General features: G+C 41.6%; 4 protein-coding genes across 9 annotated transcripts in view; 1 reads left to right on the top strand and 3 right to left on the bottom strand.

The window, feature by feature from the left end:
* thrap3b (thyroid hormone receptor associated protein 3b) overlaps positions 1–11,367 on the bottom strand; it is a 14,217-nt gene extending 2,850 nt beyond the window's left edge. The window contains exons 1-9 of the mRNA XM_031874737.1: positions 11,018–11,367; positions 7,366–7,520; positions 4,103–4,341; positions 3,496–4,057; positions 2,574–3,191; positions 1,953–2,119; positions 1,673–1,784; positions 1,503–1,578; positions 747–922 (exon numbers count right to left, since the gene is read on the bottom strand). Of these exons, the coding sequence (XP_031730597.1) occupies positions 747–922; positions 1,503–1,578; positions 1,673–1,784; positions 1,953–2,119; positions 2,574–3,191; positions 3,496–4,057; positions 4,103–4,341; positions 7,366–7,487 (2,072 nt within the window). The 5' untranslated portion in view covers positions 7,488–7,520; positions 11,018–11,367. The remainder of the gene's footprint in view (positions 1–746; positions 923–1,502; positions 1,579–1,672; positions 1,785–1,952; positions 2,120–2,573; positions 3,192–3,495; positions 4,058–4,102; positions 4,342–7,365; positions 7,521–11,017) is intronic.
* A 7,444-nt stretch (positions 11,368–18,811) lies between these two features.
* Positions 18,812–58,410, bottom strand: LOC116398435 (MAP7 domain-containing protein 1-like). 5 transcript variants are annotated; one of them, XM_031874708.1, is made up of 18 exons: positions 57,929–58,410; positions 42,194–42,403; positions 39,050–39,118; positions 38,784–38,804; positions 36,182–36,345; positions 34,866–34,974; positions 33,952–34,056; positions 28,627–28,746; positions 27,451–27,575; positions 26,486–26,628; positions 25,742–25,983; positions 24,332–24,659; positions 23,435–23,615; positions 20,650–20,754; positions 20,478–20,528; positions 20,330–20,384; positions 19,998–20,246; positions 18,812–19,385 (listed from the first exon to the last, which is right to left on the bottom strand). In XM_031874708.1, exons 1-18 carry the CDS (start codon positions 57,993–57,995, stop codon positions 19,375–19,377), a joined length of 2,355 nt encoding a protein of 784 aa, XP_031730568.1. In that variant the 5' UTR covers positions 57,996–58,410; the 3' UTR covers positions 18,812–19,374. The 5 variants fall into 5 exon arrangements, with proteins under 5 accessions (XP_031730568.1, XP_031730567.1, XP_031730570.1 ...); XM_031874707.1 differs by having other exon boundaries at positions 19,998–20,249; positions 57,929–58,409; XM_031874710.1 differs by lacking the exon at positions 33,952–34,056 and having other exon boundaries at positions 19,998–20,249.
* A 4,997-nt stretch (positions 58,411–63,407) lies between these two features.
* Positions 63,408–67,058, bottom strand: stpg1 (sperm-tail PG-rich repeat containing 1). Its single transcript, XM_031874743.1, has 8 exons — positions 66,947–67,058; positions 66,746–66,867; positions 66,563–66,664; positions 66,064–66,243; positions 65,871–65,979; positions 65,605–65,773; positions 65,314–65,504; positions 63,408–64,015 (listed from the first exon to the last, which is right to left on the bottom strand). The coding sequence occupies exons 1-8, from the start codon at positions 66,978–66,980 to the stop codon at positions 63,942–63,944; spliced, it is 981 nt and encodes a 326-aa protein (XP_031730603.1). The 5' UTR covers positions 66,981–67,058; the 3' UTR covers positions 63,408–63,941.
* A 123-nt stretch (positions 67,059–67,181) lies between these two features.
* The window catches only part of meaf6 (MYST/Esa1-associated factor 6), a 6,551-nt gene continuing 2,104 nt past the window's right edge, over positions 67,182–71,628 (top strand). For both annotated transcript variants that reach the window (XM_031874748.1, XM_031874749.1), the window contains exons 1-5: positions 67,182–67,282; positions 68,026–68,141; positions 69,164–69,251; positions 69,359–69,404; positions 69,513–69,705. In XM_031874748.1, the coding sequence (XP_031730608.1) occupies positions 67,193–67,282; positions 68,026–68,141; positions 69,164–69,251; positions 69,359–69,404; positions 69,513–69,705 (533 nt within the window). In that variant the 5' untranslated portion in view covers positions 67,182–67,192. The remainder of the gene's footprint in view (positions 67,283–68,025; positions 68,142–69,163; positions 69,252–69,358; positions 69,405–69,512; positions 69,706–71,628) is intronic.

Below are 71,628 nucleotides of genomic sequence, written 5' to 3' on the forward strand. Positions count from 1 at the left end.
AGTGGTTGACATGACTCACGTTTTCACATATTCCTCCACAACAAAACACAACCGCCTACAGTTTCAGTTAAGAAAGATGTGCATTACATTTTTGCACAAGCCCCTCCCCTAATATTTAACCAAAGCTGCAATGTGAACACATGCAGCCAAAGTTTTAAGGAAAAGAGAGAAAAAACAGCCTCAAGCAGTAATTCGATATTTTTTTAAAGTGCCGGATGTTTGATATTAAATGAATGCTTATTCAACTTTTCCTGCTGCTTCATATTAAGCTTTAACATTTGCACAATCTTAAGTCTATTATTTGCTCATTCCATTCTCTAAACACTCTAAAGCTCTTTTCATCTTAAAACAGATATATTTTACACATTTCTTACTTCTGATTAATGACTCGATTTATACAGTTTTCCCTTTTCTCAAAACACAGAGAAGGCTATAATTCTGAGGTAGTTAGAGGAAAGCAATGGCAGTTGTCTCAAATCATAGCGCCTGACTATTTTGGGCTAGTTAAGAAATGTACTGTAGAACTGGATGAGAACAAAGCAGACTGTGCCTACATATTCGTGGTACGGTGTTCAAATTGAATTATGAGTGTGGGCGAAAAAAAGAAGAAGGGAATAGTTTATCCTGCTCTGCTGCTGTAAATCCCCCAACATAGCAACAATAGTAACCACTTCTCCAACCATTGTGTGCCCTGTGGCCTTGTTGCTGATGTGAAGGACTCTGTAGGGGGAACAGTCTGAACCTACTTGGATTTCTTGTGGTGTTTCCCAGATTTCTCAGAGGACTTCTCTCTGCTCGCTCCTCGGGAGCCTCCGGGGCTCCTGCCTCCCTCGCGCTTGGAGTCCTTCCCGGCAAACCTCTTACGCCTTTCAATATCCAGGCGAAGGTCCATCACGTCGCCTTTGAACTTTTTACTTGGATCCTGCAGGAATGCGTGTTTATTAGCCAAGAAAACAGCTGTTTGTAAGACTTGAGGACAGATTCAGAAATGCTACAAAACTGAAATGAAATGACTGCATTACAAGTAAAGGTGAACATGCATGAAGTATTGTGTTCCCTCTAGTGGTTAAGACACAGAGTAATACTAAATATTCCTAAGAAATGACTTTTCACAATATAATATAAAAGCATTGGTGGAAACCAGCAGCATGCATGTAGCTCAAGAAAACAAATTCAATTTTACAGGGTTTTTTTGTAGCTTGATTTTTTTTCTTTCAAGAAGAATACTTACAAGGTAAAGGCACTGATAAGCGTCCCTTGAGAGGCTTGGACTCGGGATCTTAATTCACTTCCTTTTAGCCTTTGCTCGGGCATACCCAATCAATAACCATATCTCATAGGCTGGGGGGGCTTGCTCGGCACTTACAAAACACAATTGGGCTCTTTTGATTTAGAAATATGCATCCTTTGAAAGAAAAGCACAAAGCTGAACACTGCTGCTTTTGGGTCGTCTCAAAATTTTGCTTGTTCCAAATACGTCAAATTTCAAAATGGCAGGTCACCTTGTAGCTGGTCTCCTCCATATCCTCAAACAGGTGAGAGTGCCTCTTAAAAGCACTGGGGGAAACATCGATTCTCCTGGGAGAAGAGGAGAAACCGCTGATGTCAATAACAGATTAGCATTTTTAGAAGCTGAAATCACCTCAGATCGGATAGTTGGACGTTGAGGTACCTGTGGATTTCTGGGCTCTTCCTTGGCTTCATCATTTCTACCTCTGCAGCTTTTCTTTGGTACATGGCAAACCGCTCACTTAAAGTCATGTCTGACGATTGGAAGTGTTGCGCTGCGAATAAAGAACAACAAACTGTTATTCCAAGATACAGCAGCGATTGAACATATAACATATAATCAAGTAACGAAATGTCCGGTGGATCTCATCGACTGTCCAAACTCCCGTCATCTTGTCATCTCGAGTCTGCAGGGACACAAGCCAGCACAGATCCCACTTTACCTTTGATGTAGTGCACGATTGAGACTATGTGCTGAGCAAACAGCTCAGAGGGGCTGCGACGGAGCTGTGGTGACTGAACGTGCTGGAAAATGGAACGGAACTCCGGATCTTTCTTCGTGGGATTCTGCAGCTCTCGGGGCACGAGGCGCTCTTTAGACAGGGAGGAGCTGAGGGAACAGAAGAGGAACATTGAGACGTAAAAACATCTACCGTATCGGCCCAAATACAGGATGAGTCGGCCGTAGTTCGAACATACAGAGTGGCTTTCCCCAAACACCTGTTTTAGTATGAAAATTGTAATTTCCACATTCAAAACTTGAATTGAATCATCTGTAAAGCCAAGAATTACCAGAGCAACACAAGGTCACGAGGGCAAACTCAGATTAAAGCCGGAGAAAATCATCCCGACCACTATGGGAGGATGTGATTCATGTAAAAGCTCTTCACATGTGGGATTTACATTCTATTATATTTGGAGTGTGTCACGTTTCCCTTGTATGAGACAAATGGGGGCAAAAACAAAGACGAGTATCTGTTGAAATTGTCCCCTCTGTTTGTTGGAAAAGGAGAGGTCTTATGTTCCGGCCAATATGCTAATATTGCATGAACGGTTATAAATACCTGGGCATTTCACCTACAGAACCGATTTTGTGTTCAAAGTCGTCTCTTGACGCAGACAGGTGTCGCACAGGTGACTCCTCGCGCCGAGGGAAAGCTCCGGGAAACAGCGGGCGCTCCTTCTCTCTGGAAGTTGCGGGAGGGGACAGACTCCTTCTGGACTTCTCCTTGTCTTTCTTCTCCTTCTTCTTGGACTTCTCCTCCTTCTTGGAGCTGTGCTTGCGGCCTCGGTAGAACTCCTCCTCCATGTGTTCAAGGGGCTCTGCCTCTTCAGCATCTCTGCGGCTCTTCTCCTTAACCGACGGGTAGGACGTGGAATAGCTCGGCTCGTCCCCCCACTTCCCGAAAATGTCCCGAGCGGTGAGGGTGGTTTTGACCTCCCCGTCCTCATCAATGTCCCTCTCTTTCAGCCCGTGCGACTTGAGGAACTCCTCTTCTCCGGCGTCGAAGAAAGGCAGGGTCTTGTCCTCCTTGGAGTCGCTTAAAGAAGTGGACGAGATGTTGAAAAGGTCTCCAGACTTGCCTCCTTTCTCTAGCTCACGGTCTGTGGTGCTCTGCTCTTTATCGCGACCGTTCTCCTTTTCAGCAGCCTGCTTTTTGTTTTTGTTCTCGGCCAAGAACCTGAAACAGAAAACCAGACTGAGCTTTAGTACCTGCGACGCTCGTTGTAGGACTCACATTGAGATAAGCATACTCACGTAACCACCACCGTCCTAAGTAAGTGGGATTTCACACAACTTCATCAACGGCCGGCTACATTCTCAATGCACTTAAAATCTGGAGTTTTACGTTTTCCTTTTTAACCTGTATTCCTCCAGGGAACTTTGAAAAAAAAGGCTAGATGTGTTTGAAAGAAAGATAAGGTAAGAATAGAAAAGAACACCATGTAACTACATTCAAATAACTACAAACGGACTAGACCTACTTTTTGAAGGCAGCAGAGATCACAGTCTTATCTTCACATTTGGCCTCTTCCTTCGAGAAGAACCCAAAGCCACTGAAGGAGGCCGTTTGTCCGGACTTCGTGGGGCTCTTTGCTGGAGGGGACACGGTGCCGATGGTTTTCCACATAGGACCGCCAGTCGCGGGAGCTTTGCTGTCAGGACCAGTGGGGCCACCTTCTTTCTTAATGTCTGGGCTGATTCGTTTAGGACTGGCATCATAGTCAATCCATTTACCTCCGGATGCCTTCTCGATGGCACTGCCGTCTGCTGCCAGACCCGATTTCTCTCCCTGACTTTCTAGCTTGTCCTTAGCATCCTTGGAGCCGGGCTTGCCCTTGCTGCTGCGATGATGCGGCGACGAGGACCGGGACCGCGAGGAGTAGCTGGAGTGCTTGGAGCGCCGAGATCCCCGCGAGGACGAGCGGTCGGAGTAGTGGGAGCGGCTCCGGCTGCCCGAGCGCTTCTTGGGCGTGCGGGAGCGTGAGCGGCCCCTCCTGGGGCTGTGCGCATGGTGGTCCTGGTCATGGTGGCGATCGTGCCAGCCTCCACCGCCACCACCGCCGCCGCCGCCACCACCACCACCACCACCACCACCGCCGCCACCGCCAACACCGCCCTGCCAGTTGGACTTATAGCCGTAGCCACCTCCTCCCCTGTTCTGGTAATGGCTGCGTGGGTAATAGCCTCGGTTTCTGGCACGGTAGTGGTAGGGCCTCCGGAAGCCTCGGTTGTAGCCTCGGAACCCTCCTCTGTTGTTCTGATAGTCCCTGGAAGGATAGTTTCTGTAGGACGGAGAGTGTGAGCGAGAGCGGGAACGAGACCTGGAGCTGGAAGAGGGAGAGAAAGACAGAAGAAAATGTATGTTATTCGGGGAATAGCATGTGTTGTAGCCGAACACAAATATCAACCTTGCAAGTCAAAAGCCACGCAGTCCGCACATTTAAGCAACAGACTGTAGCCAGAATCCTACTTACGGCATCGACTGGGATGCTCCATATACAGCCGCCTTTCACCTGATAGAAACTCCATACTCTGATCACATGACAGCAACAAGGGGTTCCTGACCAAAGAAATCCTTAATCGACTAACACTCGATACTCATACATACGATTTTCTCGACTAATCGATTGGTTGATTTAATCAACAGATCTGTAAAACGAAGCTTCTCCACAAAAGCACAAAAGACTTTAAATGTTACGTTGAGGATCTTATTTTGTCAAACTGCTGTCTCCACCGTCAAGCTGCCACCGAGCCAAAACTGTTACACAGAAATTACACAAGAAAATATAAAAAGTTTAAAAGCCTTTAAAACAGATTTCATGGTGGAATTCTAAATACATACATGTACATGTTAACATGCTAGGTTACAACCTACACATGGTGGCACAAACAGCCTCCTTCAGGATGTAGCCTGTAGTGAACCGGCCCTCTTGAAAGTGATCTTAGCTGCTCTGAGGCATGTGATCCACCCGGTGGTTATACTTCGTATTGTCACCCGAGGGTTTATTGGCTTCTTGCTCAGGTGTTTGCGATCGTCTTGTATGTGTGCTGAGGGCTGCACCCTGGAGAAGGTTGTTTGTGCCGCCAAGCGTGTTTAATAACCCAGCTCTATCTGAACGTGTACGAACGTTGTCTATGTTTGTTTTTAGAAGTTCACCATGAAATAGCCATCTGATGAAAGGCTTCTTAACTTTTTACCAGAAGAGGGCCTTGGACCTTCTTTTTTTTTTTTACTTCTGTGTTCCCTACCAAAAAGCCTTCTGGACTTTTTCTTTGTCTTTTGAAAATAAAATGCAATTGCCTAATTCAGAGCCAGCTGTAAATGACAAAAAGGAGTGTAGCTGTACAACAGTATTCAAACGGAACATGAGTGCATGGTTTAAATCATTCTACTACCATCCACACCAAGCTGACATGATCCCAAAGGATTTATTTATGCAAAAATTCAAAAAATAAATGTGATTTAGAAGATTTATTGTCCAGTTTCTTTCTTGTTATTAAACCTGAAATAAATAATGTGATTAGTCTATCGACAGAACATTCATCAGGCAACTACTTAAATGATCGATTAATTGTTTGTCATTAAGCAAAAATGTCAGACATTCACTGATTCCAACGTTTCAAACGTAAGCATTTATTTGTCTTCTTTGTCTTCCATATTAATAAAGATGTAACACCTCTGTGTTTTAACTGTTGCTTGGATAAATTAAGCAATTTGAGGACGTCTCTTTCGGGTTTGACAACTCATTCAATTTTTTCACAAATCCAGAAAAATAATCAGAAGCTTATTGGAAAATTATAAATATTGCAGCCCTATAATATAGTGTGCATTTACAAGAGACGGTGTTAAAAGATAAGGCCGATAACACTTATACTATGACAACTTCTCAAAACTCATTTATCTGAGATTCCTCCTGTTTTATAGACCCCCAGGTGTACACAATGGCCCCTGGAGGTCCCGAAGCTGTGTACTGGGTAACCTTGACAGGAGACAGAGGCCTACTACTGCCCACTGTCAACAGGGGGCGATGTAAGCTCAGTGACGGCTGGGAAGTAGCTCCAATGAGCACCGTCCCAGTCATTCCCTCCAAGAGGCACAAATGTAAACAAAAACTTAACTTACATACACAATATCACACAACGGTCTCCTGTGCCAAGAATCATTTCTGAAACCGCTTTTAGCATAACTCTAAAGTGGGAACAATACAACAGAGGAATTTAAACTGGAAGACAAAACACATGATGACAGACGTAATGTAAATTGTAAATTCAGGGATATGAGAAATGTGACTGACACAATATTAACACCACACCTGTCACGATGGCTTGTAAAGCCACAGACAAAAACATTACGTTTACAACTACATGCCAGCTACATATTTAACCCTTGTACCTTTTCATCGGAGCAGAGCAGTCCTGGACAAAAGACAGTGTCGTCCCACAAGCAGGACGGTCTGTGTGGCTTTAATTTATGTGTTAGACACCCAGGACGCAACCTGCTCTAATCCACAGAGGGAGGAGGCAGTGGAGGGGGAGGGAGGAACAACAAGGCCAAGAGCACTTGCTTTTTTCACTCCTTTTTCCGTTTGACAATCATTGACCTGCAGTGTAGCCGATGCAAACAGCTTGAGGCTCTGACGGCCTTTTCTCTCACACAGGAAACACATTTATGCAAATTAAGCGCAAACATCGAACGAGTGAGGCCTGGTAAGAGAAGAGCAATAAGGAAATAACTTCTAGTTCACAATATCAAGTGTGTATCTGGTACGTCCTTGATGGACATATAGACATGGTCGGACTCATGGTGGACAGTTTTAAATAAAGAATTAAAATTTATGCAGCAGAACCAGACATGTCATCTGTTTTGTTCTATTTGTTGCAAACAGCACAGGAGTGCTGTGTCACAGAAGTGATTTCACTTCAGTGTCATGAAGAAATAAATGGTGAGTAAACACACAACTGAAACTTGAGCAGGCTGTTTCCTTATTGCTCTGTACTCTCCTACAAACAGAGCCAGATATTTTTACACCAGTGCACTACAGCTGATGTTTGTGTTGTTGATTCTGAACCACATCCTGCATATCATACAATCTATGAAGACACCCATTTGTAATATCAATTCAAACCCCCAAAAATAGCCCCCACTTTCACTAAGTAAAAGTATATAAATACTAACAGTAGTTAATTACATTCATGTAACAAAACTGTAATAGTAGCTGTCATCACTGTGCAAAATGTTGTTTCCAAACTACGTTTTAAATATGAGTGGAACGCTGCTGAATATTAACCACATACACTTAAAAAAAGACAATGGTGTAGGTTAATGTCAGAAACTCAAAAACTGGATTTACCTATAGCGACGTTTTCTGGATCTTGAGCGGGAGCGGCTCCGAGAGTGAGACCTGGAGTAAGACCTGGATTTGGACCTCGATCTGGAGCGGGACCGAGCTGGGGAATCCGGAGCCTTCGACATCTTTGCACTCAGACCAGTCCAACTGTTCTTTTCCTTAAAAACAAAACAAGAAAACAACTTAATTTGATTGGTTTTACTTAATGTTCACAAGGGGAATGAAACCGATACAACGTTAAGCAATTATGCCCTTCAAAGAAAAAGAAAAAAAGAATTCAAACAAATCCGGGGGGGTTCTAAGAACATACAGGAAGTTACAGAAATAGACATCCTGTTCTATATGTAAGATACTTGTAGTTTGCAGACAACATTACAACTATATTTTGGCCCTAGTAAAACCTGGGCCGCCTCGATCTCGTGTGGCGCGTGTGCATGACATCAGAGCAAGTATGAGCGATGTGAAACAGGTTGAGCTTCTGTGCAGCACGATGTGAAGGCTGCTGCTGAAAAGAAGGGAGGTGTGGCTCAACGTCAAGAACAAATCATCCTGAACAGTGCAGCTGTACAAAAGCACGACCCTTCCAATGACAGGATACAGCCTACGACCAACAATCAGCTCTGTGGGTAACTGTATTGAAGTAAGGCTATGGTGAGGAGCTTGCGCTGCGTGTGATACTTACAAATATATATACAGTCCTTCGTTGGGGGCTAAGGGGTTAAGACGCTGAACCACAACATCTCTGGATACAATCTGGCCAGACTTTCAGTAATCTCCCTCCCTCGTTTATCATCGTCTCGCTACTACTGCGATGTAATAAAAGGCATAAAAAGATTCAAGATGTGGTTATAAAGTTTTAAAACTTAGATCCGTGAAGTACGATGTTTCTTGTTTGTTTTGTCACCACAAAAGAAGAACAAACACTGGATGTTTTCCGTTGATGGCCCAGCCGTAACTTTGTAGTAAACAAACAGTGCTTCAGTTAAGTGACATTGACCCCTTACCAAACTATTGAATCAACACTAACCGAAAATGACAACCCCATGTGCAACATGGCATCACTTATTTCATCCCAACCCTTGAGATAAAGAAAAAAAATATTCTTTATGTGTACATACGTTAAGAAAAAAATGCATATATATATATATACGCTAGTTTCTAGCAAGGAGAAAAATATAAATACTAAAAAGAATTGCAGCATGTGTCTATCTTGATGCCTATTTGCCAAGATGTTCCAAATTACCTAAAATATGTTTTCTCTTCATGCATCTTTTCTACAAAACGGAGATCAGAGTCTCTTGCACAGCAGCGGCCCTGGTCTGGAGCAGGTAGTGCTGCTTTTACTACAACAGGGACTCCTTAGTGCTAAAAAAAAAGGCAGCGTACTAATGACGTCAATCTGCTATTCCATTGGTTAAATCAAAGTCTGAAGCGCTTGCGTCTTATTCAAGATTCCCTTTGAGAGCCCAATGAAATGCATTGAATGCTATGGCTTTTTTTCTATGTATGAAGAGACAACAGTGGCTACGTGTAAAAGAACGGTTGCTACAAGGTTTCCCCTGCCTCTAGAAATCTGAAGCAGGCCACTCAAGGGTACTATTGACCACCAAAGGCCCTCATTGCTCTTCTGCTGAACCTCAAACGTTCAATACACATAATTAAGGTACCGCTTTGCATGCCCTGCTTGTTAGGTAGGCTACCTCAATCACTTAAGTCCCATGTTAAATAAGGGAAACCCCTCTCTCGCATCAAGAAACAACATTCATGCTAATCATTTCAAATGTAAAGTCATAGTTGTGAGTTGTATGGCTGAAATTCTCAACAAGCAGGTTTCAACGAGCAAGTTTAATATGCAAGAGCTGTGAAAACTAAGATAGTAGCCTAAAAGCACACAGAGGGACCTTATGATAGCCAAAGCAATATGGGTGACAATTAGGTCTTTTTAACAGTTTATATTCATAGCATCCTCTCTGAATCGTTTCTTCCCTGCAGACCTCATGCTAGGCGCTCTGAATGATAATTACAAGGAGGTGCATGAGTGAGTTGACTTTCACCGCATTATCTACGGTTTGCGCACAAAGCACAGCTCTCCCCTTGACATCAAAACAAAAAATAGACGTAAAAGGCAGCATGAAGAATTTCAGGTTTTTCCATTTCATCACTGGCAAAGATCTTTGACAGTCTGTACTGCTTTAAGTCCGGTTATCATCTATTAGAATAAAGCATCATTTTAAATATGCAACACTTTACTTTCTTGTTTCTGTAGCTCCAACTCGTATTATCTATCAAATAATGTATGCTTTAAAAAAAAGCTGAGAAGTAGCTGGACTGGTTGTGTGGGTTGATGTTAAAAGAAGGGTATGCACCATCCAACCAAAGACGGACACATAATATATATATATATAATTGTGGAGGAAATATCTGTGAAACTTGTGAACTGGAAAGGCCCAGGGCAGTAGTCAAAGACAGGGTTGGAGTTGCTCCAGTCAAAAGCAAATAAAGTCTAGTTTAAGTGATTGTTTTTAATAATGGTGTAATTCACTAAAGTTAAGGTCAAGCTCTTTAAAATCTGCAAACAATGTAGTATTTCCATCTTGATCCTTGTAAATTATATCATAAAACGTAGCAGCCAAGAAATAATATCAGACAGCTGTTTAATACTATTGGAGATGTACTACCAGTGGTGGAATGTAACTATAACTAAGTACAATTACTCAAGTGCTGCATTTGATTACAATGTTGAGCTGCTGGTAATTTACTTGAGTAGTTGCATTTCATGGCACTTTACACATTTTGGAAGCCAACATTGTGCCTGACTCCACAGCACGCATTTCAAAACAAAGGGGACTAACTACTTTGCAGATTCTAATCATTAATACAAATTAATAAATGATGGTGTATTATTATGGATTAAGCTACCCTGTAGTATATTAAAAACCCTCATCTACCAGCTAAAATATTGAAGTAATGTACTTAAATACATCAATAATTATAATCTAGTCAGAAAACGATAATATATATGTTGCTGAAATATCCATTACGAACAATGAGTACTTTTACTTTAAATATATTTTGATGCTTTTTGTACTTCAATTGGAGTACGATTATGAAGGCGTGCCTTTTAACGTCACGTTACTTGTAACAGAGTATTTCTTACAGTATAGTATTGCTACTTTTGATGTAATAAAAATATCTGAATACTTCTTCCGCGACTGGATATACAAGTCACGAACACAAGCCCCTGGGTTTAATGGTTAATCGATCCTTTTGGTTGTATGTTTAGCTCACGTTAGTTAACTGCGTTAATAATCACCATTTAAGGCTACGACGTCGTATAAGATTACCTGTCCACCACATCAACAGCAAATATAACTAACAACAAACAAAACAATGTAAAATACATGAAGCTAGCTTTGCCAAACGTGCAGCTGCGGGGGCACACGGCACTGTAATCAACACTGAAGTCCAATATCATTGACTAGAGCTATCGATACGGGCCACCGTTAACATGCTTAACGTTACCATTAGCGAAGCAGTGGACGCTCCTGACGTCAACTGTCAACTTAGCTACAAAATTAAGTTACAATTACCTTTTCCCCGTTTTCACAAGACTGGTCAAGGCTCGTGTTTATGAATAAATGTTAGAGTAGCTAACCGTGGAGGCTGCTCGTCTGGTCCTCCTTCCTGGTTCTACTCCGTGGTTTCACTGTAACGTTACGAGTGTAAGCGGATGTTAGCAACCTAGCTTGTTAGCAGCGGGATCGTTGCCAACTAGGCCACCAAAACAGACGCACTGCGCCCTTAGAAGAGGGTAGGCGCCTGGACTGCCGCGACATGCGCCATTATATGTATCTGCGGATGCTTCTATGTGTTTTTCAAATGTGCTGAATGGAAGTTTTTGGCGGCATCACGCTCTAACGATCGAGAGACACAGTTAGCTCGCGATGCTACATTCGCTACGCCCTAATCGCGCGAGAGTTTGTGTGTCGTGAAGTGTTGATGTCCGGGAGGCGAAGCTATGGGGCAAAGGCAGGGTCAACTTTCCTCTGAGGGTGTGATGGAGTATCTGGTGCAGTATTGTTCTCGCTGTAACACCTGTCGCACAGGTACGTAGCTGGATTAATATGCCTGACGGCCCCCGTTCTCCTCCCCTCTCTGTGTAACTGATTAAACACAAATGCCCTACTTTAGGAATATGCAGCGCTAGTGGAAGAAGTACGCTACTTAGATCTGTTTGTAAAAACACTCTGTTACAAGTAAAAGTACTGCATTCAACATTTTACTGAAGCAGATCAGTAAAAGTGTTGACATCAAATTATATTTAAAATATCAAAAGTAGAAGTAGTCTTCTCATTATGCAGAATGGCCCATTTCAGAATCGTATTATTACTGGGTTATAATTATTGATGAATTAATGTGTTCATCACTTTAATGTTGCAGCCAGTAAAGATGGAGCTACTTTTAACTACTTAGTGTATATACTGCAAGGCAGCCTAGCCTAGAACAATATATCATAATTTAGTCGATTTACATTTTGTATTAATTATCTCAATCTGCAAAGTAATGTAGTCAGATAAATCTAGTGGAGTGAAAAGTGCAATATTTGCTACTGAAATGTAGGAGAGAAAGCTCTGCTTTAAGTATTTATAACCTGCATCACAGGTTTCCCTCGATGGATCCCTACTTAGAGTTTACATCAGTGGGGCAGCACAGAAGTGTTATCCTGTTGCGGAAAGAGACTTTGCTTTGTTTATTACCGGATCAACATCCATGAGGATCAGTTTGTATTGTTTATTAGTGACACATATTCGCATATTCCCAAACAAAGTGCCAATTTACCAGCTAACATCTCAGATTTGGTTCCTGGTAATCAAAGAATTAAGAACTTCCTGCGCACTTATGTGACAAAATGACTTTGGTTGTCCACTTTAATACCGCCATGCACGAATCTATTCCATACTCATATGTGGTAAGGGGCCATTCTTTATGTCTTCATGCTTTTCAGTACCTCCTTTGTGGTTTTCTGATAGGAAAAACTGTTTCAAGCTGTTTTTCTTCGAACACCAGTAACACATTTACAGAAATATATCGATGGGGTTTGTTCCTGTAAATAAACAAGTGAAATGAGAAAAATTGTCAGGATCCTCTCACACTGACTTTTCCTTTTTGGGTTAATTACTTCATTGAAACAAAAGACCCGTTGACTTTTCACAGCTTTAGAAATGTCTTTTGTGTGTCAAACACACAGCTGTCTTTTAGCTTGGCGTTGGTGTCCATAGGGTCTGTGCTGCACTATTTTTATCAGACTAAAAGCCACGTTACGCCTCCTATCACAGAGACAGATTCCACCCGGGACACCAGGGCCCACTCAGCCTCGGCCAAAACACAAATACACTTAGTTACTAAAGTTATAGTCTGTCTCATCTCACTGACATGTTTCCTGTTAGAGAGTTAGAATCATTTTTAGTCATTTCTTCCAATAGGGACGTTACGTCAGTGTATATTCAAGGCTGAGGGATGTGTGGCGAGTTTTGGTGAGATGTTTTGAATCAAAATATAGAAAATAAGACATTTCAAGTAAGAGTACGAACTGAATCGCTGGCTTCCCTGACTATAAAAGGTCTTTTTGTTAAGTTGTGTACCATCTGTTTCCCGTCAGAGAACCTTTAATCCCACATAGTGACGAGGAAATCAATCCTCAACAACCAGCGTCTGGAGTGTCGTCTCAATTCTCCTCTCTAATACACAACAGCTTTATTGTTCAAGTCGTTTTTGAACACTTTACCCCCACTTTTAATCTCTCTTATACACATATAGACACTCAGATATTACAAAGCCAGAGGGTACAAAATATGATAATACATGGGGAACAATTAATTGATGTAGTACAGTAATATTTTATATCCACTGTCTTAAGTCAACATGGTGTAACAATCTCATACTTCCTGCATCACAGTCATAGTACATTTATACTACTGTCCATATCTGATCTATAGTGTATACAGTATATCCATATCATACCCTTATCTCTGTATAGAGTGTCTCACTATTGCCATTACTTGTACTTATACCTACACTGTATATATATATATATATATATATATATTCATACTGTATTGGATGCTAGTTGAATTTAATCCAAAACTTGATAATCAGGTGCACCACTAAAGACTGTCATCCCAGTTCATGCACTGGGATGAAGTGCAGCTGCAGCCTCAAAACCCAACTGTCTGTCTGTCGCTCCCCGTGATAACAACATTTCATCTGGTCCACAGTCCGCTTATAAGACCTGGTTTGAATTCCTACAACCCCGCATGGCACTCTGTGATCATGTCGCTCCTCGTTGACCCTTGGCTAAGACATGCAAACAGTCGCAGCACAGGTGCTGGACACTTGGACGCGCCAAAGTTAAAATTAACCCCCCCCCCCCCCCCCTTCCCTCCTTTGGCCACAATGTGACGGGCAGACATGGCTCCTTGTCTGTCACTCACTGTTACAAGCTGTTTATGTGGCATCGCCCGGAGGTTTGAATTCCAAGTGGCAGAGGGCAACTCTGACCAGTGAGCTCCCGTGATGAAAAGTGAAATAAGAGTCAGTGGGATTTAAGGGGATTGTGGCAGCAACATGAAACGTGTGGAGCATTTTGTGTCATCATTCAAAATAGAACAGAAAAAACAAGCAACGAGCAAGAATATAACGACAGCAAAGGAGCACAAACAAGTTCTGAAATATTATCTTTGATAGGATAGGATATTTTGATGAACTTATTTATTTCTCTGAAGTAGAACAAGCGACTTTTTCCTCTAATTGAAGCAAAATTGCATCAAAAGTGAAACACAAACAACTTACTTAGAGACCATTAAATCTTGCACTTATAAGAAAGCTGTGAAGGCTGTAAATGAGTGTACTGCTTTCAGTGGTGGAGGAAGTAATCTATTCCTTTACTTAAGGAAAAGTAGAAATATTGAAACATAAATATTCCATTACATGAGTAAAAGTCCTGAATTCAAAATATGATTTAAATAAAAATACTAGTATTTTGATACTTTAAATGTACTTAAAGTATCAAAAATAAAAGTACTCATTATCCGGAATGGCTCCTTCAAAAGTGTTATAGAATATTAGAACATTCTGTCTTTGTAACTCTAATGTTGTACAGTTCTTCAATATGGAGACACGTTTAGATACTTTAAATACTGCAATAGTACTGCATCACATCATACAAACATATGACGTGTTCAGATAAAGTAACTAGTACTGTCAAATAAGTGTATTGGAGTAAAAAGTACAGTATTTCCCTCTGAGATGTAGTGGAGTAGAAGTATGAAATGGAAATACTCGAGTAAAGTTCAAGTACCTCAATATGTACTTAAGTACACTACTCGATTGAATTTACGGTTACGTTCCACCACTGATTGCTTTCAATGTCTTTTAATGTTAATGTCTTTATTTAATTATCTTCTGTTGGCATTTTGTTCTGAGGCTTCTACTGTGAAACATTTGATTCAATCAGGAATAGATGGTTAGACCTTGAAACCTTCAACTCAAATTACAAAAAAACATAGCAGCACAAAGAATGTAAGATCTGTAAACACGTGTGAGAGAGACAGAAAAGCAAGTAAAAGGCTCACCTTGCAGGGGAGAGTGAAAGTGAACAGAGAAGAGCGAGACGTCTCTCTGCCTCCTCGTTTATAGAAACGTGTGAGGAAGAAACCTCAGTGGTGGCTGTTGAGAACGAAGCACCCACCACTGTCTGACAAGCACTTGATGAAATCACATCTCAATTATAAATAGTTGACCCTCTGGAAGCGTTTTTCAGTGATGTTGCTGTTGTTTGAAGTGATGATCTGGGAGTTACAGTATGCCTTTGCTTCCACACGTTGAGATGCCCTGCAGGGGTCTGCTGCTGATTCCTCAGGGAACACACAGACGGATTAAAGGTGCATCATCGTTCATACTCGACACTGATCCCATCTCATTTGTCGTGTGAGGGATGGGCAGGTTGAAACACTCAGCTGCATGACAGACATTTTAAACTGTGTATCCTGTTGCTTTTGGCTGAAAGTCCAGTGTAAATGTAAGCGGCGAGAAGCCACACTTCGTGCTCAGCCTCAGCCCTGTTCACAGATCACAGATGTTTTTAGCCAACCTGACCAAAATTCTGTCATGTCAATGCACTGCATGTAATGTATTCTTTTCTGTATCTATAGTCGCTGCTGTGATTTGATGTTGTTGTCCTGTCATGGGTTGGATGTTGCGTGTCGCCTTACTTCCTGGTTTAATGAATGTTGTATATAGGGAAAGAGAGAGACACTGACACTCTTCAGTCAGGCTGATATCTGTGCTTCCACTTTGATTAGGCAATAAACAATCAATGTGGGTTTAGAGATAGCAGCCTGACAGAAGCTAAAGAAGCCCTACACGACGTCACATTGTAGTGTTCAAACACGGATGCTTTTCGTATCACAGTCATAAAGAGGTTTTGCAAAAAACAAACTGTTCAGAATCCCTGAATAGCAACAGGATAACATAACTCTATTTGGATGATCTTACCCAGAACTGGTAACCATGCTATCATTTGCTAATTAGCACTAAGCACAAAGTTCAGCTGAGGGGAATGTCAGTACTTTTGCTGTTTTTTTGTATGATTCATCCTCTGGGGAACACGAATGTGTGTACAATATTTTATGACAATCCATCCGATAGTTGTTGAGATAGTTCAGTCTCAACCAAAGTGGTGGGCCGACCGACAGTCATTGCCGTCAATAAGTGAAGGACTACTGCAGTGTTGCACCTGTCTGGTGTAACCGGAGTAACGTTACCATGTTAACATCCACTGATTGGACAAACAATGGAAACACAATAGAACCATGAATTGCAGAGCCAGAGAAGTAAATCGGGTCTCATTATGCACAACGTGGACCGACTCTTTGTATGCAGCGCTGCATTGTTTGGTGAGAAAGCTTTCTACTTACACAGTCCCCACCCAAACCAGAGCAAACAGAGACATACAAACATGTCCTCCCCCTACGGGTTTCTGTCCAGAATCACATCTCTGTGCCCAGCTGCAGCGTGGTCATATTGAACCCAGCTCCAGTGTATTCTGTGAGTCATTCGATATGCTAGCAACCCTGTGACAGATGCACTGTGACCCAAACCCATCGGCCGCTGCAGCAATGAGAGTCCTGTTTGAGGACAACGTTACCTGGAGCTGAGGGGAAAACGGCAGCGACCACAAGGCTTCTAATATTTGATTGCTAGAGTGCATTATAGCAAGTGGACAGCAAGTCTCATGCACACACCTTTGATCCCTTGGCTGGAGTTCCCCTCAGAGCTGGACGGGGTCAGTTCTCTGCTCTGTGTAACATAAAGCCACAGCCAAACAAACACAGGCTGAAAACAGAGGCACCCTTTAGCCCCCCTTTTTTTTGTCTCTATTTCATACATAAAATCCCATTTCCCAGGGACAATTTCCTGTCTCTCTACACTTTCAACTATCAAATAAAATAAAAGAATAATATAAAATACTGTTTGTTACTGTATGCAAATCAGGTGAAATAGGGTTCACACATAGCTCTAGTCACGACCACAGGAAATGCGATTAATCAAATTGAGTAGAGACACAACAAAAACCTCCAGAGTATTTCAGGTGTCATGGCTTCATTGACCATTTGTCAATTTGCATATTTGTTGGTACAGCCACTCTCATATTTGCCTTTTGTTTAGGGGTCTTGCTGTTTTATAATAGTTCTTCATATTAGATTGCCATCCTATCCCATAATGTTTCCTAAATATATTTGTAATGTGTTCACATTACTTCTGGGAACAAGTTTAATCATCTAAATCTTAAGAGAACTGCCCCAAATTTCACAAAAGAAAAATGCCAGATTCACTCTTCATTGGGAATCAGCTGATGAAAACAGTTGTTTAAAGTGTGGGGAAATAACAGAAAGCTTGCATTAATACTGTGGCATTGAGTTTTAAAGAGATGGAATTTACTGTGGGAGGCATGGAGGGTCTAACAAAGAGATGCAATTGCATTATGGGAAATGTAGGATCCAGTGTTTTTGAAGCTTGATCAAAACTAGAGGTAAGAGTCAGGATAGCTTGGCCTCGGCTGCTTTAATCTTATATTAATTAATTAATGTGTGTCTCAAAATTCCACTGACTTTATGAAAAAGCAATACTAAATTGCCAGAGAACCCGTAGCTGATGATGTTTCGAGTATTCACATACATTTAGTCAAAAAAAGAGATTTGTATGTGATTAAAGACATTTTACTTTTAATGTATTAAAATATTCCACCATCATAAGCACCCATGATGGAACAGATGGAGTACAATGGTTGTAAATGTGTCTGATTACTGGTAGTGGCGCTCACAGGTGCAGTTATTTACATCTCATTGAAATCATCTGTGCTGCCATCTTCTGGTCCCTCTGAACATTGTAACTCTGGGACAGCGAGCTCTGGACCTGCACTTAATGCTGATGTGTGTTCATTTGTTTCCCCATAAAGTCAAACAAGATGCTACCTGAGACAATACAAAGGAGGCTGATATCACATTTATTACTTTGGATTACCAGGCTGAATTCAATTTTAACTGGCAACAATAAACATTTTCAATTCAATTAGTTGTAATCTTCATTCAGTCACTCTAAAATGAACCTTTTCTGCAGGTCCACCATGCCATATATGTATATGCTGTAAATCAAGCTCAGGATGATTCGCCGTTGAGTTCCTATTTAAAAAAAAACACAGACTGTCTGATCTTATGCCACAGTTCACGATACATAATCAGCCAAGAGTTCTTCTAGAAACAAAGACGTGTGTTCAAAATTAACTACAATAAACTCAATTTTACTAAAGAATGAATTGGCCAGATTAAGATTACTGTGTAAAAAAAAACAAAACCACGTTTTCTTTCTGAAATGCTGCTATAAAAATTAAGTCATGGGCTAAATGTTTGGTGGAAATACTAACAACTCATAGACATCCGACATGAGCAACAACCAGACCAAGCCCAGAAGGTTGGAAACCACCAGCTTCACCTTTAACAATGTGTTGCACTTTATTAACTCATCATATACATTTTATGTAAAATATTAATCTGAAAAGTAACTAGTAACTAAAGCTGTCAAATAAATGAAGTGGAATAAGAAGTACAATCCTTCTTTCGGAGATGTAGAGGAGTAGAAGTATTTAAGTGGCACAAAATAGAACCTGTAAACTGTACTTAATACTTGAGTAAATATAATACCATCTCATGTCCGTGTGATGCAAAAGCGTCTCTACGGTTTGTTATTATACTGTAATTGTGCAGCTTTATTATAAAATCTGACATTAATATGAATTTGCAGCATTAGTTGCTTCAAATCACTGCAGAAGGAGTGAATATCTAATGTTTGCCAATAATAATAATAATAATAACAATTCACATAAACGCAGGAGCCCAGTCCCTTTCATAAAGCTTTATTTCACAGATCCCCTGTAACAGGAGGCCTAGGCAGCCAGGCTCATTATACATTTACATACACTGTCTGTGGCCAGTCCTTACAACGCTCCCCATGTTAAATAACTCAATAATTCAAGACGAAAACAACAACAAAAAACACACACACCCACACACACACACACAGTTCAACTTAAGATAACAATAACAATATCGCAACGACGGTAATAATAAGAACCATTGTCAAATATTATGTATTTTCTAAAATTTGTTACACAGTCAGTCATTTTTAAGGTGCACCATAAAATCTGCATGTGACATTTCAATAAAACTTGACAGATGCTGCACCAGGACACGCGGTGGAGACAGAGAATACTTCTTGTTGCATGTTTTGTATATTTCAGATGAGAGCTCCTCCGACAGACTGTATGATGGGAATTCAGCGCAGTTCATTGTTTGTTTTGGCACACAATTTTTTTTCATAAGCCGCTGTGGTGGGGCATGAATCTCATAGCTCGAGCAGGGCCGTGAGGCGCGCGTCTCCATGGAGATGTGTGGGGACTCACAGGACCTCTGCAGGGACAGAACAACAGAGGCGAGAAGGAAACTTTAAATGCGACACAGCCTGTCTAACCTTGATAGAATTCAGAGGGACGACTTTCTCGTCGCACACTCCAAGAAAGACTGACGAGCTTGACTTTATTTGATCTACAGACAGTGATTCCCAACTTTGGGTTCAGGACCCTCAAAGCGGTCCCTAAGATTAATATGAGGGGCCACATGTGTCACAGGTTGTTTAGTGACACAAAACATATTTGTATTCTCTCATGTGTGCCATTGATTTATCTTGTGAAATATTGAATATGTTCATCTGTTTAGGCTGGATGAACTCAAAAGTCCTTCAAACTTCATTCAGGCTTATCATTTTAAGGAACACTGATGTAGGATTGGACATTAAGATTGGATGTGGACAGAAATATTCCATAAGACGAAAGTATTTTATGGACCTCAGGATTCATTGATTCCAGAGAAATTTGAATATTTAACCTCCTTTATGTCCACAAAGTTGGAAGTTTGAAGTCTGGACCCCCCCTCACCAAGCATACAGTAATCTTAATGCACCGTTTAATGTATGTAAGACTCTGCTGTATGATCACAATCTCATCCCGGGTGTCCTCACTGTACCTGCGACATGCTGAGGCTTCATAGGGCCTGTTTTCATCAGGAAGGGCTCTCCGCCCTCGAACGCCAGGATGGGCTCGCCCACCAGCCCGCTCTGAGGCTGCGGCGGGTTTCCGCCGCTGTTCAGCTGGATGATCCCCCCGAAGTCGGCCGCCTCTCCGTTGGCCGAGACGCCATTCTGGTGAGCGGCGGGCTGGACGCCGTTTGCGACAGGACCGGACACAGTTGCGCCGGGACTCTGCAGGTTTCCAGCTGCTGCAGAGATATAATATTAATGAGCAGATAAATAAAATGAGGTATTGAGTCCTATATGGCATAGCGACTGTGACACTCACCCTTACTGAGCTCCGTGTCCTTGCCGTTGACCTGCGGAGAAGCTTTGACATCCTTCTGAGATGACAGAGAACAAAAAGACTTTTGTTATTTCAAAAAGTCACAGAGGAAGTTCAGATTTCACGCTCATTTAAAGGGGATCACACGAACCTTTTCTCCTGCGTCGCTCTTCCGAGTCCTCTTCATGATCTCCTCAAGGCGCTGTGCAGATCAGACAGAGAGATCAGTTAGTTAGATGTGTTCTTTTTCCGAGGGAGGGAGTCCTGGGATGAACTCCAGTGTGAATTCTCTGAACTGCGAAGTTGTTGTTTTTCCTCCTCACCTTCTTCCTCTCCAGCCGCTCCTGCTCCTCTTTCTGGAAGTGTTTCTCCCTCTCCAGGCGCTGACGCTCGGCCTCCTCGCGAGCTTTGGCATCAGCCTCCTCCCTCTGAAATAAAGAAGACGACAAAAACATGAACGTGAAGCTGACGAAAGTAACACTTTCAGACTAAATACAAAAGATCTATTAGCTAATAAAAAAAAGTCCCACGTGCAGCTACAAAAACACAAGAAGCAGCAGGATGTTAGTCATATTGAATTGACACCACTTTATGTAAATGTTCTGTGACACGTCAGATGCTCTGGTGTTGATTCCCGCAGAGAATCACAGCTGAATATGTAAATGACATGCTCAATGTTCCCAAAAGCAACCAAAACTGCATTTTTATAGAATTAATTTCATTTTTATTTCTGTGGTTTGTGGTTAGAGATGTTAATAGAGCATCAATGTCCCTCCATGTCAGTGTGGACCACAGTTCCACTGTGTTCGTTGTCGTGTATTTTCATGTTTTTCTTGTGAGACATGAACAAGTACAGATTGTGCAAACACATTTTCCCTCCAGGGACAATGAAGTCTATCTATCTATATAATAGAAATGCATGTGTAAATGAGTCCTTTCCATAATGTTGTCAGACACCTACAATAACAATCTGAGCCGGTCAGTGGCAAAAAGAAGTGGCCGTACATTGACAATACTGGACTAAATACCAAAGTTACCCTTTAAGTAAAGGATCTGAATATGCTTTAAAACACCACTGGTGATCACATCGTGTGCGTGTGTTTGTGTGTGTGTGTGTGTGTGTGTACTGTCACGTAGAACAACTCCTGACCACCGGGGGGCAGCACATGCTCAGTCTGTTCTGCAGCCTTCAGGCCAGAGTTGGTGTTATATGAGCAAATCCATTACTTGCTTCACTGGGTATTTAGATTCAGCACCAAACAAACAGATGTATTGAAGTCAGCAATGAAAACAAAGAGTTATGATGTGTGCATAAATCACATCTGTCAACTTTTAAAACCGTTTTTAAAATGTGCCATTTTCACACCCTTTAACTGATGACTGACTTTTGACCGCAGCAATTGAGCTGTGGACACAAATCTTAAATAGTCACGCACATTTTTTCGATTCCGTTTGAGAGAGAGAGAGCTCTTAAAAGATACGAGGCCACTCTGGTCTGGAGCTGTCAGGGTGGAACAATGGTCCGATTGAAGGCGAAGGAGTGGAGCGGGGCCGAGTCTCTGCTTATCCGACTATCAGCCCACTGCAGAGCCAAGTGTACGAAACGGGGGCAACACAGGCCTGTCACTATCTCCCTGATCACAATGGCTCCCCTCAGCCTGCGCTCATCACCATTATGGAGGTCACCAGCTGGTATCTGCCCGGGCCAGACTAGGGGTCTCTGACTAACTGGGCACACGAATCGTCCGTGACAGCAGCACATATTCTCCTCCTTTAATCTGCCCAGATGCCAGACAGCGAGTCAGTCAGTCAGTCAGTCAGGGGGTGATGCACGATGTTTGGGCTCACGTACAGTATCAACCCCCCCCCCCTCCCCCCGACAGCTCAGGCATCCTCATATGCATTAATCTGCCCAGATGGTAAATGGGTTTAGTGTATGCGGGGGATCAAAGGGATTCATGTTGGTCAATGGAAAATTAGAGGGGTTTCAGTGCATTCAGTATTTACAGTAAACCTGAACCCATCATTTGTCTCAGTGATGAAGTCTCAGGCCTGGTTAGCTTGGGTTGAGGGTTTGATTCCCACAAGATACCACAAAGTTGGCTCAAGGAAACTGAAGAATAGAGGATTTTAAAGTAATCTTTCACTGAAGTCATTGGGTTCTGAGGCGTTCTGTGTATTCACGATCTTATCTCGTCAAACATGGTGAACTTTTTAGCAAGTTGTTGCTTTTTTACACATCCAGCTGTTAAAGATTTTTAAATTGGAATTTTTTAAATAGTGGATTACAGGTGGGCTAAGCGCAGGTTTATATTTGTTGTTATTCTCTCCACATGTGATGCTGTGAAGCAACGTGGGATCATGGGAGTTGTTGTCTTCATTGCGGTCAGCTTCTCCCGGTTAGGATTCCTTCAGCGTTCATTGTTCAGGAGGTTTGTATTGTATTCGCAGAGGTCTCCTCTCCAAAACAAATCAATCAGGTGATTAAAACCAGTAAAACAAACACAGGATGAAGTAGTTTTATGTTAAAAATCTGTGTTTCTCCGACGCTGTTTGGTGGACACAGGACGTCCCGGCGGGGCTGCAAGCCGCACTGCTAACGCTTGCTCAGGTTGTTTCTCTGATAACTTAAGATCCAGACGTCCGATGACTAAAATTCTTCCTCTGGTTAAAGTATATAGTTTAAAAGTACCAAGATCTAAAAAATGTATTGTAAAAATGTGACTTAAAACTGTATAAAAAGTGACATTTTCTGTCAGACAACCCCATTGCTGGAGGGTATGACGCAATTGACATGGGACCAAATTAAAATGATCACTACCTTGAATAAAATTACGGATATCTCTCGGTTTGAAAATTGTTGGAAACATTTGGGATAATGTAAGTGCACAACTCAACTAAATATATGACATAGGTCTAGTCGTTTTCAGACATTTTTGAGCGGAAAAGTTACATATTATACCTTTAAATGCAGGTACAGGTACATGTTTTATTATTATTTAGGCCAAGTAAGAAGGCAGTTTTTAGTGCACATGGGTACAAATCAGATCAGGAATAACATGCTTGTAAGATGTAGAGAAGTCTGCAGTATGCTCTCTGGTCACTGACCTGTTTCTGTAGCTTCTCGTTCTCCTCCTGCTCGGCCACGGCTCTCTCCTGCGCCTCTTTCACCTCCTGAGCTTGCTGGGCTTCGTCCCTGATACACTGCTGCTCAGCCATGAATCGGGCCTCCTCCTCCCTGCGCTTCCTCTCCTCTGCATCCCGGACCATCGCCTCCTCCCGGAGGATCCTGAGAAGACGTGTCCGTGTTACATATACAGCGTGCACATGTTATGTATCCGGACAAAGATCAGCTGTCTGCAGGCTTATAAACCCTCAGTTTCTCCCATATTTCTCAGAAGTCATTCTTCAGAACCTGAGGCTAAGACAAGCGTACAGTCATCCCATGGTGTGACACATACAGTCGCACGCCTGAGGCCACTAAACTGATTAAAAACATCAAAAATGTCTTTGAACTTTTAAGCAAAAATATGTTGCTTTCATTTATTTATTTTTGTATCTAATAATTTAGTAGGAGCGATGTGATTTGGTGATAAATACAGTAATTATACAAGTATATTCATAGGTACTAAAATAAAGACAGTGTTCAAATGGTACAACAACTTCTTTTTAACTTTTCTTTAGCAGCAGGTCGGCTGAACATTAAAAAATGGATCACAAAGTTTCAAAGTAATGAGTGGTGAGCATTCATTTTAGTTGTTTATTTATTTATTTGGGTTCAAATGGAGCAATTATTTAATGGAAGTTAGCTTTTTTTCCCCTGCAATCGGTGCAAGGTAACTACTTACCTCACAATGTGACACAATGCAATGCAAGTTTAGAAGGTGTTTTTTTTTGTATTGCAATACTGTTGTGTGAATTACATCATGGAAGGTGTAATTTTGAACGTTCTGTCTCAAGATAACATTTCATTTCATAAACCCTCAAAGTCAGAATGTAACTGACCTGTTCCTGTGCTCCTGCTCCAGACGCTCCTGCTCCTCTCTCTCCCGCTGCTCCCGGGCTTGCCTGCGTTTCTCCGCCAGGATGCGAGCAGCCTCCTCCGGGTTGTTGGTGCCTGCCGACGGCCTGCTGGCCGGTGCGGCGGAGCCGGTGGCGGAGGCAGCAGCTGCAGCGGCGACGGGTGCAACAGAAGGAGCAGGCTTACGGGTGGCGGCTGCAGCCGGCTCTACGTTTGGAGCAGCTGGAGTTGCCTCGGATGCAACCGCCGGGCTGAGGGAAGGAGGTGTAACCGGTGCAGTGGACACCACGATGGCAGGAGGACTACTGGAGTCTATGAGAGGGAGGACGAAGAGAGGGCAGGTGATTATGTTTCTAAAAACACAATAGTAAGAAAGCAAACATCTGTTTATAAATCATCTGAAGAATAAGATGACGGGAAAGTCGCTAGAAACCGCCAGATGATACTTTTTTTAACTATTCATTACGTAGCTTTGATTCAACATAGAATTTTAATTTTAAATAAAATAAAATGAAATGTATAAAAAGAGAGAAAAGAAAAGAGAGGCCCTGCCCGTCATGACGCACTGACAGTTTGGTAAATCCTGTGGAGAGTTTTTCCACAGTGGAAACTTCTTGCTGTCTGCTGCGTGCAGACAGCAAGAAGTGAAATATGAGAGAAATATGAATACAGCAGCTCATATATTTTGGCAGGAAGAACAGATGACTTTTCAAGATCCTACAGTCATGTCAAGTTTTACATGACGTCACAATAATTCATACAGTAACCATCAATACCACCGTGGTGCCATTAAAACAATGAAAATGTGGTTTCATTTTTGTCATGCTGTATTTTTATTTTCTGTTTTTTTTTTTTTTAATTCTGTTCGATTTCACTGTTTTATATGGAAAAAAATAATTGCTCAATATCAGGGAACGGAATAGTTACCTGCTTAATCTATATACTGTGACATAAACGTGATCCTGCTAATAATCCAGAAATAAATTGGGACTTGTAATAATAAGAAAACACAGTTTTTGTTTCTGGGAACTATGAAGTTCAACCTGGACGATGTTGATGATCACGACCGCACGTCTGCCTGTACTGTAACTTAAAAAGTGACGCTCCAGGTGATGCCTGCAGATATTCCCCATGTTATCCTGCTTTTTGGATGGATACACTGGGGGAGGACTGGTGTGAGTTAATAGCATAGAGAGAAGTGTTAATTGATCTGTCGATGATTAATTAAAAAAGTGAAAAGCGTAATTGTGGCTTCATCACTCCAGTTACAGAGCAGTCAGTAAAGGCCAGAGCTGGTAAAAATCTCTCACTCTGCAGTGATCACACGAATGTCGGTCAAAAACCTCGAGGTCACCTTGAAGCCTGGATATGGTCTCCGTGGCAACCACACTTACTCTTTTTCTCCTCTGGAGCGCCGGGATGCTGGGGTTCGTGGCGCGTTTCCATGGCGGCCGCGCCGACCGTCTGGGGCTGCACCCTGGCGGGCGTCTGGGCTCGTTTGGGTCGGGTCTTGGTGCCAGGGGGAGGAGTCTTCTTGCACGTCGGGGTCTTGGAGGCCACTGCCGGCACCAGGGGTGACAGGGGCCGACTTTTGGGGGCGGTGGGTGACGGAGGTCTGTTTTTGGGCTTCGGGGTGCTGATGAGAAGAGAGGAGGTGGAGAAGGAGGTGAAACATTAGTCAAAGAGAGAGCTGGCGGCATAGACGATCAGGTTTCATGGCAGTGTAGCGAAAGGTAATGAGGTTGCCAGTGCACTAGATAAAGCTCATAACTAGGTCATGTGGAAGATATGAGTGACTCCATCTGAAACTCCACGATTCTTTGGCTGCAGGGGAGTGTAACCTGAGAGGAAGGGAGGCAGGGAGACGTCTTTTTTCCCCTGTGCATCGGTCTGACACTAACAGACCTGCTGTTGGCTGACTGAACGGAGTCCAGCAGAGTCCCTTTCAGTAGTTAGATTATAGCACCTTGGACCATCTGTGAGACATTAACCTGCTCCGAGGATAAAACACCAGAACACATGAGCTCCCTCTCTCTCTCAGCCTCTCTCCTGCTTTAACTAAGTCCACAGTATAGCAAACATTTTCAAGTTAAATTATGGGATCCATTGGTCTTCAGAGCTGGCAGCTTGTATGATACCTGATCTCCGGCCTGGATCTCTGGGTCGTGGTGGTAAGTGATGTCGTCTGTCTCTTCTTCGGCACTTTGTCTTTCGTGAGCAAGTTCTTCTCTTTCTCATTCTCCCTCTCCTTGTCTTTCTTCTCTTTCTTCTTTTTGTCCGCCTTGAAGGAAGACGTGACACAATTAAGCAGTCGTCACCTCAGGCCGAGGCGGATATATACACTGTGTATGAGACGAAGGCCTTTTGTTAAATGTCAGTATGTTATAGAGGCTCCTTCAAAAACAACATTTAAGACTGGCAGCTTATTTCCATTGCACGTGCTATTTAATAAACGAATGGTGAAGTTAATTTAAATCTGCCTTTTTTTTCTCCACATGGTGGCAGTCTGACAAGCCCTTAAACCTTCATTGACATATTACCATCTAAAGATGGTGAACGTGTTACTGCAGCAAGCAGAGGGACATTCTCATTCTCATTTTTTGAATTGTATTTGTGTCCACGTATGTAAGTCTGTTTTTGGTCTCCACCACCTCCTGAGGGAAATATTTGTCTCTTTAGTTGCTAAATGCTCAACTGTGTTCGCCAGCTAGTCTCTACCGGTGTCTCTCTGCTGTTTGGTGCTAGTGTACAGTGTCTTTTTAAAGATTTGCTTCTCTGTAAACGGCTCCCATGAAAGCGGTGAGAGTGAACCGAAACAGTGAAGTTGTGAAAAAACCAAAACAATGAGCTGAAAGATGCTAAAATGTTGGGTGATAATTCTCTGTGCGTTTGTCACTCCGAGCGACACCTTTCACATTAAACTCATATGACCCATTGTTTATGTAAAGCATTGATTACATTCATTTAGGTTTCTATGTCCGTCTAAACACTATTTCACTATCATGATTTAACTATAAAATGTTAAATTTGTCCTAACTGTCTGTTTTTGGGGGCCTGAAAGATCCAAACATGATGTACATGAGAGGTCAACATGTTTGCCTACCGGTGTGGAGTTTCGCCAGCGTTGCCGCTGGGTGATGTCCGGCGTGCTGGCGGAGGAGAGCCTCCAGCGCTCGGCGTTCTGGTGCGGGTGGTGATGGGAGCTGGTGTTCAGCGGGCTGGCGGAGACTGAACGGGAGCAGTGGTGAGAGTCTGAGTAACACATGAACATGCAGAGAGCGGCAGCGGGGCCCGATTGTCAGGGGCCCCACACACTCACACATACAAACAGTCATACACCATGCAGAGGGATAATAAAAAGCCTCTCAGTGAGGACACACCAGGCTATGAGACAATGACTGATTATTTATTGTTAGCCTTTTGTAGCTTTATTCTTTATTCTGAATATCTTTACGTTTTGGACTCTTGCTTTTTCACCATGTTTTAACCTTTTTAGCCAAAACAATGAATCGATTAATCCAGCAAATAAGTGACAGATTAACTGATATCGATGATAATCGTCAATACCAGCTTTATCTTCAAACAAACCAAATATCACCACAGGGTGTTATGTACACATATTCAAATTCATATAGATAATGAGAGACAGAGTAAGAGAGAGGAGAGAGGACAAAGACTGAAACAAGTCATCCACAAAGCAAAAATGCCAAAGAGGGAGCGGAGAAGCTTCTACAATGTGAAACTTTGCTTGGGATTGTTGAATTTACAAGCAATTTCAAGGTGGGATCTGAAAAACTGTGGTGGGCATTTCTCGGATTTTCTTACATTCAAGTATAAATACCACTGCGAGTTCATTTTAACAGTTTTTCCTAAACATTTTAAGGACTTCAAAGTCCAGAGAAGTGCTCGGAAAGAAAGTAATAATTTCAAGATTTCATGATAACTATACAAATGGCTGCTGATGAAGGTCATGTGATGTGATGGAACGCTCCAGAACAGCTACTACATGGACCTCGTGGTGTTTTTCAGCCGAGCCAAATGTACTCACAGATAAAGACAGAAATTGCAGGATAGAGAGGGGGGGTAAAAGGAAAAGCGAGAAGAGTGATGAAAGATTTAGATCTGAATGTTTTGGGTCAAACTAACTTTTCCTTTACATAAAACGTCCTAGAACAGAGCAGCATTCCTTCCTCCCTGCACACTCCAGTGATGTGCAGAACGAAAAAACAGGAGGGCGGGTACATTGAGTAGAAACATCCAGATGTGGTCTCACACTCACAGGAGTCGCTGTTGTTGAGGAGGGTGGCGGCGCTGCGACTGCGGGCCAGGAAGGACAGCGTCGGCGTCATGAGCCGCTCCACGATCCGGCTCTCCCAGGGGCTCAGACGCAGGCTGCGGGCTGACATAAGAGGACGCCGTCAGTGTCGGGTTACTGTCGGAGCTGCACCACATAGGTACTCACCACTAAAACACATCTCTGGCATACTGCCGCAGGGGTGAACACAACCTTGACGTGTGGCGCTCCTCATTGATGACACTGCAGCACATCCTCTCTTCACACAGACACACACACACACACACACTGAACACACTGTCTCCATCTGAGGCAGAGGGAAGTTTCACTGCTGCTGGAAGTTGATAAGTCTGAGGAAATGTTACCAGGTTATGACAAAAGCATCAAATTTAATCTTTGACAGTGGACACTTGTATTACTTATGTTTATCTAGCCAAACAAACCCTCATCACTTAAAAAAAAAAAGGCGAGAAACTGCACGTGTCTTCTGGGTTTTGATTTTTATTTTTTTGTCAAAATTGATTAAAAAGCCGAATTGCTTGGATTCAGACATAAGGAGGTGGAGCCAAGCATTAAAAATTGTTTTTTAGAAGTGAACCAAGTTGCAAACTTGAGTCAGAAAAAAAAAAGCTAGGACATTATTTGTTTCTATTTATATGAAGGTCGGCAGAAAACTATCTATCTTACATACAGGAGTAATGTACTTGCCAGAGGCTAGCAGGCCTCGCTTGACCATTAAATGTTGGTTATTACATTTAGGAAAAGTGGTTTAGGTTCCAATAAGAGCGTTTGTCACGTTACGTAAGTAAGTAAAGAATTTTACGCACAACTCAAACTCCAGTCTGCCAATCAGAGACTCTCAGACTCAAAGATAAGATGAATGACTGAACGTTGGCCCTCACATCACACACAGTACCAGACATCAGATAACAACACACAGCGGAACAAACCCAAGTTAATTTCATTACTTACCACTCAAAATCACAATCACGTAAAAGCCTCGACCCCAATCAAACCCAATGCACTGCAAAGTCAGTTTCTGACTGTGAGTTCAGCATTAGCACAACACACACTGCTCTGACTTTAACACCATCATGGTGTAATAGTGTTTATCTAACTTTTAGAGAGTGTCATGTGATGTAAATTTATAGTCAAATGTGTTGTAATGACGGGTGGAAACACACAGACCAATAAATCATTCTCTCATGAGTAAAGCAAACTTAATGTCAGAGAATCAAGTTGCTTTTAGTCGGAGGTTGGCACCATCTTTGATTCCGGCAGAATCAAATCACTCTTGTTAGAAACCTGAGATGCCTGTGTGTGAATTTTATAAAGCGCAAATGCTAGAAAACCCCCAAAAGGGAGCAGATGGAGAAAGAGACGATGAATGACGCAGAGTGAGAGATCAGATTTAGAGACTCTTCACACAGAATATCAGGAAGACGATGCTCAAACTCCTTCAGCAGAAACTGAAATAAAGAAACAAACGTTTGAAGCACTTTCCCTCGAATAATTTAAACTTAGAACCTGCAGACAGTACAGGGAAGTAGTACATTTGTAGTACTGTTTTGAGTTTGAGGTACTTTGCTCTAGTATTTATCATTTAAATCTACTTTGTACTTGATTTATTCTTATTTTATTTCTTTAAAAGCTTTAGTTACTAGTTGTGTTGCTGATTAAGAATTAACATGCTAAACATATGTTTCTAAAATAAGATCCATTTTAGTTTAAATGAGTGATAATATTCTAATAGCATAATAACACTGACAGCTGTAATTAGGCTGCACAAGTATTTTTTACTTTTTATACTTATGTACATATTGAAATGATACAAAGGTCTTTTACTTGAGAGTATTTTACTTATATAGAAGCTCCACGATATATATAATTTGACTTTTTGGGAAATTCCCTCATTTGCTTTCTTGCCAAGAGTTAGATAAGAATGTAAATTAAATTTGTCATATCGCTACTGTAAATATTAAGCTACAACTAGCAAGCTAGTGTTTATGCTAAGCTAAGCCTAGCTTAGCATAAACACTGGACACAGTCTCCAGGAATTTGCTGCTGGGAAACAACAACTTGTCCTTTTAACGCTTCTCTTTTATGCACATTAAACAAACGATTAACGTGTTAATTGGTGAGCTTTAGAGGTGTTGGAGGACAGATTTGGTTACGTTTTTGACAAAGCAAGGCTAGCTGTTTCCCTCTGTTTCCAGTCTTTATGCTAAGCTAAGCTAACTGGTTGCTGCGTGTACAAACATGAGAGCGGTATCAATCCTCTCCCCAACATGTTGAACTATTCCTTTAAGTAAAAGTTCTTCTTTTTCCACCACCGCTCGGTAACGTGACAATAGTAAGTGTTACGTTTGATCCTGAGTAAACAGCCTGTAGGTTTTGTTCTCTTTAACTGTCCTGCTCCTTTAAAACAGTGCAGAAACAACAGAAAACACGCGAGTGCGCATGAGACAACAACATAGAGGTGGACACAGAATGCACTGCCTCAACATGAGAGCTGATGCATGACAACAGATAGTCCAGATTTCCCTGTCTCTTGTGACAAAAGCAGACAACATGCTGTGCAAAGATGTATTTTTAGTGACAACTTGAACCATGTGTACTGCTTCTTCTCAACGCTCTATTGTGGCGTAGCACTCTGTTGGTATGCATGACACCTACAAACACGTACCACAGAAAACATGAGAGTAAGTAGTGCAATCACAACAGCGCGAGTTTTGTCATTTTTACGCGCTTTACATGAACATGTCGCAGACTGGCCCTTCTTATGCAACAGTCACCTCTGCTGCACGTTGGACGGATCATTTCCACAACATGTTTTATTACTGACTGATAACTCGACTACCTCCCGTTGCTAGGCAACAGTGGTTTCCCCCTCCTCCCCCACGTCTTCCTCCAATGCGGCAAGAGGAGGCTGAGCTGTGTTGCTGTCTGGTGATCGACTGTTCACCTGCAGGTAGATTGATGCCCCCCCCCCCCTCAATATTACTGGTACTCTGTTGCAGAGCACCTCTAAAGGCCAGAAACACGAGCTACAATATCGACTTAAATTGTGATTCAGCTTCAAATTGTCCTTTCATCTTCCCACAGTATCGGAGCATCCGTGTTATTAGTGATTTATCAAGCATGGAAATCTGAATCTGCGAGAGCCGAACTGCTGATTGCACTGTGGGGGATACGATCGGTAATGACACACGTTATGAGACGTGACGAATCTGTGATGAAGACAGTGCTGCTTGTGTACATGTGGCAACTCGGGAATCTGATACAATGAGTTTAACGTAACAAGACAATTTAAATATTTATCATAGCACGACAGAGCGTTGCGGCCGCCATGACAACAAAAAAACATCCGCTCAGTTTCTTGGTATAATGTGAGAAGGTTTTTGTTTTGACGAAATCCTTTTTGTGAAATAACAAGATATTTTTCATGTTGTTTTGACATATTTTTTTCGTCTTTAGCACACATAGTAGGCTTGCGAGGGCAGATGGTTTGTTAAGTTAAATATGTAAGTCTTCGCAGCTCGACTCATTGATCCTTTATCTGACTGAGGTTTGCACAAGTTAGAATCTTTGTCGCCAATCACGGCACTGAAAGATCAGCAGCCTCCACAGACCACTCTAGAAAACGCTTGTGATTCCACCAGACGCGCCGCATTGTGTTTCAGAAGTGGCTCTCAGTGTGCCGTGTATTGATAAATCCATGGCGCTGTCCGTGGTGCTGAAGCAGCAGACGGATTTGTAATTGGGACTTTCGACTTTCCGTCCCACCTGTTAAAAATGTTGCCTACTGAGTACATACCACATTTTTCTGGTCTTACAAGACATTTCACTTTATCTTATATACCGTATCTTATTTATTATATCTTACATATATACATAACCTGTTAAAATAACATATGTTTACGTTACGTTTTTAGCCAGGCTTTTAGCAGCACGGCTCTATGGATGGTCATGTAGATTCGTCGGTCAATTGTCATGAAATGTTGTAAAAACCTTCAGGTTCCCCAGAGGATGAATCCTAATGACTTTGGTTGATCCTCTACCTCTAGCGCCACCTTGAGGTTAACATTCGCCTTTTTGAATAAATGTCTCAAAATTGGATAGTTTGTTAAGTACTTTGGTTTATAACTGAAAGCAAGACTGTGCAACTTTTGAAAGAAGCAATGATACAATTTTTCTCTTACAAATAAAATGATTAATTCATACGTGATAAAACGCATCACATTATCCTGTAACTATGTGGCGTGTGACCACAGTGACCACTGGTGTTCAGCAATAGTTACAGCGTCTCGGCTAAAGTTAGCTTGTTAACACAATAAACTAAGATGGTGAACATCATACCGACCTAAAATCAACATGTTAGCATAGTTAGAGTCTTTTAGCATGCTGACGTTAGCATTTAGCACAAAGCACCGCCATGTCAAAGTAGCCGTTAGCATGGCTGTACACACTTTAACTTGCTTGTCATAACAACATGCCAACTTATTCTGTTATGATGATAAACCTCATTTTAACCATTTGTTGCTTTTGTGTAATTACGGAAAGTTCATGATTCAACAAGTTTCTTGGAAAAGCAAAATTACTTTTGGAATTAAAAAAAAATGTGTAACATAAAAATGATCTTATTAAAGGATTGTGTTACAAAGAAACATTTCATATGACAAGAAACTGAGCAAATATGCTTTTGTCTTGGTGGCAGCAATGCGCTGCTGTAAATAACTACTGAAGCAAAAGAGGTTTAATCTCCATGGAAACAGGCTGTATGTCTACATAAAACCACCAAAATATAATACAATGCATGTGCATTTAGTTGCTCTTCTTTCATTTGCAACAGTCACACTATAATATCCACCACCAATACCACCACCACACCAAACTACCAACAGTAAAGTGGAGGGGGGCAACCAATAAAGACAAGATGTGAACTTAACAAAACCTATTAACAGAAACACATATCACAAAATATGGTGATGTCGTGGTGGAAGGGAGGCTGATCAAAAATGCAGAGGAGACTCAAATCAATGACAACCATCAACTGAAATCAAAAACCACGATGCATACGAGACCGAGAGCGTGACAAGCGAGGGGGGGAGTAGGTGGTAAATGACCAGTCACCAAGCACAGGCAGGCAGGCAGGCCACCAGAGACGACAGTTATAATAGTAAAAGAAGAAAACCAAAAAAAAACAGATTAGGGTAAGAGGAGTGGGGGGGAGGTCAGAGAGGGGGGTGAATAGGAAGGGAGAGGGAAGAGGAAGAGGCCTGGTGGACATTGACGCCGGGTCGTCCTTACTTCTGTTGGGGGAGTTCCAGAGCGTAGCAGAGGACTTGGACAGCCTGCTGTTAATGACAGGGTCCACCTGTCTTGGCAAGTTGACCGTGGAGGCCGAGCATCTGCCTGCACCGGAGAGAACGCAACAGACAACAACTGTTCACAAGGCGGCTGGGGTGCAGGCGGGCCCGGCTGAGGACTGATAAGAGATGGGGGGGCTGCCGACTCCCCTCGGTCTGGATCTGGAGGAGATCAGGGACTCACCATTCTCTGAGGTTCTCGTTAGCATTAAGGAAGAGATTAATCTGGACTCAGACTTGGAGGGGGGGAAATGGGGAGGAACTTTGAGGAAAGCGTGGAAAGGGTGTGGTAAAGTTAGAAATCACATAACTACTTTGCTTTTTATCCGCTGCAAGAAATCAGCATAACACACACACACACACGTTCACACACACATTCTTTCACACTCTGAAGGAGAGAAACTTGTCTTGACCTCAGTGTCACGGGTCCAAAAGAGGCCGCCCGTCACGTGTTTCGACAGTCTAAAAAAGGGAATAAGCTCACAGCTCTCTGAAAAACGCTGTTCACACTGCTGATCTAATGAAACACGTTCATGACAGCTACCTTGCTGCTCAGCTCTCCGCCTCTGCGATCACGTTTAAACTGGAACTCAAAACCCATTTCTGCCTCAAAGAAAACAGAGACATTCTACTGAGGAATTACAAAGGTTTAAGTTACTGAATAAGGCCATCTGCCACTGGTACCCCACCTTTTATGACCCTTCAGAACTTATTTCCTTGAATTGCATCAGTTGGACCAGTGAGTCACAGTCTGTGCAGCGTTGCTCAATGTGAAGGTTGGAGTTACAGTGAGGATGTGATATATTCTTTTCTTCGCGAGAGTTTCCATGGGATTGTGGTTTATTTGAAACTCACTTTCTCTGCGGGAGGTCTGGTTGAGTCCGCCCGCCCAGGACCACCTCTGCTGGCGGATCTCGGCCCACGTCTTCTTTGTCGACCTCTTGATTGCTGACTCATATCTCTCCTGGAGCGACCACGCAGTCAAAACAGAGTCACAAACACACACTCATAAGTTCGTTGGACAGTTTAAAGGAATAGTAAAGACATCTTGGGAAATACGCTGACTGGCTTTCTTGTGCTGAGCACTGTAAATGTGAAGCTACAGCCAGCAGCCAGTTAGCTTAGCATAAAGACTAGAAACAGGGGGAAACAGCTAGCCTGGCATTGCTCAAAGGTATCAAATTCCACCTACCAGCAACTTTAAAGCTTGCTAATTAACATATAATGTTTGTTTAATCTGTACAAAAACAACATGTTGTGGTTTTATGGGGTATCAATCTGGTCATTTAAGAGGAGGTGATTAGCTTAGTTTAGCTTGAACACCAGAAGCAGGGGAGAGTGCTTATCTGGCTTTGTCCAAAGTTTAAAAAATGTATTAGGACCTCTAAAGCTAAAGAGATAAATCATGTTAAATAATACGTTTTAGAGGAGGTAGGTGTATTTTTGAAGTTTGATAAGAGCCAGACTAAACTGCTGCTGCCTACTTCCACACTTAATGCTAAGCTAGGCTAATCTCTTGCTGGCTGTAGCTCCAGACATGAGATTGGTATTGATTTTCTCATTTAACTTTTGACAACAAAGAAAATAATTCCTTCAACAATTACTGAAATTTTACAATCTGCAGCTAGAAGGGAAAGTAACTGTTTGGTGGAAATGCTCCCGACTCTTAGGCATGAGCAACCTGTGACAAGGAGACACAGGAAGACTCTGTTTCAGTTTTAGAGGTCAAATAGAAGCCAAAAGGATTCGGAACCACTGCTGTGATCAATAACTGATAACTCCAAATACAGCCAATGAAAATTAACGAAAAATTTGTTGTAATCAGCCAACACTTGGCATCACAACTGATATTCAAGATGTGATCAAATCCCTGTTACACTGGCAATTTTCCAGTGGAAAAAAACTGTACTAAGCATCAGGCTTGCATAAACACTGGCATAGTGTTGACTTTTCCACCCTGACTTCAATTAAGAGGAACTATTTTGGAGAGGACACACTACTGTCTCAGGCTACAAAATAAATCTGTCTGCGTTATCGATGACACCCATATTAGCCCAGTGTTGATAATTAAAAACAAGCTTTGAAATTGCATTAATTGGTTAAACCATAATTTGTTCATGAACCCATGTTTGGATGGTTTGATTCTGATTTACTGTTATTATTATTCTCACCTTGTTTTTTTCTAGTTTCTGTCTCTGTTTTTCCTCCAGCAGAGCTCTGCGTTTCTCAGTCTTCAGCCTCTGCTCTTCTAGCTTCTTCCTGCGATCCTCCAACTGGCTCTCCCTCAGACGTCGGGCCTTCTCCTCCTTCTCCAGCCACTGGACCTTCTTCACTGCTACAGGGTCACCAGAGAGAGGGGTTAACATCCAGAAAGAAAAGCCGGAGAGACAGTAATACAAATTACACAAGAAAGTTCGAAAACAAAAGGTTGCTGAGAATCACATTTGTCTGAGATCTTTTAAAATCTGAGGTTATCTGAATAGGGTTTTCTATGAAAAGCCCGGCCAATTTCTTTTCCTACGATGATGATAAAATTATCCGAATAATAATAAACTTATTCTACATGGCACCTTTCTTAAACAATGTTTAGAAAGTGCTTTGCAGGATAACAAGACTAAGAGTCTACTCAAACCCGCAACCCTCATGGTGGTGCTGGAGGAAAATTTAGGAGAACACCTAACTCATTATGATTCATCCTCTGGGAACCATGAATATGTACTAACGTTTGGGCCAATCCATCTGGTAAATTTGGAGCAATTTAACTTGATAAATCAAAACTTAGCCACCAGAGAAGAGTCAGGGAACCACTTAAAGTAGGATTCATCCCCTGAAGACCATGAATATCTGAAACAAATTTCATGGCGATCAATTTAATCGTTGTCGAGACATTTCACTTAAACCCACAAACCTCATGGTGGCGCTGCAGGAAAATTTAGGACAACACCGGTCATTAGGATTCATCCTCTGAGTACCATGAATGTGTGTCATAAAATAAATCAAATATTGTGGCAATTCATCTGGTAAATTAGCCTTCAGAGAAGTGACAGGGAAGCACTAAAATCATGGGAATTATCATTAACCAAAATTGATGGCAATTCATTTAATAGTTTTCAAAATAAGTCATTGTCACTTGAGACACGCTGCTACAGTGGCTAAAACATAAACAGTATTAAAAGGGACAATGAGGAGATGCTATAAGCTAATCTGTGTGAAATATAATTATTCAACAGGGATTTACAGAAACCTTCTTACGTAGGTTATTCCAAAGTGGATTCTTTAACTCCGACAGTGGTAATAGCTTAAACTCTTGATACTCAAACACAATGGGTGAAGCAGATGGAAGACACTGTGTTCATTACACTATGATCCTGATAACAGTAAATAAGCAGAGGTGTCCCGCTGTGTTATACAGCACCCTCGAGCAGACGCCTGTTTCTCTTTGCACATTCGCTGCTGTGGCTCATTTCTTGGTGGAACAATTAAGCAGCAATCAATCCTCCTAAATTAAACCTTCTGTATGCTGGACAGCTGCTGGCTCTCTTATATCTTTATATCTTTCTTATCAGATGATATATGATATATATCATATATATATCATATCGTGAAGAGTTTAAACAATGGATGATGACAATGAGGGTGGGTTACATGCTGCATCCAACCAAAGTAATGGCATGACATGTTTCAATATTATCTCGTATTGCTGGGAGTTAGACGGCATTAGAAATACATTTTAGTGGATTAAGCTCTGCGAGGATGCAGCAGTGTTGTGAGGCAAACACATGTTTTGTATTTAGTTCAGAATTCTGCAGCTCATCTTAACTAATGAGTCACACAAGTCTGAGCATTTCTACAATGAAAAAGCATTTTCACTCCTCCATAAATCCAATTCCTGAAAACAAATTTAATTTATGTCTGCACTCTGTGCAGCAGGATTGACAAAGATATGTCGGTATAATGTCTGAGTTTGCACACAGTATTAAGTGCACCATTGCTATTACATAACAATGCTCAGTTCTTCACAATATCTTCAGATAGATTTGTTGCAAATGTAAAGTAAACATCATGTTTTGTGACCCACATGCCATTGTGCGCACATGGTTCTGAACAAATTGCATGCTCCACATGAAAAAAAGCTTGTACCATATAATTACAGAAAAAAGCAGACTGCAGGAAACTTATCTCGGAGCAGCTGAAGCCAAGTGAACCTCAGATTTTATTGATAAAAAGGCAGCAGAACTCTGCTTTAACTGTGCTGCGGCATGACCACATTATTGATGCTGATGAAAGTAGTAATTAAATCTAATCTGTCTGAGAGGCCTGGTCTCAGTTTATGGTAATGACTGCTCATTTTTCATGCCCGGGGCTCCGAGGGACGTCTCTGCAGGGAAACGCCCACCGAGCTCTGCTCTGATTGGCTGCCTTCATCCACACGGAGAAGACCCTGTTTGAATAGTAGATTTTGTCTTAAATGTTTTGGGGCTAGAGCAATGTTTTCATAAGAGAAACGTTTCATTCTGCAGCCACAAAGTACAACCATGACTTTAGGTGTGGGACATGCCAAAATAAAAAGTTAATTTAAACAAAACATGAGCAGAAACATTCAAACATTCAACGTTTAAGACTTTCCAACGAGACAGACAACCCAAATAAAAAGCACAAGCGGTTCATGGAGGAAAGAATAAAGGGCGCGACTATGATTCCCATCACAAGTTTGATTATTCCCAAATGGCATGACGGCTGCGGACGCCGAGGGTTTTTTGTGAAGCCCCTTACCTTGCAGCTGAGTTTGCTGTTCTGAAAGCCGTGCGAGGAGAAACAGTAAGAGACGACAATAACCGTCAGTCATGTCAGAGGAGAGTGACAGAGGAAAGAGGAATGTTAACACTACGTCAAGAATAGAAGATATGCATGCATCAAGTTGGTTACAACAAATTCCAGCTTCATGCATCACCAGCAGAGTTCTTTTTGGGAAAATCCAATTGATTCAAAGTTAAGAAAAAGCATATATAAACATATTTGATTGTTTTATCATTTCTTACCGATATATCTGGCTCTCTCCTCCCTCCGCTCCTTGGCAAGTTTCTGTCGTTGCTCTGAGCTCACCAAATCTGCGGGGAAAAAGAAAATATAAAGCTTTCAGTTGAATCTTTCATCACAAGAGAAACAAGCTGCAAGTTTTGCGGTTGCTTATTTAGACATTGAGCAGTTAAAGCTAGGGTTGGTAATCTTCTTCAGAAACATGTTTTGTTATATTTGTTGAAATTTTCTTTACATCCTGACAGCAATCAGTAAGTCTGGTGTCTGTGGCTCTCGCAGCCAGGACTGTAACATGCGACAACCTCCCATTTCGAGTCAAATAGACCATTAGGTAGGGTATACTTTAGGGTGTGGCTACCTTATGATTGATAGGCTGCCAACACGGCGTTGTCCGGTCTGGGCGTTGTCTGTGTTTTTTGTCTTAGAACTTTAACCCTTTCACAGTGTGTGTTTATGAAAACTTGGGAGCTTTGTGGTTGCCTAAAAATGTCAAATTCAGCTCTCAGTTGTACTTAGCTCCACCCTCTTGTGTCACTTATGGTTGCAAAAAAACAAGATGGCGACGGCCAAACTCAAGGCTTCAAAATCGTAGTCTGCAAACCAATATAGGTGACTACGTGCTAACAGTGATAACAATAGCCAAATTTGATCATTTTTTAATATCTAGCTTACTCTTGTTGGTTTCTCTTCATTTCCAACCCTCGCTTTAGGAGTAACAATATCATTCATTTGGAGTCTGGTTTGTCCACCTGATGAATGTATGAGTCTAATATTAACTCTCCTTTCAGCTCTGTTTTTGGTTTCCACCAACTCCTGAGGGAAATGTCGGTCTCCTTAGCTGCTAAATGCTCCACTATGTTCACCAGCTAGCTAACTGTGTCTCTCTGCTGTTTGGTGCTGAGCACGTATCACAAAAAAACAATACAACGCTCAGTAGAGCTGAGTAGAACTGCTTCAGACATGCTGAAGGAGCTTGGAGCAGAACCTCTGGTCATTTGCATCAAAGCGAGCCAGTTGACACGGCTCGAGCATCTGATTAGGATGCGCTCTTGAGGTTTTCCAGGAACGACTCCGACTGAACACGCTGAGGGGGATTACATATCCCATCTGGCCAGTGAATGTCTTGGGATGCCACAGGGAGTAGCTGGAGAAGAAGAGCGCCTGCCTGGGCCACAGATTTGTGGTGGTCACCGTATTGAAAATGAATTAAACTTCAAACAGAAATGCATCATTTCTGAAACAATATCCCCGTTATTTTGATTCATCCACAATCCTGCGAACAGTTGTTAGTGGAACTGAGACATAGTGTCATTGAAAGCAGCTGGCAGCATGTTCTGTGGATTATCCCGAGTAACAGGGACACTGTTTCCGTGCTGCTTCAGACATTTTCACGTGTCCTTTTTCAAAGCTGTGAGCACCAACAACAAGATTAGATTGCCTTCCATTATTTGCACGGATAGATTTCACACAGAAAATGATTCAGTTGTGTTTTTTTCCATCTATTTGTACACTGATGATGTGGAAACTTTTGCAGCTTAGCTGTGATGAAGAACTGCTTCTCGGCCGTTCTCATCTTCAGCGATAATCAGCGTGAATCCTGATACGCTTTAATAGACACAGCGGTGGAGCACGAGGATTTGTGCGTCCCTCAAAACAGTCTGTGAAAAGCCACGACTGAAGAGCCGTAACACACCGTTGAAAAACCAGGACCCCCGGGGTGCCCGTCTCCTTTTGTGGCTCTCCTCCGTGCTATGTAATATGTATGGCGCGCATCCTCAACTAATCACAGAGGGCCCTGCAGCACTTCAGCGCCGTCTCCATGGCAACCTGAATTTCCTCCCCACCTTTCACAGAGTTTCCTACGCGACTGCACACTTCAGTCCGACTGATGGCAGTACGCTATGGAGTGCGAAGAAAAACAAAATCTTATCGACGTGGAGGTCTCGTCCCCTTCCCTCCACCTCCACCATCAGTCTTCCTCCACAGTATACATCCCGTCTCCTCCATAGCAAATGGCGATTTGGCATTCAGCCACTACCATCTGTCTGGCAGGAATGACTCAATATACATTAAAACTTCCATTCGGGCAAACAGTATGCGAAAACTATGCATGAATGCTTTCAGGTTTTACATGTGATGGACTTTGTCTTTGAAGGTCAGAAATGAAACATGGAGGATAACAAAACACCGCACAGTTTCATACTTTTAATGCCTTTTAAAGTGTTTTTTTCTTCATCATTGTGGGAGCCACTGCAGCGGTTCATGTGGAGCAACTGAGCGATTGACACGGAGCAGGTTCTGATGAAGAGGAAAACAAATGGGCCGACCAGCCCGACACAGTCTCATGGCCAGCAGCGGCGGGTGAAAAGGCTGACTCAGACATTTTACAACTAGTACTGTGAAAAAAATGGTAAAAATGGCAGCATTTTTTTCCTGCTTCCAATTTCCAACAGTTGTAATTGTAGCTATTGTTTATTTGCCATTACAGCAACAACTATGACCTTGCATTGCGTCAATCAAATGAGCACCGTCGTCTCCCTGCTGCCTCTCTCTGCCTTAATTACCGTTTTGTGCCAGCATCCTATCTGATCCCAGCTATCTGCCTGATGCCTGCAAATTAAGCACACAGCTGCCAGTTCTGTACAATACGGCAGCTTCTCTCATGTGTTATCTCATGTGTTATGTGGCAAAAACAGTAGCTTGTCATTTAAAATATCAACACAAGTGCTGCTGAAAAATATTAGCATATAAACAGACAAAGCCACAATTTTGTCGATCAAAAAAACGCCACTGCTGGCGATGCCCTTTTCTAAAAACATTCATTACCCGGCCAAAAGTGCGTGGACTTGCCTGTGGAGGTTAATGCTACAGCTTACAATTATATTTTAGACAGCGAATTGAATAATGCCACAAAGCAAAGTCTGTACACCTTTGGGATTCCATTAACTGGAACGAGCCAGACTTTAATGCCCCGAAATCTTTTCCGCTCTGATGGCTGAATTGGAGTAAATCCCTGCAGGCAGGCTCAAAAAAATCCTGTGGAAAGTCTTACCAGAAGAGCGGAGACTGATGTTTCCCTGCCTTAATCTAATAAATGTGATGATTTAAAGTTAGGCACTGAGTCTATGACTCAGATATCGAACAACCTTTCTTGGGCTGAGGGCTGCTGCCCGGGGTGGGGGGCCTCCCGTCCGTCTTGGAGGAGGCATCTGTCTTTGTGGGGGTCTCTGTTATGGGGCTGGAGTCTGTTTTGGGGGAGAGGTCTGTGACGGCTGAGTCGTCTGAGATCGGAGTGTCCTTCCCCAAAGACTTGTCCCCATTCTGGATGGACTGCAACCCCGTCTGCAGAGGAAGAGCTGGAAGACAGGGGAAAAAAGACAAATTTAATGATTGACAGGATACCACAGATGTTTCGTTTCGCTACCCGATATTTCCTAACGTCAAATCTCAATGATAAGCAATGTACATGTAGTTTTCTTTTTGCTGTCGCTGATGCTTTTTGTCCAATGTCTGACGTATTGTTGCATCACTGTTGGACAGTCCCCAAGGTGACGTTTCCAATAAACGTGAGCGACCTTCTTCCCCCATCCTTTGCCGAAACGCGATCACAGCAAACCTAGAAACCCCTTTGCGACCTAATTAACTCTCGCCTAATTAGAAATCATTAACACCTCTTTCACATGCAATTCATGCGCATCAGTCGCTCCGCTGCGAGACGCTGCGCTCTCCCCCCTCCGTCCCAGAAGGCCTCCTGTCAGCAGCGTTAAGCGCACCAGAAGTAGGTGAGCCACGAGCGTGGGAATAAATCTCTTTAGGTTATCTTCTGAAGCAACTGTTCGCAGTATTTAAAAAAAAGATAACTAGATACACATTGATTTTTCCCGTAGGGGCGGAAGAAAACACTGGAGGTTGTTGTGTAAGTCTATTTCAGCTCGCTCCCATAGTGGGTACCATGGGGATAATGAAAGATAATTGATTTAATTATCCCCACAGAGCCACCTAAATGGAATATAAATCCCCCGACTTCACTGTGGGGCAAAAAGCTGACAATGAATCAAAAAAAGTTGAATCATCAAATCATCAAATAATAGTTTTGAATCATCAAAAAATAGTTTTATTAAAGTAATTTTTTTAAAGTAAAAATGCCAAACACATGGTGGTTTAAGCTTCTCAATTAATGATTTGTTGCTTTTCTCTGATATTTGGGGTGTTGGACTGTTGGTCGGACAAAACAAGCAATTTGAAAATGTTGACTTAGATTCTGGTACATTTTAAAGAACATTTTAAAGTAATAGTGGTAAAAACGTGGCTCTGCATGACTTGAAAATTGACTTTGACACGTAAAGATGGTCGAGTTCCCCTTTGACCTACAGATTTATCGATAATGAAAATGGCCAGCACTTGCAGCTCTACTTTCAATATCATATTTTATGTAACACAAAGGCCTCTGGGCCTCCTAACTATGAGCACCATTGACGGCTCCACACAGATCCGGTCATGAGGCCAGACTTCCTGACCTCTGACCCTCACGGAGGGCGACAAAGAGGCAGCAAAAACAAAAAGCCACAAAACACATCCTGTCTTAATCCCGGCTGAGTTTGTTTTCACACTCCTGCCGGTACCACCACTGAGATCGGCTGCTGCTTGCCGGACCCCCCCCCCTTTGTCCCTCGCTGGCTGTCACACTGGAGAAGTCAGGACAAACTGAGCAGAGCCGCTATGACGCATGGCGGAAGGTGTGTGTGTGTGTGTGTGTGCGGGGGGGGGGGCAGGAAGAAGAAGAAGGGGCAATTTCTGCACTTCTACAAGGACACACGGAGAGTGAGAAAAGAGATTCATAGAGAAAGGAGAGCTGGAGGACAATGAGAGAGTGGAAAAAATGGTGCAGCAGGCTGTTTTTATAGCGACGGAGGAGGAAAAAGAAAGCTCAGGATTTTAAAATACAAAGAAAGGAGGGGAGAGATAAAGACAGTAACAGCTAGGCCCAGAGCTGGGAAAATAATGAGACAGGAGCTCAGAGGTAGGAAGGTGAGAGGCTGCAGGCTCCAGGCCAGCTCTCCCCTCCAGTCAGCCAGCGACGGGCAGATGGTCCAAACGCTCACCGAACCACATAAATCACAGATTAACACTGGGCTCCTCTCCAGCTACCCCCACTGTACTTCAAACACAGAGCTTAAATGCACAGGCTGCATTATAGAATACTAAAGGAGGAATGAGAGGACGTGAAGTAGAGCCCCGCGTGTGTTTAGACAAGAGAGTGAGAAAGAAAAGATGCAGGATGGCACCGCTTCTACCTGATGCTGGGAAAAAAAAGGATTTGGTAAAAAGAGGATCGCAGTGCTCCTCCTCACTTGAGAAGATTACTTTTTGGATTTGAACAGTTTACCAGCCTCATATGGCTTTAGTCAAACTTATTCAAAAAAGAATATAAGGCAACTAGTGGTGCTGATTATTCTGCCACCGTAACACTGTCAGGATGACTAAACGCATACATGAAAAAACAGATATGTAGAATCAGAGATTTGAGCTGCTTTGTTTGTTTTTGTAGTATGTTTTTCAGGACATTAAGATGTTTTTTTGTAGTTTTTATTGCTGCTTTTTTTTATTTCCTGGATTATTATTTCCTGTTTTGATAATCAGCTTTGAACCTTAATTGTGTATGTATAAACAAAAGAAGTGAGTGTTATTGCCAAATAAAAATGCAGGAAATAAACTTTATTTTACTGTGACTTGATTGCTGTGGATTATCGGCAAATACCTCTGATGATTATATGTATGTGTAAACCAGGTCTCACTGTGATGACATGCACAAAAAAAAACTACAAAAAAAGAGGGCGGGATCTCTCGTAAGACTCTAGTTTACGTTGCAGAGTTGACTTTAACTAGTTATTACCATAAGCACAGCATGGGTGTGGCTGTTGTGTGTTTTCTGACTGAAAAACAGGAGTGATGACAAGAGTTATGTAGAAGCAAAACTACAGTATAAACTCAGGAGCAGAAAACACAGCTTTACTGCTACAGTCTCACTTGGTCTGGTACGACCAGTAGCTTACGGTGGCGAGCTAATGTTGGACATCTTGAGACGGACATACTGTTCACTGACCCTGTCAGTCTTTCTTTATGACTCACTTCTCTACTTGTGCTACTGTTAAACTAGGTTAACATTAGTGAACAACATTAAAAGAAAGATGACAGCAACTGACTGCAGCTGTTTCAAAGTTTCTGATAAAGGTTCATCAACACAGCCAAAATGAAGATCCTTGGGATTTTTTTGCCACATTTTCTGATTACATTTATTAATTCAGAGGTTTGCAGAGCTCATGGTGGCAGTTAAGGCACTTTAAAACACTTTTCCAGCAATTTGCATAAAAAAATATCACTCCTCGGAGTCATAACTTGATCAAATGTGAACTCAAAGACATGCCACACATAACTATATTCAGCTTTACTTATGCTTTCCGTAGATATTACTGTCTTAGCCAATAAACATCCATAAATCCTCTCAGAAAAAATAGAAAGACGCCACTTACAAATCCAGAACCTGCATGAGAATCATGGCGCTTTAAAGTTTGATTCAGTATCAAAGCAATCCAGCGATAGTTGTCTGTAATTCGGCATACTTTTGGTGTCTTGGTAACTAAATACAGGCAAAAAAAAACGGGGCTCAAGATGCAGCAGCATTTAGCTTCCTAACACATGGCAACATCTTACTTCCTGTTTACATCCCCCCCAAAGAATGATGGGAAATGTACTCCCAAAAGTTATGAAATGAATACCCCTAAAAATAGGGAAGACCAAGAATAATAATAATAATAATAGTAACATAATCTATGAATATTAACTTTTTCCATGTTTGTCGGCACATTTTTTTAAGAAAGCTCCTGGTCATTATCAGGGAAATTAAATGGCAAAAATTCACAACTGCCTCCAATATAATAGTAGCTACGTCTTACTAGTGAAAACTAAAATCATAATATGGGATAATACCGTAATATAAACATGCACCCATAATATTAAAACACATGGCTACAGTGGTGTCCCTGCAACAACATGACAATCCATACAGCCTTGCAGAAATACATGTCTTATCGCACACGATCAACCATTCATGTGACTAGCTCCACAGAAACACAAATTCAGCATGATGTCGACCCGTCACTCCCCCCTCCCTCCCTCAGAGCTCCACGTCCCTCCACAGCCAGTCTCAGGTTTCTGTGCCACTGTGACAGACTCTGGGTTTATAAATAGCGATAAGCACCATACTGAGAATGTCGGCCATAAAAGGGGCTGGCTTCTGTCGAGGCACCTTGGGACGGCACAGCGACCACAAACTGCAGCATGTGGTACACCAGATTTACCACACAGGCAGGTTAATTTTGTTTGTGTGTGGGCCACATTGGCTGGTAAAATCCTACTCCATCTGGCATTTAGAAAAAACTGTTGTAGCCAATAACAAAATAAAACAGAGGCAGACGTCCAAATGAGAGTTGGTAACCTGCCAGACTTGACTGAAATTTACCAGCAATCGTCAGGAAAAAACCCTTTGACATTGTTTCCACTCAGGCGGATGAGGGAGTGTGGATGCTTATAATTCTAGTTCTAGTTCACTGCATTTCCCAGAATTCCTTTTTGATGAAAGGCTTCTGAGAACATGTGAGACAGCTGTGGGTTGTATGTGCATGTAGTGGAACTGACAGAAAACTGTGATGTGGTGTGGTTTGAAAACAAACAGTACAATGGTTCAAAAACTTTAACACCCAGATAAGAGGTTGTGTTTTAAGAGAACTTACATTACAAGCCGATCAAACGCGACGAGTTTGAAAGAGGGGTAACCCTCACAATGAGCACGATTGACATAAAGATGGGACATATAAGTGGGGCAGTAGGCCAGCCAATCACATATTCTCTCATTTTCTCTCTGCATTCAGTCTGGCTTTTACCGCTATAGCATGGACATTATTTGGGGGAAGTCATATTTTTGACTTGTTTGGACACAGTTTAAAAGTATTTCGGATGGTCAAGATAAACCTCATTGAGCTCCGTTTTTAGAGGCAACAGCTCTTCCAAAAAGGAAAAAAAATGCACCTTAGTTATCATATAGCTGACTGTACTGCGATATCAATGTTCCTGGTTCACTCTACTGTCTACTTTCGAAAAAAAAGTCTCCAAAAAATATAGATAACATTAACAATGGCTCTGTTGTATTATAACAGCCACAACAAACGCCAAGTCATGGTTTGTCCATGACCTCGAAACCAAAATTCAATTCAGAGCCATCGGTCATTTTATGTGATGCGTCAAATTGTCTTCTGGGTGAAAGGCTTGTTATCACTCTTTTGGACTTGTGCTGTTTACATCAACACATAAGTTGTTATTACCACCGGAAAAAATAGGATCTTTCTGAAAGCTCCAATGCATTTCGATACTTTTGTCCAACTCATTTATATCATTGAGGGTATGAGCTAAATTATATAATAACCTTTATAAACTGTTGTGTTTAGACTGCATTAGTGCAGTTTACTATACTATATTAAAGAGCTAGTATGAGTTTGTTCAGATTGTAGTGACAGTAAATATGAAAGATATTTAAAATGAAGCATCTCTTTAATCAGACCTTTTTAGAGGTGGATGGGAGCTGAACCCATGTTGTGTGAAGCAGGTCAGACTCTATTGTTTGGAGTTATGTGCATGAGAGAGCCAGTATGTGAACACACATGTGTTCGTGTGTGTGTGGGTCTTTGTGATGAGCAGGCCATATTGGATCTGGGTCAGGCCAACCTCAGGAATCCCTGGCATCCACATTCCACTTGCATGTGTTTCATAACGCAAATGTGTGTCTTTTGTATGTGTCTGCATCTTCTGCATGTGCCAAAGACTCAACAATCATCCAAAATAAAGAAGAGATTAAATAGTGTGTGTGTAGTCAAAGCAACAGGACAATATCCGATTGATTTCACTCCCACAAAATGCACAAACTCAGATTGAGTGACTCGAGGAATTTGTAATATTCCAACTAAAAACAGACATCTTGAGACATGAATTCTCATTTCACAACCTTCTGCAGGACATATCTGACTGCTTACACATTGTCAAAGAGCACATTTGGCCTTGATGGATGCCTACACAACCTCTTCCTCTGTGGATATAAAGAAAAAAAAAAACGGAAACGCTCTTGGGCAACAATCATCCACGCCCCAGGGAAAAGCAGAGGAAGAACATTCCTGGGACATTGGTGGTGCTGAGAGCAACAAGAGCCAAAACACACGCCTCCAGTTTGTATGTCTGTAGAGCTATAACCATTGAGTGTGTGTGAAATGTTCATGAAATTAAATTACCTAGAACATATTCAGGTCTTACACTTTTTAAGCTGGAACAAATGTATCTATTGTCCATTGTAGTGACCTGAAAATCCCCCAGTTCCATCTCATGACAAACAAGAAGCACCGAGTAAGCCGAAAAGGTCACTGAGTCAAATCTCAAGCATGCATGATGTAAAGAAGCCCCCAAAACAAAATGTCACCCAAAAACACCCAACTTCCTCTGAGGGGAAAGGAAAACTTCAGGAATCACAAAACAAATGCTGCACAAACCTTTGAAGGCCTCAGATTCTCCCGTTGCGCTGTGAGAGGTCACCAGAACCAGCAGCTGTGTTTGCAACGAGTTTCATGTCGCAGCAATGAGCAACAACCACATGCCCAGCTACTAATCACTGTCACAGAAGAAGAAATGTGGCTTTCTGTGCTGATGATAGAAGAGAAACCTTCATTTTTATGGCTAGGTTTAAATTACAGACCCCTGTGTGTCAGCTGTAATGCACAATGCTGTGTTTTCTCTTTGGAGTCTGGTTAGAAGTGAACATAGCTGACGGTTTTGCTAAGTCATGCCACCGTTCGCGACTGGGCTACGCCTGTCAAGTTTTCCCTTCTGTTCTTAAAAAATATGAGTCTTCAGAAGAAGACAAAATAAGGCTCTTCATTTCTACCCAACAAGGACTTAGTCACCTGAAATGACGACCGCTAGCTAGCATAAGCTAATGCTCAGGGTAAAACTCAGTGAGTTGGTCTCCAGCTGACTTTTTAACGTTTTCATTCAGCTTCTTTTAATACGGTCCTAAATAATTGCTCCATACATGATATGATGTGATAAGATTGCAGCTTACTTAGATAAACTGAAGTAAATCAGCTTGAGTTAAGATGACTCGTTAAGATGAGGCTTAAAAGCTACAGTTTAGTTTGTGTCTTTCTACTGTGTTTTACGGTTGATTTATTTGGTTTCAGAGTAACATTTGTTGTTGCTCTAGCTTACAGAAGCTAACTGGCTAACTTTGGTAGCAGTTGTTGGCCTTGCGAGGCAGGGAGTGTTTGATTGGCTGACAGCTGACGGTCATGAAATGACATGTTAAGAAATAAAACTTGACAGGAAATGTGTCATCAGGAAAAGCGTTGATGAAAATACAGTTCAGAATAATTGAATCATTTCACAAATTGCAGGTGAATTGATGTATTTTATGCATTTCATTCATGAGATTATTTAGAAGAAATGTCTTTATTTTATCAATTTAATATTGAACATTTTGTGGTTCCATACTTCACACAGATTGTATTTGAGTGGCTACAGACATCTCAGAAACAAATTAGTTAAAGACTTATGGAAATAAATCAAATATTATCTTAGATTTACATTAAAACATGCTCTTTTATTGTAATTGAACTGTCTCTTCAATACTGACCCATATGACTCTGCCTAACATTTGACATTTTCTGCCTCCAAACAACCAAAAATGTGACTAATCATGACAGAAGATGCTGGTGTATAATAGCAAACATCAGTGTGAAGGACCATTTTCTCGTCATCTCAACCCCTCCCCCGTCTCTGAATACGGTGCAAAAACACGACAACCTATTAAAAGTTAATAGTACTAAAAAAAGTACTAGAGAGGCTGTATTGGTCTGAACATGAGAGCTAAAATTGATTCAGTCAGAATGGCGAGGGGCAGGCGACAGGATGTTACTCCACTGCAAACACAAGGGATCTCCAGATGCTTTTAACCACAGAGAAGTGGGTGACCCAGTCACAAAGACGCACAACAGAGCCAGGCATGAATCATATATAGAAAATCTATTATTCACTCCTTCTTCCTCCTTCTCTATTCACTAGCTCAGGGTTGATACTAAAACATAAAGTCAAAGGTGATGCAGCAAGAAAGGAAAGATTTCTAAACCATTTTAAATGGCGATGTGCTGAGAAAAGCTTTTCTTCAAGACGTGGAGAAAATAGCTCAGGCGTGGTTTGTTGTAACTGAGGCTGTCGTCTAGGAGTTCAACTTCTTCAGCCATGACTTCATCATTGGGTCATCATCTGACATAGCAACAATAACCAAGACACATGATGTAAATAACCACATTGTCACCACATGGTCTTTATGGCACTTTAAGGCACACGGAAGGAAGTTTTAACAATAAAGCAGCAACATTCGAGTTCGTAGGGTAACAAACAGACAGATGACAAAGAGGAAAATATGGCCTTTTTGTGATGAAAACATCAGAATCGAGTGTATATAGCCCACAGCTGCCCCATCACACTCACCCACTTGTTTTGGACCCATATGTAGGGCATAACGTTATCTGGCTGACTAATGTTGACCTGGCAGCGTGGTGAGGTGTGATGACGACTAAATTTAATCTCAGCTGAGGTCTGGTTTCAGTGCTGCGTCACGGCAGGTCAACAAACAATGCTGAGACAGCTGGAAAAAAAGGTTTATATCATGCCCCATCTCCATTTGAGCTGAACCTTTGTAGTTTCACTGGGTAACGTTTCTCAGGAAGAGGCTGATATTTTGTAAAATGCTATACTTTTAATAGCAAGCTGAGAAGCTATAATGACGAACAGGGGGGAAGGTAGAACAAGAAAGATACATAATGAATAGCTGGGAATCGTTTAAATTTGTTTTTCTGCAAGTGTGAAATATGTGTAAAAAATGGAGTAAATCAAGCTATTACAACATGCACAAAATAAAAGTGCATTTGAACTCTGTATGAATAATATACTGCTGTAAATATATTTCCCATACATTTATTTTCAATGTTATCATTCGATGCTATTCAATAAAAAAATTGAAGTGTTTCATTTTGAAAGCACCTTTTGCTTCCAATATTGACAAGCAGACCCTTCCAATTCATGAGGCGACCGTAAAATATGAATCTTCTTTTATTACCTAAACGCCATGAGGACAAGGGTTCGATAACTAAATTCAATGGGACCAGGGTGCTGCAGCATCAGCTCTGTAGTGTTTTGCTTCAAAGACGTGAGATGTTCAATTGTGTTGGAGATAAATTCAACATGCTGGAGGACAGACGTGATCTGCTGCAGCTCTGTCAATAGAAATCTGGCAACCAAGAAGGGTTTGTGATGGTCTGCTAGACTTGAGGAAAACCTGACCAGATGCAGCCAAAATGTGCCGCCGGCATCTTGCTGCAGCCTGGTCTTCACCCTCCATCCTGGAGACGAGACTTTTCAAGGATCATTTCAGGAGCATAAAAAGGCCACAGCGAGCTGCGTCACCGCGACTCCTGCGTGGGTAATGGAAGAAGCAGAGTGGAGTCATCGAAGAAGACTGCGGAGGTGATCAATTGACTGGCCGCTGCATTTTTGAACTGGTTCGACGATGCTCATCTGCCGTTCAAAAATAGCTGTGCCGAGAGCAGAAAAAACACATGGAGGCGGTTTGAAAAGGAGAGAAAACATCTGACAACACCACGTGACGACGCATCCTTACACAACCAAATGATTTTCTCGTTGCAGGGCGTGTGGGCACCATGCACCATTGTCACATCTGTCTCAAGTCAAGATGGCTGATCACAGAGATATGTTTATTTTTGGTTGAGATGGTGAGTGGCGTGTGTGTGTGTGTGGGTGAGTTTAAGTGGGCATAGACGTAGCTACATCAGGGCTGTTATCTACACACACACACACACACACACACTTATGCACACATACACTTCAAAGCAGGAAGAAGGGGGGGGGGGTACATCTGTTAGTGATTCCCCTGAGGTTTGAATAAGACATCAACAAAAACATCCAGTGCATACTGCAAGGCATCATGGGTAACGGGGGACAAGTACAGGACAGGAACCAAACAGATAGAGCCGCGTTGCCGATACAAAAATCTTGCTATTAGAGGGGGTTGTTTTCTAAAAGAATCAACATGTTCATGTATCATCTCCTTCGAGAAAAGAAATTTGAGCTTACGAGGTCTCCTTTGCAGCTAGCACAGCAAAAACAAGCTCCTATTTATCACTTATGAGATTAATTCAGCTGCATTAATATTGACCAATTACACTTGAATTGAACAGCCCAGCGCCAAGGGAAGTAAAATCTGAGTGTGCTGCAGAATTTTTAAAAAAGGAGGGAGGGAGGGGAGTTCCTCCGGGTCAGCTGGAAAGGCCCTGAGGACACAAGCAGTACTGTAGTACTCTGTGTAATACATCAAAGAGAATCGTCATCTTGAATATTCAAGCTACATTCAAGAGCAGAGTTGCTTGTAGCTTAAGAGTAGAGTGAAGCCTCTGACCGAAATGTGGCTGCAGCACCAGGTCAATCATTTTCAGTTTTTATGCAAATTTTGGTTGATCACAATTTTTCCAGAATCCAATGTGACATCTTCATATTACTAGTTCTATCAGACCAGCAGTCCAAAACCTAAACATATTCACATAATACATTTTTTATACGTCTCAAAGCAAGGTATTGAACAAATTATCCCTGTGTTATTGGCGCTGAAAAATGTAAATAATATCCAGCTATCCAGCCCTACCTGTAACCATAAATCAACCAATTTTTCAAAAGACAGACAGATGAGCAAAAAATAAAAATAAACGATCACTGGAGGATAAGGCGAACAACTTTGTCTCATACCAGAACACAAAATTGTTTTTAAATTAAACAAAATTAGAAAGTAATGTATGCAAACATACAGTAGGTAGCGACAAAATATTTCTATGATTTTATTGTCTTATGGAGTTTTGTTTATTAATTTATCCCCTGGCTCTTTTGTAGCACCTTTTTCCTTATTTACCTAGAAATGTGACTGGTAAACACTTAATCTACCAAAACATGATTGTAAAGATGATAATCTCATAATCCGGTGATACAAAGCCTTTGTTTTTGGACTGATAGCTGGAGAGCTGTCAGTTCACCTCCTGGGCACTGCCGAGGTGCCCTTGAGCAAAGCACCAAACCCCCCCCAACTGCTAGGAGTGTATGAAGTGTACCTTCCTTTTCTTTGCAAGTCCCAAATCAAAACTAAGTCCTACTTTGTTGCCGAGTCCTAAACAAGTCAATTTGTCTGTCAGCTCGTCTGCTGTACCAAACACACATTTTTTGTTGTTGTTTTTAAGTGCTTCAAGTCTTTTTTGATTTTGTCAAATCGAGTCTAAAGTCGAGTCAAAAGTCTGAAGTCATCCAACCGGTGACTCGAGTCCCCGGTGACCTAAGTCTGAATCAGTCATAGAAGCTTTGACTGTGCAAAACTGAAACATCCTCTGGTGCACAATCAGGAAGTGATGTGTTTTGCTTTTCCTGACGCAGCAGCGGACCATGTGGCATAAACAGAGGAAGAAGCTCCAACAGCTACGAAGAGCACTAAAGTGGTATTTGGGAAGTGCACCTCAAAAACATTAAAAATTGGGTGATTTTGTCTTGACTGTGAAGCGTTTGGAGTATGTGTACATATTGTTGAATCCTAAAGAGATCAGCGCCCTGATTTCTCTCATTACTGCCTCCACATTAGCTCTAAAATAGTCACAGGCGTGTAGGTGTTGCTGCAATGACTCTAATCTATAAAATGTGATATGACAGTTCCTTTTATGACTAAGCTCTGCCTCACACCGTTCCCTAACAGGATTATGCAGCAAACAGGATCGACATCCTATTCATGAATTCAGATTTTTTTCCGAACACCCGATACAAAGGGAAACATGGGAAATATGTGCAGTGCTCAGGAGGCTGTGTCCTTCTCCCTCTTCATACTCGGATGGAGCACTTCCTCTCCTTTCCCGTGCGAGTGGTTGGCCTCACGGCTGTGATTCATAGCATCTGGTCACAGGGGCCGCTGACGTGGAGTGTACAAGGGGGGTGACGCTCTGGTCTCTTCATCCTCCTCCCTTCTCCCCATCCAGTTTCACAGAAACATTCTAGCCGATTCCCCCCCCCCCCCCATGTGCAACCATTCAAGCCCCCAGGACTCAGACAACACACGGTTGGCAGAGCTGTGAGAACTTACTCCATCGCACTGCAGGAGCTGACAGGAGCTTTAGCTTTAGTTCAGGTTTGGGCCCTCTGATGCTAACAGAGACTGTATCAAAAAAACTGTGTTGATACTGGAATCTGGATTTAACAATCTAAAGTGTAACAATTAGTCACGTAGACGATCAAGAGACAGATTCATCTGCAACTATTTTGACGATTAGTCGATTGGCCGCTCACCCATCTTTAGTTTTTCTCTTTTCACTCTAAGCTAGACACGCTAATGTTTGACTGTTTAATCCATTCTTTACATTTTTGCTGTTGTATTTTTTGGTTTTAGAAATGCTATAACAGACACCAACCATTTATTTTTTTCACTCTTGCTACAGCATCAGTTTTGGTTGCTAAACTATGAGTGAACCCCTCCTGCTGTTAGCTTGTTAGCTAACGGTCAAGTGAACATCCATCGAAGCACAAATGACAAACATTCTCTGGTTCTAGCTTCTCAAATGTGAGGGTTCGTTGCTTTCTTAATTCAATATCTTTGGGGTTTTGGACTGCTGGTCAGACAAAAATAAGCAAGTATAAGACAATTGTGAAAATAATTCTTAGCTGCAGCTCTACATGTCCGTAACTCAACTGTATTTACTCTCCGAGGTTACTTCTTCCCGGAGTTCAACTGTGGAGGATGACTGATGATAGCGGCAAATTAAAAGGCGTTGGAAGGAAGGTTTCTAGGCCAGAATCCACATTTCCAGCCTGGCTGTGTGATGTTGAGCGTGTGCCAAGAACATAACGTCAGCACGACTGGGAAGCTCACGGGTCCAAAGGGAGGCCACGTCTCATGATCACTTCCACAGAGGAGCATTCAACTCCACACTGAGACTCTGACTGCAAGGCTGCTGGAAGAGCGGGCACGGCGGCAACTGCAGAGAATTTAACAACTGTACAATTCAAACTGCTTTACAGACGAGTTGCAGGGTATTTTCCATTTCGCAAAAAGCCGGTGCCACTCCTATTGTGGGCCGTAAACAAAGACTCTTTGAACATGTCGTGTCTTGGAGAGTCTTGGTTTGGCTCCAGCGCTTGCCGAGTTAGTAAGAAAGGCCGCCGCAAGCTGCGTTTCCTCTCAGAAAAAAAACGTCTATTCTGCTTCTATGACATCGAGACTCTGAAACACCAGCAGACGGGAACACAGGCTCTGTTTGAGTGTCGTAATGCTGCTGGCTGACTGGTTTCATGGCGTGTGGGGGGATGACAGGAGATATATGAGGTCAGGAGAGATGAATGCATGCATCGATGTGTTAGGGATTTGGATGGTCGACGTGCATCAAAGGGCTAAACCAAACGTCTGCCAACCTCAGACCTGAATAAATCACTTTGAAATGGGCTTATGATCCCCCTCTCACAGCTCTGCATGCACACTATAGGCCGTAAAAAGCAAACAAGCCCAGGTTGGCTTTTCTTTCTTTCTATCAAAGAATGAGACTTACGGCTCTCAGAAAGGCGTCAGAGAAAAAGAATGTTTCTGTTTACCTAATGCCACTGCCTTTTTCGGCGTCCAGCATTCCGGATAACGTCACATGTTGAACAGCTCTGCTGCATGCTGCGGCTCTGACTGCAACCAAAACACGCTTTGTTTTCCACCTCAGATCACTTTTCCATGGGCGAACCTGCTCAAGAACAATACGAGCTCTTTGAGTATTTCAATAAACGCACTCTGTTTCCAGCAGAAATCACCCCTCTGAAGAAGAATTAATACAAAAGTTACACGATCGAGCGCCTAAAAACAGCTTCAAAGTTGACAAGCATGCCTCAAACACACACACACAGGATGTTATTTCCCTTCTTTTGACCACTGAACAAGCAGCCTCCAGTTCAATGTATACTCAAAGTCAACAAACAAAGCATCACAATTCTACGACTGTAAACCATTTTAACGTCCCAATATCAATGCAGCAATAGGTGTATTTTTTTTAACACGAGTGGATAAAAAACAGAAAGAAAAAGAGAAAAACCTTGAAATAGCATCTTTGTGCCTTTGCTCAGGATCACTTTAGACTAATTATGACTCTTTGATTGTGAACTCCAAGACGTTTCTTCTCAGAAGAGACCAGAATCAGGGCTGTAACCAAAAGGAGACCTGTGCTTGTTGATAGGTGTCTAATAGAGCTAGAAACGATAAATTAACCAGATTACTGCATATATATATATCTGTATCGAGGTGTGTCGGCCGATAATTAACAAGAAATTGCACCACAGAAAATTCCAACCAGTGTCACCGTTACAAAGTTTGACTTCCAGAGAGCCAGCGGTCTTGGTCGAAGTATTAAAAAAAAAAAATCCAAGGGATCCATATCAAGATTGGTTGTTTATGTTATGTGTTTATGTAAGAAAAAAACAGTTACGATAACCCATATATCGTTATCGAACTCGCAAATATGAATCAGTGTTGGTCCCACAATTTCCAGTATCTGTTGCTATTCTTCGTCTTGCAACAGCCGATGCACATGCAGCAGCCTATAGACACCCACACATGCAGGGAGCCAGCACCATGACAGCCTGCCTTTGCGGTGATGAAAAGCTGCAGCAAACGTTTCTCCCTCCATCCAATGCTCTCCACATCCAGTGGAAATAGAGGGAGGGGGGGGAGGGCTACCAATGAACAGAAAGTCACCTTCTGCCAGCACACAGGTCAAGGGGAGATGTGTGAAGGATACAAGACACCACAAATGTATATAAGCCAATATAAACGTATATATATGTATATATATATATATATATATATATATATATATTAATACTGGAGTACTAGCCTAATTATATTGTGCTTATATCCTTCTTTTCCAGGCTTTTGGAATAATATGTCAGGGTTTTGCTGGTCTATTTCATGTAATATTAACATAATTAGATCATTATAGCATGTACAGTGTAAGAGGAAATGGGACTCACTAATATCAGCTTATAATTATGAGGATTTCACTGAAATAAAATCTTCACAGGGCTACTGGATCAGCCACAAAGATTATGGTCAATATGAGGAACCATCAGTTGGAGATGCAGACGTTAACATCAGCCGCTATTTGCGCTGCTGATGTGCTCTTGAGCAAGACACTGACCGAGATTAAAGAGGAGTTTTCCCTGCATGGAATCTGTTTAGTATCTCACTAATACTGTGTGCTAAGAGTGATTGTTTTTTTTTTTTGCAGTGTCTTCAGCTGCGCCAGCTTGCCTCATTGTATATATGTGTGGGCCATTTTTCACCCCTGTGCACCACTGACGTGTTTGGTAATGGAGACCACAGCTCAGTGCAGCATTTCCAGGATCTCTTGCTGGTTAGGACCCCCCTGATAGAGAGAGGTGCAGACAGCCCGCTGTTTGAGTGTGGGGGGAAATTACAGCAGGACGGACAAACATCCCATCTTTTAAGATTTGAAGTGGGAGGAATCGGATGTGTTGTAGTGCTGCAGCTGTTGAATCTTGAGTGTTCAGTGCCCAGAAGGACTGGAAAATACCGACACACTTTAATTATGATTGGTAGGATAAAAAGATTAAGGGGGAAAAAACACATAATAATCACAACCACCACCCTCTTTAATTCTACAGCGACGTTATTGGCCGTAACCTATTATACTCACATTTGTCTGTTAGCGTCAGCTTCTCTCCGAAATGATGTCCAAGCTCTTTATAATCCATTGTTTCCATTCAGGCGGACCGATTCCCTTTCGCTGTCATTCCTCAGAGTCGCAGAAGTACATGAGATGAAACTCCCGGTACAGATCGCCCCAAACACGCCCTTTGTAAATCCAACCGGAATAGAAAGAAAAAGTGACCAAAACAATAATGTGGAAATAAAAACAGGATCCAACTAAAAAAAAGAAACGACTGGGAATGTCAGAAATGCTGAATTGTAATAAACTGATATCAGTGTCTTGTTCAAATTAGAGACTCGGTCCAATCCAGTGAGTCGTTAGTGGAAAATTTACAGTGTGAGAATAAAAAGCTTCAGCGAGTCCTGTGAGGACCAGAGTCAAGTTGCAAAGACTGACAAAAACTACTTCCGGTCAGATTTTTTAGAATAAAATGATGCCATCGTATTTCAAGTTGCTGCGCGCTGCTGGTGCGATGGGACGACCAGCTCGTTTTCAGTTCTTATCAATATGCTATTTACCGGAAACCCCAGAAATATAGCCGCTTGCCCCCAGAGGCATATCCGTTCACATGGGTTCGATGGGTTCTGAGATTTACTTTTTCAATTATTTCCAAAGTTAAGAATTAGGTAGCTGTAAACTTATTTTCAAATATATCTTTCTGATTTTCACATACAGTAAGTAGCAAACCATGACCATTCAATATATACAAAAAAACGAATTAAACACAAACAATGGATTTCAACAGGAGGCTGAAATGAATACTCTTAGAAGACAGATTGGAAGAATACTCAATCAGATTTCCAAAGTATGGTCATTATATTCAAAAGGTCTGATAACTATTTGTTGCAACATGATATAGCCTAGGTGTATATATCAAACACAAATGCGTCTCTTCAATGTATTGTACAGGATTTAGCTGAAAGCCAAATTTGATTTGCAGTCCTTTGGTAGGTCACCATTAGAAAATACAAACAATGATTTAGGCATACAAGACAAAACAGACAGGACAAATACTACGAAAGTATTAGTAACAATTTTGTATTATATATCCATACAGCTGTTATCCCAGAATTTTCCTCACTGCAAAGTGGAACAGCCCCAATGTAATTACATTGAAAAGCGTACTACTACTATGGTTGGAATTAATAATTCATTAACACATATCGATTTTGAACAATTACTTAAAATGTTCCAGGTACCGCAAAAACAACCGTGTTTTATTCTGAAAGCAACATTGCTCAATTTCCGGTATATGTCTCGTTCTCCCTCATGATATTTTGATGCCGCCGATCGCAACGAAAAACCGCATGCTGGACAACTAGACTGTACCAACTTTTTCGTAAGGGACAAAACTCATTTACCAAAACACCATCACAAATAAACCATCGAAGACCAATTAAAAACGCAAAACAATTCATTTAATTTGCCGTTAGAACTCTCTCATCGGGTTTGGCTGCAGTAACAGGACAAAAAGTGTCCCCTTGGACACCACGAATGGTTTGATCCATCAGATGATTTTCAGCAGCTGAAAACAGCCCTGCTGCCTGGAACGAGGTGAATTGACATAACACCGTATAACACGGACTGTATGTGTGATTAAAGTAATTAATTAACGGGTTGTAACAGTCAATGGTATTATTTACGCTACGGACAAGATATATATTAGGAAAAATGCTTATATTATTGCTTTGCAATTGGCCTTGACCAGCACATGAAAACTAAAACCTCACTGGAATACTAACAAAGAATGACACAAAGTAACATCCAAATGTCTCTGTAAAACCTTCCAATGCATGGACATACAATCCTATATACACTGCAGAAAAGAAAGCATATTTGCCAAAATAACAGTCAATTTCATCTTCATACGTGACTTCTACAGAGTTGAGGAGGAGCGTCATTCATTTTCAAAAAGAGGCATTTTATAAATATTCTTACCAGAATCACACCCACTTTGCTTTTTTTTTGGTCATTTGAATCAAGAAATTCAGATTAAATATAGATGAGGTCATCCGTGTACATTCTGGGTTTTTTTCTTCTTGAATCAGCAGGACATAAAGGATGGCCCTGAGTACCAACATACGTCAAAGAATAAAATGTTTTCCCCAACAGCTAATTTTGAGACTCCTTAGAGCATAGATACAACATGATGTTAGAGCTCTGCTTTATGCTAAAAGGCCAATGTATGTGGGTTTTACCAGAGAGATAACATATGCATGACCCACTTAGCTTGGTGAAGACACTAGGACTTCATAGACCTCCGGACTCCTTGCTTATTGCGGCTGACGCTAGAGACGTCTTTCTTTTTCCTCATAGTTCAGCCTACATTCCAGTATTGCCTGTTAAAAACTCTTTCACATGACCAAAAACTATCAATCCGAAACATTTTTTAGCTGACTTATAGCTTCTTTTGTTTTGAAGTATTCCTATAAACATGGCAGGGATGCTAAAGATAGCCTGTGATGTGCTGAAAACACTGCTAATCAATTCACTGGCGACACATGAGAGGGGAAGTGAAGCAGCTACATCAGGGCTAATGGAATCTGAACTGCCTGTGAAGGACCAGACGGCTCTGTTGTTGAGTCTGAGTCTGTGGTAAAAAAGAAAAAAGATCTGTTGATTCATTACTGGGATTTGCAACTGCAGGAAATGCAATACAGCGGCAGAGGAAAGGCAGGAAGTGCTCAATAAACTTACATATCTTGTTCATCTGCATAAGAATATGTCTCCTTCTGAACGCACACACACACACATTGTACATAGACACACTGGACCAATAGACCACCAGAAACATTCTACAGTATTTGTTGCTAAATTTCCACATCTGACAGAAAGATCTGACAGCAGACGGGTTGAGAGGCACTTGATGACACCGGTCACACTGTAAACTTGTGTTGTTTATCTACTACTGTAAGTCACGTGTTAGATGGGAGAGGGGATGAGAGGTTGTCATATTCTATAACCTCAAAATAAATAAATTACCTAATTCATCCGGGCAAATCTTGTTCGTTGAAGGGATTCGTTGTTGCACTGGTGACTGTAGTCAGACAAAGATTGCAGTGAAACGATGAACATACTACAGCCAATCCTTTAAGTTCCCCTCAGGTCTCATCCTCCCTCCATTGCAGCAGTATGAATCGGTTGTTGATGTATAGCCGGTAGAATGTTACTCTAGCGTGCTAGCATGCAAACATTTGCTAATTAGCTCTAAACATGACGTACAGCTGAGGCTGATGGGAATGTGATGGGAATTAGTTTAGCAGGTATTTTATTATAAACAAAAGTCAGCTGGACTAAAAACATTTTTGACCTTATGATGGTGATTGATCAAATATTCAGGTTTCACCAACGTCATTATTATTAATTGTCTCAGCACCTAGAATATCTGTACCATCGTAATACATCCAGTAATTGTCGAAACATGTCAATAAAAGCCAAAAATTGTCAATCTGTTGATGGCACTAGACTAAAAGTCAGGGGGTCAGCAAAGTCACGAAGAGTACTCCTCTGGGGACCATGAATGCCTGCGCAAATTTTCATGGCAATCTATCCGTAAGTCACTGAGTTCATTTGGTCCAAATTTACATCCCCTTCGCCACAAGCATGGCTTCAAAATTAAATTGTGATGGACAAACATGACAGGAAAATCCTCAAGCGCTATACGTGGTTTTTCTCATACTTCTGATTCTCAAAGATTCCATAAATACACCGTTTCATGCAAGGCTCATAAAATGATGGCAGAACAAATTGTGCCTGCAATCCACTGATGTGCTGCCAAGCAACACATGGCTGATGCAGGCAGCGTCACTTTAGTCAAATTAGTTTAATCGGATCTCTCAGACTATTATTGGTATCATTTAGAGCCAAATCTAAGCTAATATACCAGATGAGAGCACTTAAATGCACGAAGAAAGTATGATTTTTAATCAGCGAAGATCCATGAGGAACTGATTCAATCCGCATGTATCCTTCAACTTTTCCTACAACAAAGTGCTTTCTCAATGAGACTCTCTGTACACTCCTCTGAGGGAGTACATGTCCACACTCGCCCGCACCTGATTGAAACATAGGGAGGTTCAGAGCGCCTCCCATAAACCCACAGAGGCATGTAGTTAATTGCCTCTCCTACACACTACCACAAAGGCAACCCACAAGCCTGAAAAGCCTGCAGTTACACTTAAAACATTCGTCTGGATCCTCCCTGCGTGTTTGACCAGGCGGGGAGAAGACATTTCTGTCTAAAATGTGCCTCATTGTAAAAACCACCACGTTCACAATGGTTTGGTTTTACAGGGTGAGCAGACATATTTGGAGAGCACACTGCTGAAGTCAGAGTCTGAATATAACTCCAGCTGCCACAGTGTGGGAGTCAAGCAAGTCTGCAGTTGCTGCGGTTATCGAGTGCAGAGAGGGAGAAAAATGTCCAACTGATTTCCTCGCGAGCAGATGACACTGCGGTTTGAACTGGTTAGCATCCTCTGTCTTTGCGGATGGAACAAAAAAAAAAGGCTTGAGGTATAAATAAACAACTCTTTGGCACCATGTTGTTTAAATCTGTAATTTCCAGAGAGCAGATACCTCTCCCTGAGATTCATTTCCATGTCAACAGCTGCGTCTGATGAACACTAAAATGCCACGCCAATATTTATACATTTTCAGAGCTCTGGAAAGCTTTTTTGCTTTGCGGCAGAGAGTTGAGATGAGATACCACTTGAAGCTACAGCTAGCAGTTGGTTAGCTTAGCATAAATACTGGAAACAGCTAGCCTGGCTCAGTCTACAAATAACAAAAAAACACATAATATCACCACTTGAAATTCACTAATTAAAAAGTTACACCTTGTTTGTTTATTACGTGGTAAAACTGAAGTTTAGCCAAACTTCTAGCCAAAGGGGAAAAAACATACATTTGCCTCTGGTGGCGAAGCAATTTGCATCTTTACGTTAAACTGCATTTGGGCATGTGTGACCTGCCTTACTTATTACAATTTGCGGTTGCGGTTGCCAAGTTATTGTGCCTGGTCAAGAAACAACCTTTTACAAAAAAAAAAAAATTTTAACACTCTGTTTTTTGTACAGATTAAACAAGAAAGGTATTAGATGTTAGTGACCTGGTGGCTGGTAGGCTTATTTATATTACTATATGTATTACTGTTTACTGTTTACTGTATTACAGTCTTTAAGCCAAGCTTAGCAAACCGGCTGCTGTTCAAACCTGCAATAATAGACATTTTTTGGCCATTTGGGGAAAGTGGAAACAAGTTGTGAATGCAACATCGACATATCATCCTCTTTTAAGTTGATATGGCAAACTTGTTTGCAAAAAGTTGCACATTATTTACACATCCAGCAGTTACAGAGTAATATTATTATTCACATTGTGTTTGTGTACACCTGATGAATGTAACTCTTTTAGCTCGATTTTTCTTTTGTCTCCACCGTATCCTGAGGGAAATATCTGTTTCTTGAGCTGCTAAATACTACAATATTCTCACCAGCTCTCTAACTGTGTCTGTCTGCTGTTTACTGCTGAGCAGGTAGTGTGCAGTAGGAATTTTAAAGCCTTTTTCTATGAAAATGACACCAACAATATAACATCCGATAAAGGCTGATGACCGATGTGTCCATTTGTTCTTCGGGGGTTAAACACCACCCTGCTGCCTCAGGCCCGGTCAGTCACATTGCTCACATACAGTCGCACTCCACCCCTCTGTCTGCCCTCTAGCAGTTGGCACAGTGGTGTCATCTCAAGCTCTCAGCTGTTACCATGGCGCACCACTGATCGGACCAGCAGCTGTCGGTTACCCAGCAACTCCTACTTCTATGTCATCTACAGATAAGAGCATCAGGATGAGGATAAAACATACGGCCTTTCAAAAGATTTGCCTTCCCTTATATCACCACTCTGGAGAAATCAAGTTTATGGTTTACTTTTTAATACAGATAGTTCATGTGTGTGAGAGTTGTACATATCTGCAGTGCAGGTTTCCCTGAAAGCTTTATACGGGAAGCCAGACTCTGGAGTCGTTGTAGAAGAAGGACTGCTTCTGTGGAATCTGTGGATCATAGAAACCTGGACAAAAAGAGAGAAAGCATAACTTAATGCTGTCATACTTGCAATCATATCAAACAACTAAAGCTACACACAGCCAGAGAACGTGATGTCAGGCAAATGGGCAACCTGAGCGACTCCCACGGTTGTGCATGATTTCAAATTTTGCCTGGAACTTTAAAATCAAGTTGACCTTTATATAATAGGACAGCGACTAGTTGCAGGGGAGTTGCTCTTCTCTTTTGCTCCAGGCGATAAGAGACAGAGATGAATGTTCAATGAGCAAGAGCTCTGGTCTCTTGCTAAAATCCCCTGAAGCCCATGAGGGGCATTCCTTCTTTAAATGTGTCACAGCTTGAAGTAGGTGGTGAAATTACCCATTCAGCTCCAGGCCAAAAAGAACGCATTTTTTGTGCCGCTTGTGTCAATCTCCTTCTCTATGTTACGTCTTGGCTTAGAAAAAAGTATGTATTTTTTGGGGGGGGGGATAACCATGGCTATTTAAAAAAAAACTATGTGAATAAAACAGTAATCCAATTTATCAGTGACATCATCTGTGAGGTTGTGGACTTAGTAGCACATCATTATAACCGATAAAGTGCGACAACAAAACCTAACTCCAGTCAACCCTCACTAAACTTTCTGAGTGTATGTGTCGAGCGGCATAACCCAGAATGTAAACTATTTACAAAAGCATCACAATAAATAAACAAAGGCAAACATTGGCGTTTTTTCCAGAATCTCCCCTGACTTTATAAAGTTTACCATACTTAATAAGTACATGTGTCTTAACCAACAAATAACAGTAAAGTCTACATTTTAGCACGATAGATCATGTTGCTCATAAGGAACACGACTATTGAATAAAAAGTGAGACTGATAGGGTTAAAGGACAAATCCCAGGCAGCTTCGAGGAGTTACTTTATGGTAAAATGTTGTCATTCAAATTTTTTCTGCTCCTACTTTTCCTCACCCTGCCTCATTTACATATACTTAAGTCAGCAGTTTCCTACATTTCCCACTAAATTTCAACAGCTCTCAGAGTAGGGATGCAAATGTAATGCAAATTTGCAGCTGTACAAATTAGCATGTGACAAGGAGCAAATTAGTGCATGAAAATGATGGCATTTCATACCACAACCACCTCACTGCAGAATCTCAGCTTATGTAGCACATATAATTGTGTATGAAATGTATGTAATGATTAATCTATAAAGAAACCTTTTCTTTGGATAGATACCACAAGAATATACTTAAATGCCAATAGCCATTCATTTCTTGTAAAATACATAGAGTTTTATGTCGTGGACAGACAATACCTGGAGCTGGCATCATGGCGGCCCGTGAGTTTTGTGGTATCCTTTCAGATCTGGATGCAAATGCAGCTGTGGGCATGGGATGCTTAGACAGGCCATTAGAATCCCTGATGTCATAGTGCCCAGGGCCTGGCCAGGGAGGGTCCTTGGGCACAATCTTAGCAGGTGTTGACATTGCCAAATAGAATCCCCTCCTACAAACACAGTTCACAGGATTTAGACTTTTAGACAATTGAAAAGGAATACCTGGGGGGAAAACATAACCAAAGCGATACATATTATGCGTTTACTTACGGCAGGACGGCCCTCTTCACCGGTGCAGGGGTCTGATGGGGACTGTAGGCTCCTGGGCCTGGTACGCGGTGGTCAATCAGAGGAGGGAATCTCGGAGTTTTTGATTTGAAGGGGGACGAGACTGCCTTGGAGCCGTTCTGGATAAAGTGGCCGCTCACCTCATAGTGGCCTTTAACATATTTAGGATGCAAGATTAAGATACATAAAATTCATACATTAAAATTACATTATACTTGACTTTTCATAGAGAACTTAGAGGTAATTACATGGCGATGGCACATTTTTGTTTGGGTAAAAAGTGTCACGTCCAGTTTTTGACAGGAAAGTTGATGTACCAACCACTGAGGAAAAGCTCTTTCTTCTATCACAACTGACCTGTCAATAAAAAAAAGGCTGCACATTAACTACAGGATGCACAGCACAGTATTTAAAATCTACTTGCACAATTCACATACATACATCATATTGATTCGGGGCTGGAGTTTCGTGCTTCGGACCATCCAGCTGCACAGCCACAGGCAACCTGAACACCCTGGAGAGTCCAATGCTGAAGTTATTCTTGTTTATGAAGGTGCTCTGCAGGTTGTATGCATTTGGTCCTGGGAGGTCTCTTCGCGGGTCACTGGAAGCCCTGGCAGTCTATTGGAAAGGATGATATGACAAATAATTCTCCATTTTGCAATAGCATATTTGGTGTATTGACAGGCAATCAGCTGAATCTAAACTTTTGGGGGTTTTAGTAGTCATGGGATACATTTTAGACTGTCATGTGGGAAATAGGATTTATAGAAATTTACGTTAAATTAAGTTAAAATATGAATAACATATTTTGTAAAATATGAAGGTTTCAAATAAGTGTGACATTGTCATTGACTTGACCTCCGTATCTTTATAATCCTAGCTATGGCCCAGCTGAGCATGCACCTGAAATCTGTGTGCATGACTTGAGGAGCCTGACCTTGGATGCAACAAAACCTGTGGTGCCTTTCTTTGAGAAGGAAGGACTTTCGACTTCAGGGCTGGACATTACTCCATAGCTGCCTGGTCCTGGATTTTCACTCTGAAACAAACACACATCATCGTGTTTATATTGCGTTGTTTGTTGGCTAATACTTTATACTGATGTTGGGTGAGTCCCTACCAGACAGACTTGTGAAGGGAATCTCCTAGTTTGAGATGAAAACCCCTTCTTTTCTTCATTTGATATCACCACACATTGGTATTTTGTTGGAATTGAGGGTGAAACGGTGGCCGGAATCACATCTGCATTTATATCAAAAAAAGAATTATGATATAGTATTCCTTAGCGAAAAAATGAAATAAAGTTTTCACTTAGACTCACGTTTATTAACGTTGAATCCTCGGTTCTTGGCCATGCTTCAGTTGATTATCACGTAGAAAGTCAGTAAATCTGTTCTTATTTAAGTTATGTAAAAACTCACATTTATCGTTGTTATGGAAACATAAAAACAGAGCGTGTTTCCCGCTGACACGGTCCTTTATCGCCATCTGTCGGTCATACGGTCGTCCAACAGGCGCTTTATACCAACCCGCCTCTGTTTTGTTTCTTCAGTTAGCTCTATCCATCATGGCGATGCATGCGAAGGCGACTCCACCACAGATCCCGGACACCCGCCGGGAGCTCGCAGAGCTGGTCAAGAGGAAACAAGAACTCGCTGTGAGTCCACGTTACCGCTATTCCCTCAAAGATGAATGCTGCATTAAATGTGTTGTTTTACCATGTAGAATTACAGGTACCTCTTAACTTTAATCTCAGCGGTTGCTAGCTAAGGCCTTGCTAACTGCTAAGCTAATGCCGTTAGCTATCTCTGGGCCGTTCATTAGAGTAATGCTAGTAGCTCTTGCTAACTTGGCTAGCTAGCTAACGTTACCGTTAAGCCAATACTGTAGGGAGCGTAGCGTTACTAACTGTTGTCCACCCATCACACGTGGACTATTGTCGGAATATTTAGTTACACTCAAGTGTTACTATTTGAAAAAAAACAAAACATTTTATTTGAAAATAATACCGTTTATACTGCAGCGAATATGCTAACTTGTTAGCATAGCTTCAATTTAGCCGCCGCCCGGTTGGCAAAGTTCTCGCGATACGTTAGTTTTGGGGCGCATTGTACACCTATTACGTTAGGCTAGCGTTCATTTAACAACACAAGGAACATGCATGGTGACAACACAAGTCATGCAGAAACAAGAACAGTGAGTTAACTACTAATTGTAGTAGTCAGACTTGTCTCTCCCTCTCACCCGGCATCTTTACTCTTCTTGCAGTTCAGATAACTCATCTGTCTCTGGATCCTTAAAATCAAGAGTCTGACAAACATTCTAACACATTTGTCTGATCATCTGTGCACAGTACCTACTCATTTCTCACAGTTAATTAAAGTTTGGGTCTATTTCTAGGAGACACTGGTGAACTTAGAAAGACAAATATATGCATTTGAAGGCAGCTATCTAGAAGACACTCAGATGTATGGCAACATCATCAGAGGATGGGACCGATACCTCACCAACCAAAAGTAAGTATATCAGATGCATTACTGTCGCACTGTCTGCATAAGTCTTTATGAAGTGTATATGTAGAAGAAATTAGTAAATTTTACAGCAATCACAGTAGCCTCAATATACACAAGTGTTTGTGTAATCGCTTTTCATTACTTAACTGGATTCCACATACATTTTCTCTTCAGCTGTGTTATAAAATGATCACTGTCTAAATGTCACAGAATTAATGAGCAGGTGGGTGGTGGGAATGTAGTGCTATCCCACTGCTTCAAGGCCCTATTCATGACATTTTTATGTGGAGAATAATTAATATATATATCAATTGGACATTGTAATTATTACGTGTGTGTGTGGATTCCAGTGGTGGCTGCCTCAGATTGTTTCAGACTTGTGTGATCTGAACATTTCCAATAACTCCAGGGTGTTGTGATGTCCAAAATTAAAAATATATTGGAAAAATATTTCCAAAATTCACAACAAGTTTTTTTTCTAATGAAATATTCTATTTTAGCATTTAGCCTTTCAAAAACAACAACATCACTGCGGTCAAACAACTGTCCTCCCGCTTGCTGCTGTGCACAAAGGGAGACTCACACTGACGAGTTATAGAGCAGCTACACGTTCATAAACAAGATTCATATGCAGAGGGATGTGTGCAAATTGGGTTTTAGCCACATTCAAATTGTGTATCGCAATCTAATTCATATCATAATGTATCCTTTTGTTTTTAGTTGAGTCGGTGTGTTGTTGTTTTTTGCCAGATTGGCTTGTGGAAAAACTAGATCAAACAAGCGAGGAAATCTGTGCGTGTGCGTGTGCGTGCGCGCACAGCTGAGTTCCTTTCAGAGTTATTGAAGGAGCAGGCAAGAAAAAGCAGGCAAATGAGTTTTGAAAACGTTTCCATTCAGAATCGATGAATCCTCTGATCGGCCTTCATAGAGACCACCGATCAAACCATTCAGAATGAATATTAGCATATTGATCTGAGCACCCTTAATCAAAAGCACCTTTAACCAGGTTTCTGATCTTCTAACAGGAACTCCAATAGTAAGACTGATAGAAGGAATAGGAAATTCAAGGAAGCCGAGCGTTTATTCAGCAAGTCATCCGTCACATCAGTTGCAGTAAGTTCCTCTCACTGGACTTTTTCACACAATACTTTAGCTACTCATTTGTGGCATGACAAAAAAATAACTACTAATGCACTGCTCTCTCTGTTTTGATTTTTCAGGCAGTTTGTGCACTTGGTGGGATACCCGATCACATGAATGAAAAACGTGAGTTAAAAAACAATATATATATATTATTTTCTCAAGCCAAGCAGCCAGTTCCTCCGTCATAGTCTTTCTGACACTGAATTTGTGCTGTCGTTTGCGTCCCGTTAGGCGAGGCGGGCAGCGGCACAGAAAGCGACGCCTCTCCAGATCTTCAGAACCAAGAGAACGAGCCAAGCCAGGAGGACACAGAGGATGTGGACTCAACGCTGCAGGACCTAAAGCCTCAGAAAGCTGCCTCCTCTTCCTCCTCAGGCAGCCATCACGGGAGCCACAAGAAGAGGAAGAACAAAAACAGACACAGGTACACAATGAAGATCCAAGAAGCCGTTTGATCTCTGTGTTTTTTGCCTTCTGATTGTGCTGTTAATTGACACCCAATTTCAGAATTTCTTGACTAAGAATCTGAGTCTTTTAATAACCGATCAGTATGTTTACATGCACACAAGAAACCAGGTTACTGGGAGAAAGTGGTTTATGTAAATCCATCTTTACAATACAATACGTTAGGAGTTTATCGATAACACTACTATTAAGAAAATAAATGTTTGTAGAGCGTTAACAGTGATTTTTACACCACCAAAGTCACGGTATACACTCATAATATCTCACAACAAATATAAAATTGCAGTTAAATCAATCGTCTTCCCAAGTGAAGTTTCTGAAGAAGGAAGAATGCTGGTACCCGTCGGTGTCTCTCTTTTTGCCGGTTCCCCCTCTGCTGATGTGATTCACTGGTAGAAAGAGGAGAGCTGCTTTGTCTCAGCCAGCAGACACATTTACAAGAACAAAAAAAAGCTAAACAGTTTGACAGAATATAGATGGCTCTTGTTTTAGTTCGTCTGTAGCAGTTCGCTATTAGCTGAGCGAGCACTCTGTGCTTGTGTAAACATAGCGGCGATGGATGAGAGACTGCTGACAGAGCAGATCGATATATATCGCTTTTCCACGCGTTCATGCTGGTTGAACAGGTGTTTTGATAAAGTATTTGTCTTTTTACTCGCAAAGATTTCATTGAGCTTACAGGAACGCGCGTTGTCGTCGTAGTTACCTTCACTTAACCCCGTTCACTTCACCGCCTTTACCGTGGCCTTTCTGCTCCGCTCCTTGTTAGCTTGTGTTTTTGTTTAGTTGAAACAAGTCACACCAAAATGTTCAAAAAGAACTGATAATGTCGTAGCATCAATACTGTGGTCTATAATAATTTAGTGTGATACTGGGTTTCGGTACCCATCCCTAAGCAGGCCGGGTAAGATTTCCTCCCTACCGGATCTTATTGTGTTCTTCACAAGACATTCAAATTCTAAAGCAACATTTGAATTCTGCACAGCTTTGTCTATCCATTGTGTACGAGTCGGGCTACACTAATATTATCATGATTAAACTGTGTCAAATTCGATAGTTTTGGCTGCTTAGGATTGTGTACGACTCGTGTGATCCAAACATTTCCAACAACTCCAGAGCTTTGTAAATTCCCAAATTTGTTATTGAAAAACATTTCCTAAATTCTTATGTTCTTATCTAATGAAATTTCCTGCTTCAATCCATAGTTGGCTTAAGACCGTAGTATAATCATTTGTTGTGTGCAGTTCTAAGAGTGATTTTTCCTTAAATGGTAACAAAAATATTATATCATTTTGTGTAAGAGAAATATACCGTAGTGGCTGGAATATAAGCTGACACTTATAAGGTAAAGTTTCCCGGTGACACTGTTAGTCCATGGATGAGTAAATAGTAAAGGCAATATCTGCTGTTGTGAATATTTAAATCTAAGGTCCTCAAATGTAATATTTGTTCAAATGTAATTTGAAGGGAAAACAATATTATTTTCAGGACACTGTGGTATTTTCTTCTATGTCCTACCTTGTGATCTTGGGAAACTTTCCTATTTTGGGGGATCCAACTCTTAATAACTCCAACTTAAGAGCATGTAAACGCACTGATTGTTATTGGTAAGTCTAGTTTTATTGATTTAAGAGTCAGTGTTGTCAGTTGAATAAACTGTTCAGTGATAGGTCTGTTAAGCAGAATTGTTGTTTGAATGATTACGGTGGCTGTGTGTCACCAGCCTACTTACTAGTGGTGCAACAGATCATAAAACTCACGGTTTGGATCAGCACTAAAGAAAAAAGGGAGCAAATATAACTTTTAGGGATCCTTGATCACGATTTTATTTACAAGGCTCCAGACTATTGTTTTTTTGTCACGTCCCAAAAATCATTTAAAC

The sequence above is a fragment of the Anarrhichthys ocellatus genome, unplaced genomic scaffold, assembly GCF_004355925.1.
Source record: "Anarrhichthys ocellatus isolate YVR2014 unplaced genomic scaffold, GSC_Weel_1.0 scaffold84, whole genome shotgun sequence".
Classification (NCBI taxonomy): domain Eukaryota; kingdom Metazoa; phylum Chordata; class Actinopteri; order Perciformes; family Anarhichadidae; genus Anarrhichthys; species Anarrhichthys ocellatus.

What these genes read in the sequence shown, in the direction of transcription:
- LOC116398435 (XM_031874707.1), bottom strand. Translation starts at nt 57,995, where the DNA reads ATGGAAACAATGGATTATAAAGAGCTTGGACATCATTTCGGAGAGAAG. An exon ending in CTGGAACTCCCCCAACAGAA is followed by an intron (nt 28,747 to 33,951) that starts GTAAGGACGACC and finishes CTCTTATGTCAG; the next exon opens with CCCGCAGCCTGCGTCTGAGC. An exon ending in GCTGGCGAAACTCCACACCG is followed by an intron (nt 26,629 to 27,450) that starts GTAGGCAAACAT and finishes TCTTCCTTCAAG; the next exon opens with GCGGACAAAAAGAAGAAAGA.
- stpg1 (XM_031874743.1), bottom strand. Translation starts at nt 66,980, where the DNA reads ATGGCCAAGAACCGAGGATTCAACGTTAATAAAC. An exon ending in CAGGTTTTGTTGCATCCAAG is followed by an intron (nt 66,244 to 66,562) that starts GTCAGGCTCCTC and finishes CCTTTCCAATAG; the next exon opens with ACTGCCAGGGCTTCCAGTGA. An exon ending in CAGCCCCGAATCAATATGAT is followed by an intron (nt 65,980 to 66,063) that starts GTATGTATGTGA and finishes TTTTATTGACAG; the next exon opens with GTCAGTTGTGATAGAAGAAA.